The sequence below is a fragment of the Rhinopithecus bieti genome, unplaced genomic scaffold (genome assembly GCF_001698545.2).
Source record: "Rhinopithecus bieti isolate Rb0 unplaced genomic scaffold, ASM169854v2 scaffold_22165, whole genome shotgun sequence".
Lineage (NCBI taxonomy): Eukaryota > Metazoa > Chordata > Mammalia > Primates > Cercopithecidae > Rhinopithecus > Rhinopithecus bieti.
The window spans coordinates 2,014,088-2,078,837 of NW_016810977.1; the positions used below are offsets into that span (position 1 = coordinate 2,014,088).

General features: G+C 43.0%; 1 protein-coding gene across 5 annotated transcripts; it reads left to right on the forward strand.

The window, feature by feature from the left end:
- Positions 1 to 16,328: 16,328 nt before the first annotated feature.
- OTULINL (OTU deubiquitinase with linear linkage specificity like) lies at positions 16,329 to 55,711 on the forward strand. Of its 5 annotated transcripts, none has more exons than XR_001889419.1 (10): positions 16,329 to 16,504; positions 36,088 to 36,247; positions 36,335 to 36,366; positions 36,470 to 36,561; positions 37,304 to 37,453; positions 42,393 to 42,521; positions 43,824 to 44,093; positions 44,890 to 45,191; positions 49,239 to 50,130; positions 55,559 to 55,711. XR_001889419.1 is itself a non-coding variant. In XM_017893304.1 (8 exons), the coding sequence occupies exons 1-8, from the start codon at positions 16,441 to 16,443 to the stop codon at positions 45,061 to 45,063; spliced, it is 1,071 nt and encodes a 356-aa protein (XP_017748793.1). In that variant the 5' UTR covers positions 16,329 to 16,440; the 3' UTR covers positions 45,064 to 47,456. The 5 variants fall into 5 exon arrangements, 2 of the variants coding, with proteins under 2 accessions (XP_017748793.1, XP_017748794.1); XR_001889420.1 differs by having other exon boundaries at positions 49,239 to 50,056; positions 55,559 to 55,619; XR_001889418.1 differs by lacking the exon at positions 55,559 to 55,711 and having other exon boundaries at positions 49,239 to 50,678.
- The last annotated feature ends 9,039 nt before the right edge of the window (positions 55,712 to 64,750 follow it).

The following is a 64,750-nucleotide window of genomic DNA, read 5'->3' on the forward strand; positions in this document are numbered from 1 at the left end:
AGAATATATTTCCTCCTGTGCAAGTGAATGCTGTGAGTTTTGTCCTTGAACTTAGAGGGCTCCAACTGACTGGAGGAGGCGGCCATAGGAGGGACTCTGGGATTGTGCCCAGTTTGCCAAAACAAGCCTGAAATCCACCCCCAAAACAAAGTTGAACTTCTATGGTCACTGACAGTTGTCTTTTTTTTTTTTTTTTTAAGCAAAGAAAGAAAGAAAAAAGAACCTTCATGCATAACTAGGATATTCGGCAATAGGACATAGTAATACTTACTCCAAAACTTACACTGTTTTCTTCTCTTTTGTCATTGCTGAAATGTTTTATAAGACTTTGCTTCAGAGCAAACCAGTTAGAGCCAACCATGGCCAGTGTGGTAAATTCAGTTCCTCTCTGGTTTCCTGTAGGCCCTTCAGGGAGATCCCTGTCGCCTCCGCTCCCTCCCATCAGCAACACTCTTATCCTATTATAAACCCAGCCTGAAGTCCTTCATCTTTGCCCTGTGTTTTCTGGGGGCGGGGGGAGGGGGGGTAATTAGGACTCTTTCCTGCCCCACCTGCCATCTCTTTTGTTTGCCCAAGCTGTTCTCCTGGAAAACAGCAGATGGTCGGGGCAAGAACAATAGCTTCGTGCTGCAGAGGTGGCAATGAGGAGTGGAACGAACTGTAAAGTGGAATCCAGAATGGGCGTGGGAAGACTTACTTACCAGAAGGTAGAAGTTCACGCTGCCACCTTGGAGTAGAAACCACATGAAGCCTAGGTTCTACACCCTCCTCTTTCACAATCCGCTCAGGAGTGCCCATGTCGGGGGCAAGGTTGCTGTCACCCACTCTCAGTCTCCCCAGTAGCTGGGACTGACGTCTCTTGCATCCTAAAACTTCTGTGAAATGTGAGCTGGTGGGAAATACGTGGGTTAAGGAAGGAATGATCTAATTTACATGTAGGAAGGTTGAAAAGAAGCAGGGCGGCCGGGCCTGGTGGCTCACGCCTGTAATCCTAGAACTTTGGGAGGCCGAAGTGGGCAGCTCACCTGAGGTCGGGAGTTTGAGACCAGCCTGACCAACATGGAGAAACCCTGTCTCTATTAAAAATACAAAATTAGCCGGGTGTGGCGGTGTATACCTGTAATCCCAGCTACTCGGGAGGCTGAGGCAGGAGAATTTCTTGAACCCAGGCACCGGAGGTTGTGGTGAGCCGAGATTGCACCATTGCACTCCAGCCTGGGCAACAAGAGCAAAACTCCGTCTCAAAAAAGAAAAGAAGCAGAGCCAGGGTACTGATTTTGTGAGCTAAGAGAGGAGATGGGCACAGGGGTGTGGTCATGGGGAATGGGAGGGTGTTAATTGTGCAACCTCACCTCCCTAAAGGGTCAAGAGTCTGGACTTCTTTGAGCCTTGCTTTATGTTATGTGGCACCAATTTAAATATTGAGATTGTTTGTGTGTAACTGTTTTTTGAGATTATTGAATGGAAACGTGCGTGATTTGAGTCCATCCAATGCTGTAAAAGGATCCAGGCATTGATACTACAGACTGCAGACTTTAGTGGCAGCATCTGGGAGGAGATAAAGTATCCCCGAAGCCTCATGACCTCACACCTATAGGGTGGAAACCAGGGCCACACCCTCACTACTCTAACGTTTAGCCTTAACTTTAAACCAAGTCATTTAGATTTAGCAGCAATATCTGAGTTATCAAGAGTCAGGAAAGGCTTCAAAATGTAAAACATAGGATTTGTTTATAGTAAAAACAGCTAACAATTACACAGTTGAGTGACGACCATGTGCCAGTAAACAGCTAACAATTACACAGTTGAGTGACGACCATGTGCCAGTCATAAGTTTACATAAGTTAACTCCCAGCAACCCTATAAGTATGTACTGCTATTATCCCCATTTTGTGGAGTTAGAAACCAAGGCAATAAGAGGGTAGAAGGGGCCCCAGGCGCGGTGGCTCAAGCCTGTAATCCCAGCACTTTGGGAGGCCGAGGCGGGTGGATCACGAGGTCAGGAGACTGAGACCATCCTGGCTAACACGGTGAAACCCTGTCTCTACTAAAAATACAAAAAAAATTAGCTGGGCGTGGTGGCGGCCACCTGTAGTCCCAGCTACTTGGGAGGCTGAGGCAGGAGAATGGCGTGAACCTGGCAGGCGGAGCTTGCAGTGAGCTGAGATTGCCCCAGTGCACTCCAGCCTGGGCGACAGAGTGAGACTCCATCTCAAAAAAAAAAAAAGAAGGTAAAGGGGCAATGAAGCTCCCTCTGGCTTCCTTCATGAGGGCTCCCTGCTCCATGACCTAGTGACCTCCCAAAGGGCCAACTCCTTAAAACCATCACTTTGAGGGTTAGGTTTCAACATGGATTGGGGGCAGACACAAATATTCAGACTATAGCAAGGTGTCTGGCACATGGCATGCTGGGGGTGGCGGGGGCAGTTTCCAAAGATGAAGGCCTGCTGATTGGAGTGCCTACGTGAGCCTCTCCAAGTAACCCAGCCTACTCCCAGCATGCTCGCTGCAGGTTCGTCAGGCTTCTTACACTATGGCTCAGCAACCCAAGTGCCAGTATTCCAGAAAACAAGGTGAAACTGTATCACCTTTTATGACAGCCTCAGAAGTCACATGGTATCACTTCCTCAATACTGTGTGTATTGTCAACATAGTCACCAGCCCACCCAGATGGAAGAAGTGGGATTACACTACACTTCTTGATGAGGGGTGGAGGGGAGGTGACCAGGTGGCATTGTAGAATGGCATTGGGATGGGAGACAGTGTTGCACCATTGGAAATGTGCCATGGGTCCAAGAAAATAAATGGGAAACACAGGATCTACTTGCCTGCTAAGAAAACCAATGGCCTTAATACCAAAAACAAACAAAATCATTCATTAAAATATTTGGGAAAAAGGCCAACTTTCCTATATTCTGACCTCTGTAAGGTTTTTTGTGAAAGCTCATAGAATAGGTAGAACAAGAGTTACAGAAATACAGCTAATGAGGCCCTAAAATATGTACTTTAAGCAATTGCAGACAGAGAAACTGAGAAATCTCAGTCCACCGTATTGATAGGAGAGAGCTCTGAAGATGGCGTGGAACATGGTTGTGTGAGAATGAATAGGAAATCAGAAAATGCCACTGGGTCAGAATGACAAAAGATGACAGTCTGAACAGGCCCGGGATCGAGGTGTGTTCCTGGCCCTGGATTTCACTGATTCTCTGGTAAGGAGTAATTATTACTTAATACAAGAATAACACTATTAAATATGTAATTATGCTGACTTCATAGTATAATTAAGTTATATTTTTTAGGACTACATGGATTTCTGCAGTTTCTGCTTGCCCATGATACCTCCCTCTTTCTTCTAATAACAAACTGAGCTGTCCACTTGGGAATTGTTGATTGGTGAGCTGTCAAATGCAGGGCCCACCACTCTCCTCCTCTGGGTTCATGATCCAGGCTAGCTTCATACAATGGTATATGCAATAATTAGTTCAGAATTATGTGTGTGTGTGTGTGTGTGTGTGTGTGTGATGTTTAATGGGGGACCAGAATCCTTTCTTGGGGATTACCATGGTTGCTTGGAGAGAGAATCTTCTTTTTTTGAGAGTGTGTGTGCTAAGGGTCAGAGGAACCTGGATGTGTTGAGAGACAGAGACTGCAAGAGTAATGACATGACATTGTCTGAACTTTGGGAAACAATGATGTCTGGAGCCAGAGCTACCCCTTAGACTTTCCAGTTAATCGAATCAATGCATTGTCTTTTTGACCTAGGCTAGTTCTAACTGGGATTCTCTCACTAGTGTCCGTACGGTCCTAATTTCCACATGACTATATAAGCAACACTCCACAGTGTGAATTCTGCCATTCTCCATTCAAATCATTTGCCCTCATTGGTTTCTCCTCCTGGTGTAGTGAGACATGGTGCCCTAGACCAGTGAGTTCCTATGTCCTCATGCCCGCATGATTCTGGAGTTCAGCCTGAGTAGAAAGGCAAGTGGCAGTCCTCTCTGAGGGTTCGAGCAACTCGAGAATATGTTCTTGGCCTTCAGGGCTGAGCTGATAGTATTACAAACGTCCCTTGTATTACTAGCAGGACTCTAGAGGACTGGCATGATAAAGGGTTATGGGAAATGGTGGTAAGGAAAAAAGACTTGAGAATATCAATTTCCTTAAAAATGGAAACCGTTTTTCTCTGGTGTAGATTTATGCACTCACATTCATAGTCATTATTTTAAAGATGTTTAAATTTTTATGTAATGAGGTATCAGCCCTGCTCTGAACATGATGTACAAGGGTATGAGGCTGACACCTGCCTCGGCCGCCTCCCAGGCTGCCTCCCCATCAGCTGGCAGTTCCAGGGCCACCATCGCGATAAAGACCTCTCCTTGCATTTCTATGAAACTGCAAATAAGTGGCTTTTAATAAAAGCTCTTTATTTCTTGCCTTTTCTTTCCTCTGTATCATTAAGTTTCAATGTATGTGCAGAGCCTGGTGCTTGAGGGAGGCATATTTTGGTTCTTATGCTTATCTGCTGACACATTTTAATGGAGGAATAAGATAATTGATTTATTCTTAAGGTCATGGAGGCCACTCCTAATTATCTGTTATGTTTTTTTCAAAATGCATATTTTTTGAAATTTATATATATGTCGTGTATTTATATATACATAAATTTATACATGTAAAATAATAGTACACATGATTTTTTAAAACCACATCTTTTTTTTTTATTATACTTTAAGTTCTAGGGTACATGTGCACAACGTGCAGGTTTGTTACTTATGTATACATGTTTCATGTTGGTGTGCTGCACCCATCAACTTGTCAGCACCCATCAACTCATCATTTACATCAGGTATAACTCCCAATGCCATCCCTCCCCCCTCCACCCTCCCCACAATAGGCCCCGGTGTGTGATGTTCCCCTTCCCGTGTCCAAGTGATCTCATTGTTCAATTCCCATCTATAAGTGAGAACATGCGAAAACCACATCATTTTTTAAAAACTTATAACAAGAAAACCCCTGAGCTTCCTGCTCTAAAATTTCACCTGTTTTACCTAGCTCTTATGGTATTTCCTTTCATATTTCTACATAATATACCCTTTCTATTTCTTATCATCTAAAAATAATAATTTATTTATTTGTTTGTTTTGAGATGGTGTCTCGCTGTGTTGCCCAGGCTGGAGTGCAATGGCATGATCTCAGTTCACTGCAAAGTTTGCCTCCCAGATTCAAGCGATTCTCCTGCCTCAGGCTCCTGAGTAGCTGGAATTACAGGCATGCACCACCACACCAGCTATTTTTGGTATTTTTAGTAGAGATGGGGTTTCACTATGTTGGTCAGGCTGGTCTTGAACTCCTTACCTCAGTGATCGCCTGTCTTTGCCTCCGAAAGTGCTGGGATTACAGGCATAAGGCACCACGCCCAACCCTATTCTTTATCATTTTAAACAGTATCTTTTGACTTTCTGTTACAATAGATAAAAATTTGTCTCTGTTACTCTTCCCTTGTCACACGTTTGTCTCCTTTCATCTGACCAATGTAGTATGTCACAAGTTTTTTAACCTTATTATGACTAGTCGATATTGTCCATTGGTGAGCCAAGAAGCGTAATGTAATGTTTTACTTTTTGTACAACTGTTTGTTCTTCCTGAAGTTTATTGTCTCATTTTGTTCCCATGCTGGGTTTTCTATGTACCCTTATTTAATTTTTTTCCCAAGTGTGTCATCAGCTCTACCGGGTACCCAGGATATTATTTTCTAAATGCTCAAATGCATTAATAAATAATCAACTTCATTTTTCTCCCTGAAGCCCTCCCTTCTAGACCCTTCTGGTTTCCTGTACCAATTGTGCCACTGTCTTCTGCGCACTCCCCTTGTCCATCCTCTGTGCATTATCAAGGTTCTCTGTCTCTCGCTCTGCATTACCTGGGTCTGCGTGGTGTCACACTAAACACAATAGGATGGCTGTGACCATTTTGGCCAAACATTCTCCCTAACTAGCAACCCAGTGGAAAGTGACTTCTCTCTTCTTTTTTTTTTTTTTTTTTTTTAGACCGAGTCTTGCTCTGTCACCAAGGCTGGAGTGCAGTGTCACGATCTTGGCTCACTGCAACCTCTGCCTTCTGGATTCAACCATGTCCAACTATGTATTAGTCCATTTTCACACTGCTGATAAAGACATACCCAAGACTGGGAAGGAAAAAAGGTTTAATTGAACTTACAGTTCCACATGGCTGGGGAGGCCTCAGAATCATGGAGGGAGGTGAAAGTCACTTCTTACATGGTGGCGGCATGAGGAAAATGAGGAAGACGCAAAAGTGGAAACCCCCGATAAAACCACCTGATCTCATGAGACTTGTTCATTACTATGAGAACAGTAAGGGGGAAACTGCCCCCATGATTCAGTTATCTCCCACTGGGCCCCTCCCACAACACAAAGGAATTTAGGGAGTACAATTCAAGATGAGATTTGGGTGGGGTCACAGAGCCAAACCATATCATTTCCACCTTGGCCCCTTCAAATCTCATGTCCTCACATTTCAAAACCAATCATGTCTTCCCAGCAGTCCCCCAAAGTCTTATTTCAGCATTAACTCAAAAGTCTACAGTCCAAAGTCTCATCGGAGACAAGGCCAGTCCCTTTCACCTATGAGCCTGTAAAATCAGAAGCAAGTTAGTTACTTCCTAGATACAATGGGGGGTACAGGTATTGGGTAAATACAGCCATTCCAAATGGGAGAAATTGGCCAAAACAAAGAGATTACAGTGCCTACACAAGTCTGAAATCCAGCAGGGCTGGCAATTTTAAAGCTCCATCATGATCTCCTTTGACTCCATGTCTCACATCCAGGTCACGCTGATGCAAAAGATTGGTTCCCATAGTCTTGGGCAGCTCTGCCCCTGTGGCTTCCCAGGGTATAGCTCCCCTCCTGGCTATTTTCACCGGCTGGCATTGAATGTCTGTTGCATTTCCAGGTGCACTGTGCAAGGTGTTGGCGGATCTACCATTCTGGAGTCTGGAGGACGGTGGCCCTCTTCTCACATCTCCATTAGGTGGTGCCTCAGTAGGGACTCTGTGTGGGGGCTCTGACCCCACATTTCCCTTCCGCACTGCCCTAGCTGAGGTTCTCCATGAAGGCCCTGCCCCTGCAGCAAACTTTTGCCTGGGCATCCAGGCTTTTGCATACATCTTCTGAAATCAAGGTGGAGCTTTCCAAACCTCAATTCTCAACTTCTGTGCACCTGCAGGCTCAACACCACGTGTAGGCTGCCAAGGTTGGGGGCTCGCACCCTCTGGAAACATGGGCCGAGCCGTACCTTGGCCCCTTTTAACAACAGCTAGAGTGACTGGGACACAGGGCACCAAGTCTCTAGGCTGCACGTAGCATGGGGACCCTGGGCCCAGCCTACAAAACCATTTTTACCTCCTAGGCTTCTGGGTCTGTGATGGGAGGGGCTGCCATGAAGACCTGTGAGATGCCCTGGAGACATTTTCCCCATTGTCTTAGGGATTAACCTTCAGCTTCTTGTTACTTACGAAAATTCTGCAGCCAGCTTGAATTTCTCCTCAAAACTGAGTTTTCTTTTCTACTGCATCATCAGGCTGCAAATTTTCCGAACTTTTATGGTCTGTTTCCCTTTTAAAATGGAATGCTTTTAACAGCACCCAAGTCACCTCTTGAACGCTTTTCTGCTTAGAAACTTCTTCCTCCAGATACCCTAAATCATCTCTCTTAAGTTCAAAGTTCCACAAATCTCTAGGGCAGGGCAAAATACCACCAGACTCTTTGCTAAAACATAACAAGAGTCACCTTTGCTCCAGTTCCCAACAAGTTCCTCATCACCATCTGAGATCACCTCAGCCTTGACCTTATTGTTCGTATCACCGTCAGCATTTTTGTCAAAGCCATTCAACAAATCTCTAGGAGGTTCCAAACTTTTGCATATTTTCCTGCCTTCTGAGGCCTCCAAGCTATTCCAACCTCTGTCTGTTACCCTGTTCCAAAGTCACTTCCACATTTTCGGGTATCTTTTCAGCAACGCCCCACTCTACTGGTACCAATTTACTGTATTAGTCCATTTTCATGCTGCTGATGAAGACTTATCTGAGACTGGGAAGAAAAAGAGGTTCAATTGGACTTACAGTTCCACATGGCTGGGGAGGCCTCAGAATCATGGTGGGAGCTGACGGGCACTTCTTACATGGTGGTGGCAAGAGAAAAATCAGGAAGATGTAAAAGTGAAAACCCCCGATAAAACCATCAGATCTCGTGAGACTTATTCACTACCACAAGAACAATATGGGGGAAACTGTCCCCATGATTCAAATTATCTCCCACTGTTCCCTCCCACAACTTGTGGGAATTATGGGAGTACAATTCAAGATGAGATTTGGGTGGGGACACAGAGGTAAACCATATCACACTAATTTTTGTATTTTTAGTAGAGACAAGATTTCACCATGTTGGCCAGGCTGGTCTTGAACTCCTCACTTCAAGTGATCCACCCACCTTGGGCTCCCAAGGTGTTGGGATTATAAGCGTGAACCACCATGCCCGGCCGTAACTTCTGTCTTCTAACATCCATATTCCAACCCCAGGGAAGGATCCAGTTGGCTCTGTGTGGATCAGTGGTCCCTTCTTGAGCAGAAGAAATAGGGGTACTCTGGTGAACCCATGACTGGCATCCCCTGTAAGAAGACATGGAACTAGGGAGAGGTGGGCAGTCCCTGAAAGAAAGGGACAGAACTGACTCCCCTGGCATGGCCACTTCAGGGCTGGACCAAGACAAGACAGATAGATGGGCATTCTCTTGGGAACCAGAGGGCCAGGGTTCTACTCTTGGTTGCACCTACTGAGTCGTTGCACGACCTTAGGAAAATTAATCTACCTCTTTGCCTCAGCGTTAATTTCTTTCAAAGGAAGGATCTGTATACAAGTTTGTAATAGAATTGAAGATTCTAAGGTCCTATCCTCTGTCCAGTAAGAGACTATAATATGAAGGCTGCTCTGATTTAGACGTAGGCATAGGTCATGAGAAAATGATGGAAGTTGTTTTATTGGAAGCTTGTCCAACTCACACTAGGCATAGGTCACAAAACAGTGATGGAAAATAAAAGTGAAACCAGAAAGTAAATGGTCCAATACAATAGTTAATATTGATTAAATTTTTACTATGGATGGGCCAGGCATTGTTAAAGGCTTCACTTGAATTAACACATTTTTTTTGTTTTTTTTTTTCTTTTTTTTTTTTTTTTTTTGACGACGGAGTCTTGCTCTGTCGGGGCCCGGCTGGAGTGCAGTGGCCGGCATCTCAGGCTCACTGGGCACACTCCGCCTCCCGGGTTACGCCATTCTCCTGCCTCAGGCCTCCCGAGTAGCTGGGACAGCAGGCGGGGCCCGCCACCTTGCCCGGCTAGTTTTTTGTATTTTTTTAGTAGAGACGGGGTGCGAGCGCGAGTGCTTCAGCGCCAGGATGGCTCTCGATCTCCTGAGCCTCGTGATCCGCCGTCCGCCGGGCTCCCCAAAGTGCTGGGATTACGAGGCTTGAGCCACCGCGCCCGGCGAATTAACACATTTTTAATTTTCAAGAACTCATTCTTGTTTTCTTTTCCTTCTTTCTCTTTCTCTTTCTTTCTCTCTTTCTTTCTTTTTATTTTATTTTATTTTTTTGACAGAGTCTGGCTCTGTTGCCCAGGCTGGAATGCAGTGGTGACATCTTGGCTTACTGCAACCCCCACCTCCCAAGTTCAAGCCTCAGTCTTCCGAGTGGCTGGGACTATAGGCGCATGCCACCATGCCCTGGTAATTTTTGTATTTTTAGTGTCATCCCCTGGGATCCTCAAAAATAAATGAGCCTAACTGGTGCAGAGGGTCACATCTCTAATCTCAGTGACTCCGGAGGTTGAGGCAGGAGGATCTCTTGAGGCCGGAAGTTCAAGACCAGTCTGGGTAACACAGTGAGACTCGGTCACTACAAAAAATAAACAAGCAAATAGACAACTCAGAGAAAAAAACAGCAATCTGTTTTTCTTTCTTTCCCACTCTTGGCTTTATTTTTAAAAATGGGTGGCGTGGGAGTGGCTAAGCCAGAAAGACTGCTGCTTGTTCTGCTTTGACAAAAACATAAAAAATTTGTTTTGTTGATTAATTGGAGCTGCAAGCCCAGTAAAGTAACCAGAAAGTTTTAGAGATTGTACCTCTCCATGTATTTTTACTTAATTGTCAGATTATTTGGCAAAATTGTCTTTTCATTTGTACATTTCATTTGGCAAGGGTCCTGCTGTTCCTGAAATCTTACAAGCTTACCAAGCATGAAAGAGGAAGTGTCATCCTTCAGAAGGCGAATTTGTTGACAAGGATGTCTGTGTACCGAGTCCACTTGTAGAGGAAGCCAAGGAATGTATGTGTAGACTCAAGAGCATGGTGAGGAGGAGGAAAGTGGGCAGTGGGATCTTGAAGAGACCTCATTCCCATACTCAGCAAGCCCTCATTAAATGGCAACCAAGCATTGTGCAGGACACCCAGGGGAGGCTGGGATCTTTGTCCTTGCCCTCTAGGAGCTCACAGTCAAACATGGAGTATTTTTGTTTTAAATTTCATTTTAATTTTTTTTGAGATAGAGTCTTAGCCTGTCACCCAGGCTAGTGTGCAGTGGTACAATCTCGGCTCACTGCAACATCCACCTCCCAGGTTAAAGCGATTCTCCCACCTCAGCCTCCCAAGTAGCTGGATTACAGGCGCCTGCAACCACGCTCAGATAATTTTTGTGTTTTTAGTAGAGATGGGGTTTCACCATGTTGGCCAGGCTGGTCTGAAACTCCTGACCTCAAGTGATCGGCCCGCCTCGGCCTCCCAAAGTGCTGGGATTACGGGCATGAGCCACCGTGCCTGGCCAAGAATTTGAACAAGTTATGTCTCAGAGTACTAGGTGCAGGGTACTAGGTGCAGTGAGAAAGTGGGCAGAGCTGGGACAGTGGAGGAGCCATCTTGTGAACTCCAGCTTGTCTTGGGTGGTCCAGAATTGCCTCCCCAAGGAGAGCAGGTTGAGGAAGGACCAATGGGAGCCAGCCAGGCAAGGGGGGAGAAAAGCACAGCCCAGGCAATGCAAACATAAGGTCAAAGGACAGAAGTGGTGAGTGAGCACAGCTCTATGCAAACTGCAGGCAGGACAGGTGTCAAGAATGTGAGAAGGAGCAAAGCCATCTAATTTGCTAAAATTATTTTTGAAAAATTAAGGAAATGCTAAGTTCTGGTCTGGACCTACTCAAAATCATGAAGTTCTTTTCCACACACACCACCCCCACATCTTTCAGTTCCCTTTATGGCTCTAAGCTGACCTCCTCAATCCCTCTGGCAGCTCCTAAGCCCTCTTGGCACTCCTCCAGTCACCATCTGCTCTTAGAAAGTGCCAAGGTTGGGTGGCACTGAGGTATGAGTGACTCAGAGGATAGTGTTGTAATTTGGTTGACTGAGTATGGCACACATTCAAAACACGTTTTACAGTTATTTTATTATTAATAAAATTCAAAACACATTTTATTTATTATTTATTTATTTATTTGTTTGAGACAGAGTCTCCCTCTGTCGCCCAGGCTGGAGTACCAGATCATATGGTTATTCTACATGTAACTTTTCGAGGAGCCACTACACTGTTTTTCACAGTGGAAAACATTTTCAATGTATGAGTAAGGTTTCCAATTTGTCCACATCCTCTCTAACACTTGTCATTTTCTTTTCTATTGTTGTTTTTTGTTTTTATAATAGCCATTCTAATGGATGTGAAGTGGTATCTCATTGTGGTTTCAACTTGCATTTCTCTAATGATTAGAGGTGTGTTGAACATCTTTTTATGTGCTCATTATCCATTTACATAATTTCTTTAGAAAATGTCTATTAATTTTTTTAAATTTATTTTAGAGACAAGGTCTCACTCTATTGCCCAGACCAGAGTGCAGTGGCATGATCATAGCTCACTGCAGCCTCAAACACCTGGGCTCAAGTAATCCTCCTGCCTCAGCCTTCTGAGTAGCTAGTACTACAGGTGCCTGCCACCGTGCCCAGTTAAGGGTTTTCAGTTTCCACAGAGACAGGGTCTTGCTATGTTGACCAGGCTCCTGGCTAGTTTTAAAATTTTTGTTTAGGGATAGGGTCTGGCTATATTGCCCAAGCTGGTCTCAAACTCTTGGCTTCAAGTGATCCTCCTATCTGAGCTTTCCAAGTACCTAGGATTACAGATGCACGCCACCATGCCTGGCTAATTTTAATTTTTTTTTTTTTAGCGATAGGGTCTGACTGTATCACCCTAGCTGGCCTCAAACTCCTGGACTCAGGTGATCCTCCTGCGTCAGACTCCTGAGTAGCTGAGATTACAGGTTTGAGCCACCTTGCCCAGCCATGCAGGTTATTTGACCATCCATTGTCCTCAAAACATTATGCCATCATTGTTGATGTCCATACAAGTTAGAATTTGAGAAATCCTTATCTTTCCACTTCCTTCCTGCATTGTATCGTAGCATATGTTGCTTCTTATTCACACGAAGCCCCTGAATAACTACAAAAACTTTAATATCAAAATCAGTCAGTGTCAACTTTTCTAATAGAGGACAGTATGTAGAGGTCAATAGGTGCCAATGGCAGCACTTAACTGAGCACTTACAAAGGGCCAGCCTCTACATGCAGTCATTGAATCAACTCTACAAGCCCCATTTTAGGTAAGTACTATTATTATTCCCGATATATAAGTAAGGAAATGGGGCAAAAAGGGTTTAAAGTATCTTGCTCCAGGTCGTCCAGCTAATAAATGACATTCTAGGATTTGAACCCAGCTTTTGGGGCCATTTGGAAACCATCCCCTAAAAAAATCACCTCCCAGGAACTCAGTGATTTTTTTGTTTTTCTTTTTGTGAGACAGGGTCTCACTCTGTTGCCCAGGCTGGAGTGCACTGGCACAATCTTGGCTCATTGCAACCTCTGCCTCCCAGGTTCAAGCAGTTGTTGTGCTTCAGCCTCCAGAGTAGCTGGGATTCACCATGCTGGCCAGGCTGGTCTCAAACTCCTGACTTCAGGTGATTCGCCCACCTTGGTCTCCCAAAGTGCTGGGATTACAGGTGTGAGCCACCGTGCCCAGCTAGAACCCAGCGATTTTTGAAAGCCAACATATGATCTTTTTCTTGGATAAGCAGAGGCTAGAAGTGTGGGCCACCCTGCCACATGCCAGTCCAGGGCATGGGTGAGATGCCACACTTCCAGCATCCCAGTGTGAAGGTGAACAAATGCTGCAAGTGATGTGAGGCCAAGATCCAAGCTGACATTTCACAGGCAACGCTAAGAAACCAAGTGGGACAAGGCTGGAATGGTGAGGGGCAAGGTGTGAAGCCTAAACAGGGAGGAACAGGAGCACCCTCAAGAAGGGGCTGGCACAGCAGGCACACAAGTAGCACAAAGAGCCCTGAAGCTCCCGGCAGGGGATTCCGTCTATCCTCACACTGGGACCTTCAGGCTGCCACTAAACTGTACTTTAAAAAGTGGTTAAAATGGGCCGGGTGTGGTGGCACATGCCTGTAATCCCAGCACTTTGGGAGGCTGAGGTGGGCAGATCACTTGAGGTCAGGAGCTCGAGACCAGCCTGGCCAACATGGTGAAACTCTGCCTCTACTAAAAATACAAAAATTAGCCGGGCATGGTGGCGGACGCCTATAATCCCCGCTGCTCGGGAGGCTGAGACAGGAGAACCGCTTGAACCTGGGCGGAGATTGCAGTGAGCCGAGATAGCGCCACTGTACTCTAGCCTGGGTGACAGAGTCAGACTCTGTCTCAAAAAAAGAAAAAGAAAATACATTTTGCAACATGAACCTTGAAAGGCTCTGAATGTTCACATTCCATTTTCAGAGTTCAAATGGTCAAGAAAACCTCATAAAAACAAAAACAAAAAACTCCAATTAAATATTTGCTGGGAACTACTGGCTAGTTTTTCTTTCTTCTGATTTGAGTCATATCACAACCCTCATGCAACTAGCTGGAGTAACCACTGTCCCTGGCCTAACTCACTCTGAGCTTTCCAGAGTCATAATCAGGTGGCTTTTGGACACAACGCTAGGCACTGCCTGTTTTTGGTAGTTCTAAGGTGGATGTTTTGGCGAGCGTGATGATTTGCGTCCACATTTCAGCTGAGAACATTGCTGCAGAGGGCTTTGTTCAGCATGATTTCCAGCTGGCCTCACACCACACTCTCAATTTGCCCATTCATAAATATTTAAGCTCTGAGCCAGGTTCTAGGGATTCTAGATCAGAGTTCCTGCTCTCAAAGAGCTCATGATCTAGGTATTTTTAAAAAATCAATAACTTCATAATTGTGCAGACATGTAATAAATCACTCCTGGTTAGACCAGAAAGCCAATTAGACATCTCCATGTATATACATCTTTATATTTATGTGATGCTCATGTGCCAAGCATTATTGTGAGAGTTTTGCACATATTTAGTAATGTAACTCCCCATAAAAATTCCCACGGTTTGGGGGCCCATTTAACAAAAAAAAAAAAAAAAAAAAAAAAAAGAATCCCACGGGGTAGATACTCTTAGACGCTCCACTTTACAGATAAGGAAACAGGCACAAAAAGGTTAGCTAACTTATGTAAGACCATATGGCTTGTATGAAGGGGACACCAGGCAGTCTGGCTCCAAGGTTTGGTCATTAAGTACCACACTAAGAGGCCTCTCATTCAGCTTTTGGAGTAACAGCGAACATTACAGGCAACCAAAATCCTAAATGTGAATTAATTGACAGGATTTTAGGCCAAGTACAAATAGCTGTGTTCATAAATATTATCTTGTGGGAGGAGGGAGGGGAGCTGGCTCATTTGTTTTGTGGTTAAAGGACTAAGTAAATTTTGTTTTATTATACCACAAGAAATTAGCCCTGGTATTTTCAGTTTCTAGACTAGACAATTTGTACTTGTCACTGCTCATACGCTTGTTTAGGTTACTTAGGCGCAACAATTTTAAGTCATTTATTTTGTATGAGTAACGTGGCTCTATACACGCAATTGGTGGTTTATGGTTGTAGAAAACTACTCCTCAATGTTAAAAATCTGATTTGGATAAAAGGGATTATTTTGTAAACATGCAGCAGAGTTTGGGAACATTTTTATTATCTTCTGTGAATCATGCATTGGAGAATGGTTGGGCGGTTGAGGGTTCAGACTTAGGTTCAAACTATGCACTAGTACTTCCTGAACCTCAGTTTCCTGGTCTGTAAATTGGAGATAATAACAGTGCCTACCTCATGGGCAAGTGAGGATTAAATGAAGCAATGCATGTAAAAGCCATGTATTAAAGCATGTGGCCGGATGCCAGCTGTCAGTAAATGCTTGGCATTAAGTTAACTGTTGTTGCTGGGATAAAGAACCTCACTGGAGTGGCCAAAGACCTGTGTTCTGAGACTAGGGAAAGGGAGGAAAGCGATCCAATTACTTGTCGACATTGCCCTCAGGCTACTGAAGCCACACAAAATTCCAGGCTGTTTCTCACATCTTTCTTTAGTTACGGAACTTCTTTCAAAAGATGGCAAAACATTTCCCATGCAGTCGGTTGTCTCTGGAACTGCGTATCTTGGAGAAAGAGGAAGTGTTCACCAGGATTTTCATTTTCTTCCTTTTTCTTCCGGAAAAAAAAAGGGGCCATCTCACCGGGGAGTCGGGGAGAACCTTGTTGTGAGCGCCTTTTCACTGTTGGGCTGTTTATTCTACTGTTAACTACTCCCATATTTTTTCCTTTGGATAAATCATTCTATAAGAGGACAGTTTTGTCAATAATGCACATATTCGCGATCCCAAAGTAAACTGTGAGTTCTAAGTAAGCGTAACCCTGTTCTGCTGACCCAGGGAAAAGAAAGATTAGAAAATCTCCCCAGTTCGGTGAACAGGCCCTAGGCCGACAGCTGCCTCTGGACTCCAGGCTCGCCCACCCCGGCCGTGACTGAGCAGGATCGCGCAGCAATCTTCTCGCGGGGGAAACCGCACCGACTCCTCGCCCTCATCAGCCGGCCCTCCGGGATTGTGCTTCCCACTCAACAGGCCTTCGCTGTAAAGTCCCGTGGAGGCCGCCGGAACCGCCCAAGTGGAATTCCCAGCCTCGGGAACGTGCATGGACCCCAGGAGTAGCTTCCCACCCCACTGCCTAGCCCCAGACGCCTCCGCACATCTCTGGCCAGCTACCCCGACGGCGTGCGGAGGACCCGCCCCTCTAGGCTCAGCGCCTCCCCTCCCCGGACTCTGATTGGCTGTTTGACACGTCAGTCGGTGCCAATCCCCGCCCTGCGACTCCACCGCCTTCCCCAGCCCGCCGCAGGGAAGCGAGCCTGGGCGCCGGCGGGCGGCCGTCGCGTCTGACAGACCACTGCAGACCTCGGGCAGAGGCCCAACGCCTGTCCGCAGCGCGGCCGGCATGGCGGCGCCAAGGAGTCCCACGCGGTCAAGGGAGCGGGAGCGGTCTCACGCCCCCGCCGCAGGTGAGCCTGGGGCCGGGCTGGGCGGGGGGCGCGGGCAGGGACCGTCAGGGCGGGCGGGGTTGCGGGCAGCCTGGGACGCGCCCTCCTCTGTGGCCGCGGGTGCCGCTCGGCGGGGGCTGGGAGTCCTGGAGCCGGAGCGCGCCCCTGAGCGGGGCGGGAGTGGGGCGGGGCTGCACCACCATTCGGGGGTCGAGCTGGTGTCCGGGACGGGGTTGTATTTGTATAAGGGAGGCCAAGCAGCTTAGGTCGCTTGTCCGGGCGGGAAACGCAGGTTCCTGGAGGAAAGCCGGTCTTTGGGGTCGGGGTCCCCTCAGAGCCGCGAGGGAAGCCTACGCAGCGGCGGAGGTCGCGCCCTGCGCCTGGGAGCGGTCCCGGGGTGCGTGGACCAGCGGGGCCCAGTATCCTCTCGGGGAGCTCAACTCGCTGACAGAGGGAGTTACGTTTCGCGCCCTGCTGGCAGAGGATGTGGCGCACACCTTCGCGGCACTCGAGACTTGCTAACAACACAGAATACTCTGGCTGAAAAAAAATTCACCCAGACGGGACCGGGCGCAGTGGCACACGCCTGTAATCCCAGCACTTTGGGAGGCCGAGGCGGGCGGATCACGAGGTCAGGAGTTCGAGACCAGCCTGGCCAATATAGTGAAACCCTGCCTCTACTAAAAATACAAAAAATTAGCCGGGCGTGGTGGCGGGCGCCTGTAGTCCCAGCTACTCGGGAGGCTGGGGAGGCTGAGGCCGGAGAATTGCTTGAACCCGGCGAGCGGAGGTTGCAGTGAGCCGATATTGCACCACTGCACTCCCAGCCTGGGCGACAGAGTGAGACTCCGTCTAAAAAAAAAAACAAAACAAAAAAAACCAAATCACCCAACAAGGGCAGCAGCATAGCCTGGGAGTTCAGGCACTGGGTCTTGAAGTCTCCTCCCGCTGGCTCGGTAGCAGGGTCCTCTCCGCCTCTGAAGTCCACATAGGATGTCTTCCTAACCAGCCCCGAGAAAGAAGCATAGCTGCTTCTTGGTTTTGAAGGAACACATGCCCATGTCTATATTTGTCTGGAGCCCACTAGTGAATTTTGGGAGGATGCCGGTTCCCAAACACAGAGTTTGGGCTGCAGGAACTGCAGTGATTATGGCAAATTGGCAGTTGCGGGGATTGCTTATGAATTGCTGTTCTTGGTCCCAGCATGAGCTTTTAATTCACACAGCAAACTGTTGGGTGCAGGGGAAACAGCACCTTTCTGGGAGTTAGAGGACATCATTCTGATGTGTCCTCATCCATAGAATGAAGGCCTCCGGTTAGCTGATCCAGGCAGCCTTTCCCAGTGGAGAACTCTGTCCTACCTCCCACTCTCAAAAGTTTGGAGAATGAACTCATTTTTAAAAACCTTTCTGCACCTTGGGTTATTATAAAATTAGCCACATATTTCCTATGGGTGTATTCGTTTGAACTTTTTATTATGTTATTTTCTTTTCTCCTCCCTGCCTTAGTTTGGCAGAGAAACAAAAATTGGAAATGGAGGCAGGAACACAGCTGGAAAGGCTGGTTTGGGAGGCAGAAAGGTGCCTACTCTAGGCTTAACATCATCACCCGGAATTTTTCCTTTCTCTGCACCAAGCTCAATGCATGCCAGCGCTGCCAGCCCGGGTAGAGATTCTTTCCTCTGCTCCAATTGTGGGATCTGCAGTTGGTGTGCAGCAGAGGAAGAATGTGATTCAAGGATCAGATTATGGAAAACTTTTTTCTCCAAAACATAACTTCTGACGACTTACAAGCATAGTTTCCCTTCTTTGCCAGTGGTATTTGGCAAAACAAAAATAAAACCAGTTTTAAAATCAGTTGTCAAAGCTAGTATAGGGACAACTTTTTTGGCTTTCGAACAGCAGGTAACACTTGACAATAAAACCAGACAACAGAAGAAAACCCACAGAAGAGGTTTTTTTGTTTGTTTGATTTTTACTATTTCTTCTTTAAAGTGTTAAGGTATGTTAGGATATTGAGAATCGTGGACTAAGCATCTCTGCATAATATCATCCGAAAGACTGTCTGAATCAGAATGTTAGATGCATGGAAGAAGCATTGGAAGTTCACTTAGTGCAGTGCCCGGAGAAGATGCTGTCATCTATTAGGAAGGCAGGGAGAGATGGTCATAGAGTGGAATAAGCTCACAGTCGCCAGCACACCTTAGGCAGACCACTGTGTTTGCAGGGAGAATGTGTGCACCCCACACTCTTCCTTGCTCTTCTGACATGTGGCCAGACTCGGACCATTAACTGCCTTGATTGGCTCAGCTCTGCTGTGGTTCTCTCCACCACTGTCCATCTGTTCAATGGTAACATTCACATTTCAGCCATGATTTCAGGAACCACAGTACTCAGTGGAGGTTCTTAGGGGCAGGTGTTGGGGGAATAGGAATGCCCGGTGTGGAACAGCGGACCCACTCCAGCTATTCTTGGAGTTGCTCTGCTTTTTTATTTCTGTATACTTTTATGTTTGTTTTGTTGTTTTTTGCTGTTCTAGGTAAGGTTTTGTTTGGAGGAAAGAGTTTAATGCTAAATCAAACATTTAAAAATAATGGTAATGGCTGATTTTTTTGGTGCTTCTTGTGTCTTAGTTCATTTATTACATGGAAAATGCTTAGAACTGGTTGGTTGTAGTTCCGAGTAAGCACTCAAATGTTAGCTGCTTCTCCTGTTATTAATATTACCTTCTACTATGAAGTAGCTGTTATTTTTTAACCTTATTTTAAGAAACCAAGTCACACACAAACTTGTACAAGGTTACTCACCTCCCACGTACATGTGTCTGCTAAATGAAAGGTGTATTCCTCGATATCCTGGATTTTGTTAATCCAAAGCCATTCAAGTAGGCGCAACTGTATGTATGATGCAGATGTTTTTGAGCCACCATAAGCAGCCTTTGGCCTGTTCCCATGGGCAGTGGCAGATAATCACTAGGCAGGCAGGTGAATTTACCTGGTGGAACTTCTGTGTTCAAAAGGAGAGTAGGCAGATGGACCTGTTAATGACCCAGTGATTGGTCAGGTGGCAAGAGGAGCAATGAGAAGTGTGGGCGCAAGCATTCCCTCCACGTGGATTTCCGAAAGTGTGCTGAGAATTGTGACCTTATTCTAGAACAAGTGCCTTCAAGGTCTTTACTCTCGAGGAGGAGAAGAAGGAGTAGAGGGGGCGCTGGTGGTAGACAGTATGTGCCAAGGAAAAGAGGCTTGAGAGCTGCTGGTTACGACTAGCAGCTGCTAGTTGTAACTGTCAAGAGAAATATTTCCCTTCTCTAAAAAATAGTTTGAGGGCTGTGGGGGGAAAAAAAACTGCAGTTAAAGGCACCCACAACAGAATGCTTAAAACCAAATGATCCATAGTTGATTTTGTTGTTGTTGTTTTGCCACCCATTTGTCCTATTATACTTCTACTCTTACATTTCTATGAGATGAATAAATATCAAATAGAATGTAACTTTTTTGGTACCAAGTATTTTATCTCAGTAGAAAGTCTTGATTGGGTATTATTAACTTGAAAATGACCTTTTCTCTGGCTCAGGTCTCAAGGTAGCTTCATCTGGGAGGCCTTGGCTGGCTCTCTGGCCTGGAGTGGGTGCTCTCCTATGTGCCTGTAGCACTCAGTGCTTGTCCCCATCACAAAAATAGTTGGCATTTGAATTTTCTTTAGGGTGCTAGATGTGGAGACACTGACCACAGATAGTGTTATATAATCTTTACATTCACGACTCTGTGACACTCACAATGGCTACAGAATTTGCTCAAGGCTTCTGCTAGTAAGTGGTGGCCAGGGTAAGCCCTGGCATGGGACTCCACTCATAACAGATTCTTAACAATCTGTCTGCTTCTGTCACCTGAAACAGAGTTCTGGCTTCTACCTGAGAGCTCTCCATAGTTTCCAAGGTTACCTTACCACATTTAAGCTGTTCTGAATTAAGGTTGGGTTAACATTTGCATACTGTTTTTATTGTTTGAGACAACTCTTGCAGGTCTGGGTACAGGAGAAGAGAGATTATGAAAAAGTTTTTATTACTGGGCTAAAACTTCCTAGTTTAGTGGTTCTCCATACGTGGCTGTTAAAGTCTCTACTTAATTTGTGGAGGAATTATTGGATTAGTATATTTGGTTAGTAAATCCTTTCGTTCTCTTCTGTCCATATGAGTCCTCTGGTACACGTTCAGCTACTTGGTAACACGATCTGTTTTCAAAATGAGGTTGCGTACACATTTATCTGATTTGTAATTAATTTAATGGAAGAACATTTACATGGTACTTCTAAATAAATCAACAGAAAGTTTTTGTATATGTTCTCATTTTTCCAATAACCTTTTATGCTAGTAATAGTCCATTTTTCTACTTTCCCATTTAATTGGAGCCAGAATAGACAGGTGACATCATGTTTAAGAGGATGTTAAAATGTTTATGTTCCTTTCTAGGAGACAAAAGCCTATTGCCTGTTAGTACTGTTGCTGGGATTCCTAGATAATAAACAAAAATCCCAGAAACTGTAGCACATAAAATGCTATGCTTGATGAATCTCTAAATTAAGAATTTAACAGTAAATCTTTTGTTGTTGATTTAACCATGTTACTATGACATCGAGTCTGTGGAATTATTGGATAAATAGACACAAAGTGTTACCTAAATACTCAGGTCTTTTCTTTTCCCTCTTGGCCCAATTAGTGGTATCATTAATGAATATTTTGAAGTTGGCTCTTCTTAGCAAGAAGGGAAGCTGATAAATATCCTCAGCTCTTTCTCCTCTTGCCATATTATTGGTTATTAATGAACATTAGGATTAGTCTTCTAGGAGAGGGAGTAATAATGTAGTTGGAAGTCATTCTCAAGAGAGTCTTCCCTCAAATCAGAAGTGAAAATATCATTAAACATCAAGTGTTTACTGTTTCAAAAAAAAAAAAAGAATCATACCTCCCTCTCCTGTACCCACCACGGTGGAGATGAGCTCTCATCTCTTCCTAGGCTTGGGACAGCCTCGGTGGGTACAAACCAGTTCCCAAATGGCTCAGGAATGGAGGTGGGCAGTGGAGCTGATGATGATGGAAGCTCATCAGAGCGTGTACTTTGAACAATCTGTGTCTGTCCTCTAAGCCAGGGCATAGACCTCTGTAGCATTTAGTCTCCAAGTTTAAGAGAAGTGAACTAAATTCCTTCTTGCCTGGTAATGCATCTGTCCCTAGGTCTTAGAATAACACCTGATACTTTGGGGCTGTATTTTTTGACCTGTGATGAGAAGGCCTCAACTTGCTTGTGAACTCTCTAGAGTTAAAGAAAGACTGGGTGCTCTGTGTCTTCCGAATCCACCACTTGGACAGGCTGAAATGCTGCGGAGCAAGCAGAATGGCTGATAGGAAGGGGAAGTGGAAGAGATGGCAAGCCAGTGCCAGCATGGGCTGAATGTAACCAGTCACTGTCTAGATAGGAAGGGCTGGTGGCACTCATGTCAGTGGATGAGATCAGCAATTTGTCATTTTACTTGGCATTTATAAAATGAACTTGGAGTTTGGCTTGTAGCTAAGGTTAGGTTGGCTGTTCAGCTTGAAGTGGAAACGTAGCCAATGAAAGTATTAACATACATGTTGGGTCCCACAGTTTTGTGCCTGAAGCAGTGCAAGTCTTGGGCATGTCGATTCCTAGGAGATCTAAACAAAAATCCCTTGAACCAAGAGAGAGCTTATTAGATCAGTTTTATCCATGGTATATCCCTCTATTTTTGTTTTTTAAGTATTAAATATTTGTTAGACTCAATTTTGGTTAGTTAGCTGACTGTCATGATAGAGCACTTGTAGAGTCTATGCTTGGTGATCTGCCTTGTACTGTCTTGTCCTTCACACTTTGCTGCGTCTTCTCCCATATGTAATTGATTAATTTGTTTGAATTTTGGAGCCTATTACATCTCCCTTTCCCTCCCGTCTCCTTGATGTTCCTTTTGCCTCCCCTTCTAGCAGTCTTTTTGAAGCTGATTACTACCATAGAGACCCTTGTGGAAAAGGCTGTTTATTAGAACTAACCTTGGGTCGACTGGTTTAATAGATCTGTAGAACTCAGCATGAACTTCTAAGGGTTGGGGTATTTGCTGGCATTTGTCAAGATCTTACGTATCTTCCATATACACTTAGGGCATCTTTTCTGTGGTGCAAGCTTTGAGTAATGTTTTGAGTTTAGTTGAATGTCAGTTATTTCACAACTATTTCTACTCCTGTGCCTTGTGCCCCAACGTGGCTAGTCCTCTAACATAACTCTGAAACATATTAAAATAAGGAGACCTTTGGAGAATGAAGGGAAATGGCAGTTAATGGCCTGGCTTCCTTATGTTTGCTCACAGGGGAGGAAGCTGAGGTCCAGATGGCTCAGCTGTCTAGGACCAGACCCTGAGTTCCTGACTCCTTCAGTTCCCTCCTCATTTCACTACCTTGAAACCATCCTACTAGATGACCACTTCACATTCTCACTTCCTGCTTTATATTTATGTGGTGTAATTAAGGGAAGAGAAAACACACTGGTGGTTCATTATTTCTGACATACATATTAAAAGTCAGAAGGGACCACCAGGATAGAGGCTCTTAGTTAGCATAAATGTGGTAGGGTAACACAACAGCCCCAAGTAGGTGAATACATTTATTTCTCTCACGTCAAAGAGAGGTAGCTCCCCAGGGCTGGGATGATTTCCATGGTGTCAGGGCCCCAGGTTCTTTCCACTTTGTTTCTCCACTATGTCTGGCTTCAATGCCCACTGCCACTTTTGGGTACAAGATGGCTGCTGGAGCATCAGCCATCACATTTACATTCCAGCTAATAGGGAGGAAAAAAGGCAAGGAACACACCCCTCTTAACAAGCCCTTTTGAAAGTTGCACCTTCCACTTCTCTTTGGCCAGAAGTCACTCACACAGCTGTACCCAGCACCCAGGGATGATGGAATGAGCCTTTATCTGAGTAGCCATGTGCCCAGCCCAAAGTCAGGGCTTGATCTTGATGGGAGGAGGAGAGAACAGACCCTGGGAGAAGCTGGCTGTCTCTCTCGTAGAGACACATGGACGGGATCCTGATTACATGGATTCATTTCATTCATTCAACAAATATCTATTAACTATCTACTGTGTACTTAGGCACTCAGAAAGCGGAGTGAAAACAGATTCAGTCCCAGTCCTTAAGACATTTACTGTCTACACAGGGAGACAGACACTAATCAAACACAAACACAATTGTGTAAACTGTGGCAAGTGCTGTGAAAAGGACACTGTGCTGTGAGAGAGGAAAACAGGGATTTGCTCAAGGCTGGGGGCTGGAAACAGAGAAGTGATGTTTGAGCTGAGAGCTGGAGGATGAGTGGAATGAACTAGGACATGGTTAGAAGGAAGAATGTTTCAGACAGAGGGAAGAGTACAGGCAAAGCAAGGCAGGGAGGCAGGTGCGAGCTCTAGGAGGAAGTGAAGGCACTCCTTATATTGGAGCAAGAGGAAGAGGTGAGAGAAGAGGGAGGGGTCAGAGTCAGACCATGACGGGGACTGGGTGTGGGTGACCAACCGTCCCAGCTTGCCTGGACTGAGAGATGTGCCAGTATGTGGAGCTTTCAGTGCTAAAACTGGGAGAGTCCCAGGCAAACCAGGAGGAGTTGGCCACCTTCCCTGGAGGCCAGGGCAACGGTCAGGTTCCTTTCTTCATTATTTTCAGAGAAGTTGGCCGAGCACGGTGGCTCATGCCTGCAATCCCAGCACTTTGGGAGGCCGAGGTAGGTGGATCACTTGAAGTCAGGAGTTCGAGACCAGCCCGGCCAACGTGGTGAAACCCCCATTTCTACTGAAAATACAAAAATTAGCCAGGTGTGGTGGCAGGTGCCTGTAATCTCAACTATTGGGAGGCTGAGGCAGGAGAATCGCTTGAACCTTGGAGGCAGAGGTTGCGGATCATGCCACTGTACTCCAGCCTGGGCGACAGAGTGAGACTCCATCTGAAAAAAAAATTTTTTTTCAGAAAAGTTCCTTTTAGATAGACATAGCTTCCAGCCGTAGAAGAACAACAACTGTAACTAGTAAAAGTAACCGCTTACTTTGGCCAAAGGGAAAGGGGCACAAAACAGACGCAACACTTATTTTTAGTTGAATTACTTGACCAGTAGGATTTTTCTTAATCTGGCCTGATTTCTCCTAAGGGTAACTTTGGAAATTAATTGGCATCTGATGATGTATTTGAGATAGCAGAAGCAGCTAAGGGTAGGGGGTGCCCTTACTCCATAGCAGGATTTCTCAACACTGGCAACGTTGAAATTACTGGGAAGCTTAAAAAAGATACCTGGCCCTCAGCCTAATAAATCTGAAAATCCACAGGAGCCAGGGCCAGGGTCCTGGGGGTCTTGATGGAATGCAGATTCTGCTTCCATGGGGTTTGAGAATCTGTAGTTCTAAGAAGTCCCCAGTGGTATTGATGTTGGTGTCCTGTGGACTTTGAGTAGCAATGTTCTATAAAGTTTGATGAGATTGTTTTTGAAGCCACTGGTCTCCCTTTAGGAGAGCAGATCTACAGGCCCAATAAACGTGTATGAGTCCATGATAGGAGCAAGGGTAAAAGACTTAGGGCGGGGAGGTGGCTAAGGAGGCTTCGGCCGTGTGGTACCATCAGCAAGATCACACTGAACCCAGGGGAGCAAATCTTGACTTCTCAGTTGGTCCCAGGGGATGGGTGAGAGGTAATGGGGTGAGTTGTGGCTTTGTAAGCCACTGACTGTCACAAGTATCCTCCTGAGGTCTCTGGCTAGGATACTACCATAGGTACTGACCATTTTTTTACCTTTCTGACAATTGGCTAGGGCCCTTTCCAACTGATATCAGTGGCTAGCAGGATGTAGGTCTTTCCTACAAATGAGAGAAGCCATGGAAAGAGTTTTACATCATAAACAGTTTTGCATTGTAAAGAGTTTTGCATAGGAGATGATACATCCATCGAATGTTTAAAAAAACAAACCCACACTGGCTCTGGAGTAGAAAACAGAACTGGGGAAGGGAGACCAATCGGAAGGATTAGTAACTATTAGTGACGGTGCCCAAATGATTCTGAGTAATGGAAGAGTCACCACCAGGGCAAAAGTGAAGAATGACTTACCTCAAAGTGTATCTTTAGTCAGCGTGTTCATAAATGATTTATATTAGGATGTGGAAGTCTGATATTAAAGGCCTGAAAGTTGAACCAGACCACGTGCCACTGAAGCCCTGGCAGGTCAAAGCAGTGAGCCAAATCAGTAAATGAAATCTGGCAGATATAAATGTCAGGTCCTGCCTGGGTCTAAAGATCCTAGAACTGGCCCACATGATCTGGATAACCCTTTGTTTCCATTCCCATGTTCTGAACTGACAGGTAGATACAGATGTCAGAGATTAAGAATATATTTTTCTAAGTCAGCTCAGTGACATAAAATCCACATGTCCTAGTTGTGTGGCCACTTGGGCTTGCTAGCAGTGCCCAAGCGGAACTCCCTCCTAAAGTTCTAGGCCTCCCTCCCAAGGAGAGTGCAGGCCCAAGGATTCCTTCTGCGCGGGCAGGTCTGTGGGCGCGAAAGGGGCTGAGCTGAGCATGCCATTTTAAAACAAATCTGCCACTCAGATCAATCTCCTACCTTCAGGAAGGAGTAAGGGCGGTAGGAGGGAGCCAGAACCCCACCTCCAGGACGGCCTCTCCACCGGGAGACTTGAGGAGAGTGAGTGAAACCCCTGGTCCCTCTCTTTCCTTCAAAGATGGGGAGACACACCCCAGCACAGGTCCAAAGGGCTTTAAGCTGACAGCAGGTCGAATGTGAGTCAGTGGCTTTTGGGTTGTTTGTAGCTGTGCAGTACGATCATGGGCTGCATTACTGTGAATGTATCATCTAAAACAGGGTTCAGCAAGCCACAGCCCATGAGTCATATCTGGCCTGCTGTTTATTTTTACATGGCCTATGACCTCAGAGTGGTTTTCACATTTTTAAATGGTAAAAATGAAAATAATACTACTTCCTGACATGTGAAAATTAGATGGAATACAAATTTCAATGTCCATATATAAAGTTTTATTGGATCGGAGCCCTGTGTGTATTGTCTGTGGCTGCTTTCCCTGTGTAAGGGCAGAGCTGAGTAGTTGAGACAGATCAACTCGTTATGGCTGATGAGACCTAAAATACGTACTCTCTGACCCTTTTCAGAAGACTTAGCCTTGATGTAGAATGAAGAAGGTGGTCACCTTGTTGAATTCTGTCCTGGGGATCACACCCAGGACATTGTGATTGACGGGGGTCTCACATTAAGTGTGGAATGAGTTTAGAGGAGACTGACCAGGACATCGAAGAGACTCCCCAAAGATATCATGTAGGGATTGGTTGAGAAAACAGGAGCTGTCTAAACTAGAAGAGAGAAAGATGCAGAGTAGAAATGATGGAAATGATAGAACTTCGAAGAGAATTACTCAGGGGAAGGCAGTAATGTACAGTGGTTAGTTCAGAGGGCACAGCTCTACATCAGAACGTGGGGGTTCAAGTTCAGACTTCTACTTGTTTTCTCTGGGCTTCAGTTTCTTCACCTCAAAAAATGAAGCATTCCTGTGACAGCTCATCAGATTACCAGATCCACAGTGAATTAAGATTCAGCATTTGCCTTAGAGGTGTTTGCAGGCTAGTGGGAAATAGTCGTGAATACACTAAGCTAGCCTGCAGTGTAGACATATTGCTGAGGGAGCACCCTGGGAAGCCTAAAAGAACAAGTACAATTCTGCGTTTAGCCCAAAGCATTCTGCAGTCCCATGAAAGATGTAAAAGGTCGTCATATGCAAGAGGAATCAGACTTGTTCTTCATAACCCCAAGCGATAGATCCAGGGTGGTTACAGATCTGAACACCTCAGTCTCTTGCTTAAAACTCTCACGGCCTTCCCTTGCTCTTCAGTTAAACATCAGCCTCTTGAACGAGACCTTCAGGCTTCTCCAGCATCCCCTCACTTTCCTTGCCTTGCAAGCTCCTGTCCAGCCTTGGATCTCAGCTCAGCCTCGTGTCCTAGGGAAGCATTCTCCAACCTGGTTTAGGTCAGATTCCCTTGTTACAGTGCTTGTGGAGCTGCGTTCCTTTCCTCTGGAGCATCGCCTCAGTGGTGCTCTGTTCCCACTAGGAGTCCGTCTGTCAGTCCCTGCCAGGGGGATCCAGTCTGTTGCATTTATAATTGTAGCATCAGCTCTTGGCACTGTGCCTGGCCTGTGGGAGGAGCTTAATCTATGTTCATAGAATAATGATCACAGTTGATCAATAAAGAGAGAAGCATTCCAAAAAAGGAAAAAAGGAAATGGACCCCACAGGGTGGAGCGAGTTCCCAGCTGAGAGGTATGTAAGCAGAGGATGACAGATGGTGGGAGATGGTAGCCAAATGGTTTATATTCAGATAGTGCTTTTTTGTTTAATTTTGTTCCAACCCTGTGCTATCACTTTTCAGCCACTGGGGTACCTTCTTGGGGTCATCAAGGCTAAGTGATTAGTCCTGTAGCTAGAAAATGACAGAATGAAGACAAGAGTCCTTTGCTCATTTTTGCCAAATGAGTTGTCTCTCCCAGGCTGGGGAGGCCTGTGTGGCTGGAGAAAGCAGTGGCAGTGCTGGAGTTCTGTGACTCCACGGGGAAGGAATTACAACTTCCTCTTCAGTAGTAGCCTATCCCATCTATAGCTTTCGTGGTTTTATAGTTGGATGGATTTTTAAAATGCGACGATTAGAAAATGAAACTTACCTGTAAAATGATGGGTTGCATTCAACACCTCTAGAAGATGTGCGCAGTCAAAAAGAAAAGCGACTCTGAGCTGTGATGTTATTAAAAAAAACACACACACGATCCTCTCAGTGTTTGGCCAGGAGCAGCTTCCTGTCGTATTTCTTGATACTTTCAGTTTAGGGGGAGCCTTGGGGGCAGTGTGCCCCATCCTGGGGGGATGGTGCTGACAGCATAAGTGGGTTGCATGACAGCCTACAGTTGAATGTCTTAGTGGTCATGACTTTCAAGATAAAATCCTCCCACTTGGTGCTTCTCTTTCTAAGTGATAGTGATCTTGTAGTTGTTGGTTATTGTATTCAACTAAGTGGAAGACTGTCATTTCTTATTGAGCAGAATTAATGCCTGAAATACAAAAGTTCAGAAGGTCCTTTGAGTTTACTATTTCAAGAATTTATTAAGAGGGTTTTTTTTTCTTAATATTTCCCCCATAACTGGTATAAGAACAACCAACTAATCTATGATTTTGCAAGAACCAAGACAGTTTAAACTCACTCTTTCACACTGCTATGCTAACTTCTAGAAATCTCTTGAATCTCCATGTGCTCCAAATTATTTAGAAAGCTCGATGCCCTAACAGGATTTGTTCTGTGTGTTTTTCCTTCTGTTTGTGTAATGCTTAATTTATTTGTTTAGACTAATGTACAATATTTTGCTTTATTCTTAAACTGAGTTTCTCAGAATTAGACAATCAGTTCCCACACTGAAGGCTCCCAGCCTTTCCCTGCAGTCACATTGAGGCCTAACGATAAACTAAAAGCCTCTGAGAGAAGTGACCTCCTGGGGAATGGAGGTGCTCACCTGACCAGCTGACAGGAGGACACTGTGTCCCCAGGCCAGGGACTCCCTGTGGGCAGGGAGTGTGTGTTGCCTTTCACTGCCTCCCTGCCTGGCATCCAGCCCAGGGGGTAACAAGTGTGAGGAATTGGTGAGGGGTCTGGGGAAGGGAGGGGGCAGGCCTTCCCGGCCCATCCCTGTCTGCCTGTTCCATTGGCTTTAGTTTATTCCTCTGTGCAGCACTTCCTGCCCTTGATTACAAATGACCCAAAAGCCATACTCACCTTTTCAAAGGGAGCAGGGTTCCATGGCACAGCTCAGAAAAGTGTGAAGTTTTCCCGGCACCTCAGAAGTGTCTGTGTCCTCTGCTTGCTTACCCACCCCCATCTTCCTACCTCTCTTGCCACAGAGAGTGTCCTTTCTCACCCCTCCCTTGAGTTCCTTCCTATTCCATCAGCCTCTCTTTACCACTCTCTCTTCCATCGTCTGCTAACTAACCATAATAGGACATTGAAGCAGATGGAAATACCTGTTGTGTTTATTAAATGTAGTACTTCTACCTTAAGTTATTTTAGCCAGGTGATTTCACTGTGTGTATATTTCTTCACTTCCTCTGCTACCTCAGACATCTAAATTCAATTGCCTTTATGTCCTCCTAGCTCAGAGTTGATGTCCCTGCTCCCTGGCCTGCTCAGTAGCCCTTGAAAGACCACCTCTGCTTCAGGAGAGAGTCAGTGGGCTAGATGCCGGTGACAGAGTCTGTGTAGAGAAAAAGCGTGGAGGTACTGATATTGTATATACCATGAATAAGATCAGGAGAGGAAGTAGACGAGGTTGAGGACTATGCAGCTGGCCCATGAGGAAGTAGAGATAGTACAGATTCTGGAAGTTTGAAGCAAACCAGACGCTGCTGAGTTTCCATGAGATAGAGAGACTGTGATGTCCAGGACAGTAGGAGCCTCAGGCTCCTGGGGTAGAACTGCTGTTTGCACGATCACTCGGTTTCCGGCTTTTCAGTGTCTTTTAGTTTTGTTTTCAGGGTTTTGGGGTATGTGTGTGTGTATTTGGTTTCCTGTTTTAATGTTTGAATTACTTCAGCTTTGGTATATTGTAGAGAATGGAAAAAAAAAAACAAACCTAAATAGAATTTTACCACCAAAAACGGTGTTTTTTTTTTTTTTTTTTTTTTTTTTTTTTTGGTGGTTCTGACCAACAGTCTCATCTGCCACATATAGTCTGAGTAATTACAGATCAGATTTTAGTTTCTGATGTTCGCGTTGTTGATTTCAGGAGGTCCTGAGGTAATTCCTCTAGGACATGTTCACTGCTGAAGCATTACTTCTGCTTGTGTGGGTCGGGGTCCCAGCATGCATTAATGCTAATGACTAGGGAGATGTATGAGACATTAATGCTGATGGCTAGGGAGATGTAATACACTTTGCAATGTAACAGATGTGCATTGTGCTGTATATATGGTCTCATTTCAGCCACCACCCAAGTGGTTCAGTTCAAAAACATTGAAAAGAAATTTCATGTTTTTGTATCTCTTCACAGGCATTAAAGAGGATCAAATCCATAATTTCTGGCAACACTGTCCTTTTCCACTTTCCCTTGCAACTTCCTTGTGGACTTGTGACACTTCACTGTGGACCTGAGGCTCCTACTGTCCTAGAAGTCCCCTTGTGGACTTTCTGGAGATTCTTCTTGCCAAAACTTGCTCCTCTCCCAACACACTCCTTTTTGTTCTCTTTTTTAAATGTAGAATGACTGAATTTGTGGAGGTGAAACCTTTTCTCCCTTCCTGTTTCTCTGAGTCCCAATCACCAAACCTTCTACAGGCATCCCTCTCCGGGGAAGAGGCGAGAAAGCTGGGCCAGGGACTGCAGAATTCTCCTTGGCAGGGTGGTGGAATGGGGACCCCTGTGAACCTTCTCATGTCCACAATTTTATCTCAGTTGTATTTGAGGAAATGAGATTTGATGCTGGAGGTCATCAGAACTGTCATTATGACACTATTTTGCAAGATGTCTCATTACGGTGTTTTCCTCTGTATCATTTTTTAGTTGTAATTCAGTTATTAGCCCAGGAAGGAGAAATTTTTTTAAATTTTCATTTTAAAGAGTCTTAATTTACTTGCTATAGCAATATTAATTTGAAGATTTCCTCGGATCCCTAATTCAGAGGCAGGACAGCCAAGTGGTAAAGGAGGCAACTTCTGGCATCATGTCTTTGTTCGTTTTCTGTTGTTATAACAGAATACCACAGACTGGGTGATTTATAAGGAAAATAAGTTTATTTCCTGCAGTTCTGTAGACTGGGGAGTCCAAGAGCTTGGCAGGCACCAGATCTGGTGAGGGCCTTCTTGCTGCATTGTAATACGGTGGAGGGCTGCATTGTAATATGATGAGAAGGTATTAGCACGCAGGTCAGCCACCAGTTCTGTCATGGGGGCCCCATGCTGATGGCCTTATCTAATCCTAATTACTTCCCAAAGGCCCCACCTCCAATCATCATATGAATTTTGTGATGAAGTTTCCAACACATAAAACCAACATGTGGGACTCATTGAAGACACATTCATACCGTAGCATATCACATTGCTCCTGTTTTTGAATTCTGGCTCTTCTACTTACTGGCTGAGTCCCATTGGGCAATTATTTAATCTTTTCCCCCTCAAAGTTTTCTCTGCAAAATAAGGGTTACTAGAGTAATAACAATAAAAACAAGGATTCGTGTTTATTGGGTACTTATGATGTGTGTCAGGTGTTGTGCAAAGTGCTTTCCCAACATTTCCTTTCAGTCTCACAGCAGCCCTGGGAGGTGGATCCTGCTGTGCCTCCTGTGTTGTGATGTGGTGATGATAGTAAGAGTGACTATGCACTGAGCACTCACTGTGCACCAGGCTCTGCTATGTGCTGTCTTCATTCGTAGATTCAGAAACTGAGGCTTAGGGAGGGGAAGTCACTTGCCCTGTGCAGGGCCAGCATGGGGACCATGTTGTTAGACTCTAGAGCCTTCTTACTGCCTGCTCCATGGCATGGTCACAGGAGTAAATGAATTAATTCCTGTAAAACACTTAACATAGGGGCTGGCACATAATAAAAGCTTAAATTGTAGCAATTGTAGCTGTTGGTGAAGTCATACTCTTTCCTACTAAAACACTGTATTTCTTATCCTTTGATGCAGAAGCCCCATTTCTAATGTTATCAGTGAACAGCTCGTATGGATCCTATACATGGCTGTATGGCCATGGCCTGCTTCCATGTGACTTACAAGTCTTGCAGAGTACCCTCCCATCCACCTCCAGATGGTTCTCTGGTACCCACACCAGCCCCTCCATGAATAGGCTCCGTGGCCCTTCTTGGCTGGAGTTACTTGACAAAACAATGTGGACACATTGGGTAGAGGGAGACCAGGAGTGCAGGTGTGTGTTCTAGGTTTTTTTTTCCTGACAGGTTGATCATATCACAATCTCTTGGATTGTAGGTGGGGTTGAGATTTGAGGATAAGGGCATGTGCTAGGAAGAGTGTGTGTGAGTGGGGAGAGCCTCTCGGTCTGTAGCGGGTCCCCATGGAGGGCTGGGAGCTGCAGGAGAGGCCCTGTGCTCAGGAGAGATGGCCCAGCTTCAGGGTCTCACCTCAAATTCCACAGGGGTTGGTTGGTAACTGCCAAGTAGTAGGTTCCTGGGTTGTAACTGCAGCAGGTTAGATGGAGGCTGCGACAGATGAGAGCGTGTGTCCCTGGAGTGGGCAGCAGCCATCCCCACTTCAGTGACTGCAAGCCCTTCACGTCCACCCACAAGTGAGCACCGCCCTGTAGGAAATAGGCAGATGCTTTCAGAAGGCCTTCAGAGAAGAAGAGATGTGAACAGCCATTACGTTCAGGAGAACTTTCCTCATAAATGGAGCCTAAAGTGAGAAATCACACCAGTACTGGGGTTTAGGGAAATAGGTGCTCTCATATATGTGATGAGAGTCTGTGGCAGTGTCTATCAAAATTGAAAATGTGCACACCCTGTGACCTAGAATTTTATTTTCTTGAAATTATCCTTTTAAAAAAGCTACCACAAGGACTGTTAGAAAAGCATATTTGCCGCAGCATTGCTTGTAAAAGTGAGAAATGGGGAATGATCCAGGTGTTTATCAACAAGGCAGTGTTAGGCTGAGGCAGAAGGATGGCTTGAATCTAAGAGTTTGAGGTTGCAGTGAGCTGTGATCATGCCACTGTGCTCCATGCTCCATCCTGGGCAACAGCACAAGACCTTGTCTCAAAAAAAAGCAATGCTTACATGTAGGACAGTTTATAGTGAAATATTATTCATCATTTTTTTTTTATTATTGTACTTTAAGTTCTAGGGTACATGTGCATAATGTGCAGGTTTGTTACCTATGTATACTTATGCCATGTTGGTGTGCTGCACACATCAACTCGTCAGCACCCATCAATTCATCATTTATATCATGTATAACTCCCCAATGCTTATTCATCATTAAAAAGAATAATGTGGATTTATGTGTACTGATATGAAAAGATGTCCACCTTTTATAATGAGAAAAAAACTAAAATCACGTTATAGTCCATTTTTCCAAAAAATGTTTGTACCTACAATAAAAGAAAGTATGTATCACGTGGGTAAAATTCTAGTTCTTCCATGAATTTAAAGCGTCACTAAAATATTTGCATGTGTCAGAATTTTAAAGTTGAAAATCAAGCTAAATTAATAGAAATCTAAATTATAGATGTAAAGGCAATACAGCATTACATTTTTAAGCTTTCATAAAACATTTTACTAAATGTCTAGGTGGGAATAAATATATAATGATTTGAATAGCTAATTAACTGTTCTGAAAAGATAAGCACTTGCTTTTGAAAATATCCTTTTAAGTAATTGTAAATATGTCTTTAAAATTTGCTAGTGTTGGCCGGGTGTGGTGGCTCACGCCTGTAATTCCAGTACTTTGGAAGGCTGAGGCGGGTGGATCACGAGGTCAGGAAATTGAGACCATCCTGGCTAACAGTGAAACCCTGTCTCTACTGAAAATACAAAAAAAATTAGCCGGGCGTGGTGGCAGATGCCTGTAGTCCCAGCTACTCAGGAGGCTGAGGCAGGAGAATGGCGTGAACCCGGGAGGCGGAGCTTGCAGTGAGCTGAGCTGAGATCACGCCACTGCACTCCAGCCTGGGCAACAGAACAAGACTCCGTCTCAAAAAAAAAAAAAAATTTGCTAGTGTTGGCCGGGCGCGGTGGCTCACGCCTATAATCCCAACACTTTGGGAGGCTGAGGTGGGCGGATCGCCTGCAGTCAGGAGCTGGAGACCAGCCTGACCAACATGGAGAAACTCTGTCTCTACTAAAAATACAAAATTAGCTGGGCATGGTGGCGCATGCCTGTAATCCTAGCTACCCGGAGGCTGATAGGAGAATCACTTGAACCCGGGAGGCGGAGGTTGTGGTGAGCCGAGATCACATCACTGCACTCCAGCCTGGGCAAGAAGAGTGCAACTACATTTCAAAAAAAAAAAAAAAAAATTTGCTATGCTAGTGTTTTTTTTCTTTATTTGCTGGCAAATTATTTCTTTATAAGTGTAAATATCACATCAAATATACAGATGATAAAATATGCCAAAATTTTAGATTCTACATTGATGAGTCTTTTACTATAGTTAAGCACTGGAATTTTACTAAATTATGTACTGTGGAGGAAATTATTTTGCAGTGAACCCCAGAGGTTTGGTCGTTATTCAAAGTCCTCTTTCTCATTTGTACTTCAGCATTTTATGTGCTCAAACATAGTATAATTAGGAATCTACTGAACGTAGCAAAATATCACAAGTGCACTGTTTCAGCTCTCTAGGCCTGTTTTTTCTCTTGTCAAATCGGGAATGACGGTGTGTATCTTATGCAGCATCACTAAATAGATCTCATGACTCCTTTTAAGTGGTCTGCTTTCTGGAAATGATACCTATGTGCCTGCTGTCTGAGTTACTTGCTCTGTGCTGCTTAAGTAATGCCATATGTTATGGCCTGTAATGGTTCAAACATATAAACGGGCAGAAGTGGATATTGGAGGCTGATATGGTTTGGCTCTGTTTCTCCCCAAATCTCATCTTGAATTATAGTTCCTGTAATCCCCAAGTGTCATGGGAGGGACCCAGTGGGAGGTAATTGAATCATGGGAGTGGTTACCCTCATGCTGTTCTCATGATAGTGAGTTCTCACGAGATCTGATGGGTTTTATAAGGGGCTTTCCCCCCTTTTTGCTTGGCACTTCTCCTTCCTGCTGCCATGTGAAGAAGGAGGTGTTTGCTTCCCCTTCCACCATGTTTGTAAGTTTCCTGAGACCTCCTCAGCCATGCTAAACTGTGAGTCAATTAAACTTCTTTCCTTTATAAATTACCCAGTCTCGGGTACATCTTTATTAGCAGCATGAGAATGGACTAATACAGAGGCGACTCTGGAGGCATCTCTAGACGTCACCTGGTTTGACTGCCTGCAGTGTACTTGGGTCCGAATTGAATCCCTGTAATTGTGCATGGGATTCAGTTCAGACATTCAGCAAGAACCAAGTGTGTGGCAGCCATTGTGCTAGTGCTTAAAAATTTTGTTTCACCTTTCCCTAGCAGAGTCAGTGTTTTCACACTCATTGTACAGCCAAGAAAATTCAAAAGAGGAGTTATGTTGCCATAGTCACACATCTAAATAAAGTAGTAGAGGCAGGTTTTGAGTTCAAGTCTGAGAGATTCTGAAGCCCATCATACTCTTTATGTTTATTCTTCTTAATTTTGTGGAACAAAGATGTTTTTATATATGATGCTGATTGTGGGAGAATCAGGCATTTCTTTAATTTTGGATTCAATTTTAAATACTTTAAAAAATATTTACGTAAATCAGTGATAGATACTTTGCGGGTAAAATTATGCAATCTCTGCATTTTTTTTTCTCTTAAAGCAAACTTGTGTAATTGTGATGTGCCCTTTTTTTTTTTTTTTTTGTAATTTTCATAGGAAGTGACCAAGTTCACTCCTGGACGCTAGCTACAAGCCAAGCCTTAGACACTGTCTGGAGAATGGCAAAAGGCTTTGTGATGTTGGCAGTTTCATTTCTGGTGGCTGCCGTCTGCTACTTCAGGAGGCTACATTTATATTCAGGGCACAAGCTGAAATGGTAGGTCACTGTATCATCCTTAAATTTCAAATATATCCTTACTATTCAAAGCAGAATTCTGATATTATTGTTCTCTTTATCTTTCAGGTGGATTGGATATCTGCAGAGAAAATTCAAAAGTAATTTTCATTCATATATTTCTTTATTTTTAAGGTGCAGAGAGGGTTCAAGAAGGGAGAAGAAAGGGAAAATTAACAGCTTTTTATTTTTTATTTGGTCCAGGGAACCTCAGTGTGGAGGCAGAGGTTGATTTACTCAGTTATTGTGCAAGAGAATGGAAAGGAGAGACACCCCGTACCAAACTGATGAGGAAGGTGTGTCTGTTTTTAGAGGGTATGGGAGAAATAGAATTTGTCTGTCAAAATCAGGAAACAAACATTCCCTTCTGCTTTACTAAATCCAGAGATCCATCAGTACCAAAATGTGAATCAAGTAACAACTGTGGCTCTAACTCAAAAGCCAAATGGCTGCTAGACCTTGGCTTTGGGCTTTTCCTGGAGCTCGTGCCCTCAAAGACTCAGGTTGATGAGATCTGTAATTCCAGGAAACTCAGGCCTTGTGTCATTTCAGCACCCTCCTGGCCAGGCCTATTAAACATCCGCATGTGCAGTGGGGACTGTCTTTGAAAAGATCAGGCACCCTGATGTAAAATATTTTGAGGATTTTTAGAATTTTCATTGGACCAGTCTTCATAAATATCCCCAGCAGTGCTGCCCAATCTTGCCACTAGCAAAAGCAAAAAAGGGTGGAGGGAGTACATAGAAATATTTAGCGTGGTCCTAAAAGTATACAGAATTTTTCACTGTGCTTAGGTCGCATCCATTATCTGCCCAAGGTGACCTTCCCCAGCTCTGCATCCAGGATTTATCATCTAAAATACACCTGTACAAATGAGAGTCACTTTAAAAGTACATGCGGTCATATTCATAATTTATCGTTGTTTCTGTTGTCCGCTTTAGTTGGGAGGAACACCTCACTGATAATGCAGTGAATTCACTTTCTTTATTTTCTTGTCCAATGGAATTAATAAACAACTTTCTCTTTTTATGCTATTAGGCTTATGAGGAGCTATTTTGGCGGCATCATATTAAATGTGTTCGACAAGTAAAGAGAGATAACTATGATGCTCTCAGATCAGTGTTATTTCAGATATTCAGCCAGGGCATCTCTTTTCCATCATGGATGAAAGAAAAGGACATTGTTAAGGTATGTCTTCCTGCTGGAAATGTGGGAAATGTCATATTGATAATAACTGCAACTCAGGGGTTCCTAGTCTTTGGGGACTTTGTACTCAGACGACCATGAGATTGAAAGGATTTTTTTTTTTTTTTTTGAGACAAGGTCTCACTGTCACCCAGGCTTGAGTGCAGTGGGGTGATCATGGCTCAGTGCAGCCTTGACCTCCTGGGCTCAAGTGATTCCTCCATCTCAGCCTCCTAAGTAGCTGGGACCCCAGGTGCATGCCACCATGCCTTTCTAATTTTTGTATTTTTTTGTAGAGACAAGGTTTTGTCATGTTGCCCAGGTTGGTCTTGAACTTCTGGGCTCAAGCCATCTGCCCACTTCCGCCTCCCAGAGTGCTTGGGATTATAGGTGTGAGCCATCGTGTCTGGCCAGAGGAATTTTAAGAGGCCATTTAATCCAGTCCTCTGTCTCTCATGTCAGTTGCAAATAAACCATCTCAGAAGATAGTCATTCTCTGTGTTTGTTTTTAATGCCACCATCTTTTCTTAAGGGGCATCTTCTTTTATAAGTAAGGTGATCAAGCAAAATTCACTTTTTTACTCAACAGTTAATGTGAGTTTTAATAAATGCATAGTTTGTGACCACCCCAAAGATTCTCTTGTATACTTTGGTAGTCCATCCTCCTCCTACCCGAGCCCCTGGAAACCACTGATCTATTTTCTGTCCCTATAGTTTTGCCTTTTCCAGAATGTCATATAAATGGAATCATTCAGTATGTAGCTTTTTGAATCTGGATTCTTTCACTTAGCATAATGCATTTCCAATTCATCCATGAATGTGTCCATGAATTTGTAGTTCATCCTTTTTTATTGTTGAGTGGTATTCCTTTACATGAATGTACTACAGTTTATCCATTCACCAGTTGAAGGACATCTGGATTGTTTTCAGTTGGGAGCAACTATAAATAAAGCAGTTATAAATAGTCTCATACAGGATTTTGTATGAAAAATAGGTTTCATATTGAGGGAGTAAATACCTAGGAGTGAGACCGCCTGCTTGTATGCGGGATGCATGTTTAACTTCATAAAAAACTGCTAAGCTGCTTTCCAAAGTGGCCCACCCATTTTGCATTCCCACCAACAATGTATAAGCAGTGTTTCAGTTGTTCCACATTCTCACCAGCACTTGATGTCAGGTTTTTGTTTTTTAGCCATTCTAATAGGTGTAAATTGCTATCATTGTGCTTTTGGTGTGTCTTCCCCAATGACTAATGATGTTGAGCATTTTTCATGTGGTTATTTGTCATCCTTATTATCTTCTTGGAGAAATGTCTATTCAAATCTTTTGCCCATTTTTAATTTTTTTTTATTACTGAGTTTTGAGAGTTCTTTATATATTCTGAATACAGTGCTTTATTGGATATATGATTTATAGATATTTTCTCCAGTCTGTGGCTTATTTTCTGATTTTCTTAACAATGTAAAGCAGTACATTCTTGATAAGTAACCTGAGTTTTTATTTTAAATGCAGTATGTCTAATATAGGAACTACATTTAAGGATAGAGGAGCAAAGAAATATAAAGTGTGTGTGTGTGTGTGTGTTCAGTTTTCTTAATATCTTTTATTTAAACTTGTTTCTGTTAGTTCCATTTCATCTAGCAAATGCTTGTCAAATATATGCAATGTGCTAGCCCGATTGCTAATTGCTGAGGATAAAAATATAAAAATATAATAGACGCCAGGTGCTGTGACTTATGCCTGTAATCCCAGCACTTTGGGAGGCCAAGTTGGGAGTATCTCTGGAGCCCAGTAGTTTAAGACCAGCGTGGACAACAGAGCGAGACTCCATATGGTCAAAAAATTAAAAAGTCTAGCATGACATGGTGGTACATCCCTATGGTCATATTACTTGGGAGACTATGATGGGAGAATTGCTTGACTTTAGGAGTTTGAGGTTATACTGAGCTATGATTGCACCACTGTACTCCAGCCTGGGTGATAGAGTGTGTATTAGTCTGTTTTCATGCTGCTGATAAAGACAATCAAGATGAAATTTGGGTGGGGACACAGCCAAACCATATTATTCCACCTCTGGCCCCTCCCAAATCTCACGTCTTCACGTTTCAAAACCAATCATGCCTTCCCAGCAGTCCCCAAAGTCTTAACTCATTTCAGCGTTAACTCAAAATTTCACAGTCCAAAGTCTCATCCAAAACAAGGCAAGTCCCCTCCACCTATGAGCCTGTAATCAAAAGCAGTTTAGTTACTTTCTAGATACAGTGGGAATACTAGGTAAATACAGCCATTCCAAATGGGAGAAATTGGCCAAAACAAAGGGACTACAGGCCATGCAAGTCCAAAATCCAGCGGGGCAGTCAAATTTTAAAGCTCCAAAATGATCTCCTTTGATTCCATGTCTCATATCCAGGTCACACCAATGCAAGAGGTGGGTTCCCATGGTCTTGGGCAGCTCCACCTCTGTGGCTTTGCAGGGTACATCCTCCCTCCTGGCTGCTTTCACGGGCTGGTGTCAAGTGCCTGTGGCTTTTCCAGGTGCACGCTGCAAGGTTTTGGTGGATCTATCATTCCGGGGTCTGGGGGACGGTGGTCCTCTTCTCACAGTTCTACTAGGCAGCACCCCAGTGGGGACTCTGTGTGGGGGCTCCCACCCCACATTTCCCTTTCACACTGCCCTAGCGGAGGTTCTCTGTGAGTGCCCTGCCCCTGCAGCAAACTTCTGCCTGGACATCAAGGCATTTCTATACATCCTCTGAAACCTGGATGGAGGTTCCCAACCCTCAATTCTTGACTTCTGTGTACCCACAGACCCAACACCACGTGGAAGTTGCCAAGGCTTGGTGCTTGCACCCTCTGAAGGCATGGCCCTAGCTATACCTTACTTGGCCCCTTTTAGTCATGGCTGGAGTGGCTGGGATGCAGGGCACCAAGTCCCCAGACTGTACACGGCAGAGGGACCCTGGGCCTGGCCCATGGAACTGTTTTTCCCTCCTAGGTCTCTGGGCCTGTAATGGTAGCGGGGCGGTGGTTGCCGTAAAGGTTTCTGACATGTTCTGGAGACATTTTACTCATTTTCTTGGTGATTAACATTTGGCTCCTCATTACTTATGCAGATATCTGCAGACAGCTTGAATATCTCCTCAGAAAATGAGATTTTCTTTCCTATCGCATTGTCAGGCTGCAAATTTTCCGAAATTTTATGCTCTGTTTCTCTTTCAAAACTGAATGCCTTTAACAGCATCCAAGTCACTCCTGAATGCTTTGCTGCTTAGAAATTTCTTCCACCAGATACTCTAAATCATCTCTCTCAAGTTCAGAGTTCCATAAATCTCTAGGGCAGGGGCAAAATGCCACCAGTCCCTTCACTAAAACAGAACAAGAGGCATCTTTCCTCCAGTTTCCAAGTTCCTCTTCTCCACCTGAGATTACCTCAGTCTGGATTTCATTATCCATATTATTATCTGACCAAAATGGCATTTTGGTCAAAGCCATTCAACAAGTCTCTGGGGAGTTCCAGACTTTTCTACATTTTCCTGTCCTCTTCTGAGCACTCCAAGTTGTTCCAACCTCTGCTTATTATCCAATTCCAAAGTTACTTTCACATTTTCGGGTATCTTTTCGGCAGCACCCCAGTCCTGGTACCAGTTTACTGTATTAGTCTGTTTTCACGCAGCTGATAAAGACATACCTGAGACTGAACAATTTATAAAAGAAAGAGGTTTAATTGGACTTAGGGACAGTTCCACGTGTCTGGGGAAGCCTCACAATCATGGCAGAAGTCAAAGGGGCAAGTCACATTTTATGTGGATGGTGGCAGGCAAAAAGAGAGAGCTTGTGCATGGGAACTCCTCTTTTTAAAACCGTGAGATCTTGTGAGACTTACTATCATGAGACCAGCACAGGAGAAAGACTTGCCCCCATGATTCAATTACCTCCCGCCAGGTCCCTCCCATAACACATGGGAATTCAAGATGAGATTTGGGTGGGGACACAGTCAAACCATATTAAGTGAGACCTTGTCTTTAAAAAAGAAAACAAAACAAACCAACAACAGCAGAGATTCCCAGGCTCAACAAACTGAGTAGGGTGGGAAAATGTATTGGATACTTATGATGGATTAGATTCTTACATTCACCATAATCTTATTTAATCCTAACAAGAGTCCTATAAAATGCACAGTATTATTGGTATGTTGCAATGGAGGATGAGGCTAAAAAGTTAAATAATGCATGCTGGTTAAGTAATCTCTCAGCTGGTGAGTGACAGCCAGGTTTGAACCATAGAGTGCATCATTCTAAAATCCACCTGTTCCCTGATGTAATATACTGCCCTAACATCATTTGGTTAAAAATAATTTCTAAAGGGCTACATATAGTAAGTTTGGTAAATATTTCATCAAAAAAGATTGTTTCTATGAACACAATTCTATGTTTTCATCCCTTGTGAAATTGTAAGAATATGATGTAAAAATAACCTAAGGCACAAATCTAAAAGAAGGCAATATACTTACCATTGCTGTAGTCTTTTAAAATAAAGATTGCTAAATGAGAGAAGATTAGGCCAGGTGCTATGGCTCACACCTGTAATCCCAGCACTTTGGGAGGCCAAAGCGGGCAGATAGCTTGAGGTCAGGAGTTCGAGACCAGCCTGATCAACATGGTGCAACCCCGTCTCTACTAAAAATGCAAAAAATTAGCTGGGTATGGTGGCTCATGCCTATAGTCCTAGCTACTCAGGAGGCTGAGGCAGGAGAATTGCTTGAACCTGGGAGGTGGAGGTTGCAGTGAGCCAAGATCACGCCACTGCACTTCAACCTGGGCAACAGAGTGAGATTCCATCTCAAAAAAAAAAAAAGATAAGGTTGTGTGCTGTGTTATACACCAAACTGTGTGTAATAAATGTTCATATGCTAATCATAGTTGGCATCTACTTCCTTTTCAAGCTTCCTGAAAAACTGCTGTTTTCACAAGGTTGTAATTGGATTCAGCAATACAGTTTTGGTCCTGAGAAGTATACAGGTTCGAATGTGTTTGGAAAATTACGGAAATGTGTGGAATTACTGAAAACACAGGTGAGTGTTTGCGGGGGGAATAAACAAAAAGACTAGGAATAAAAGCACATATCCTAGGTAGAGCCAGTTTTTTCTGATGTCAGGGACGTTGTTTTATGTTAGGAAAGTAAGAAGTGCAAGCAGAAATGCTTCTAGTAACTGATGATTTCCCTCCTTATTCTTCCTTCTCTTTCAAGAAGTGAACGAGAACAACACTGTTCTACATGATAATTAGGCCCTAGAGGGTCGGGGGCTTCTGTGGGCTGGCCTGCAAACCTTACCAGTCATGTACCCTTGTTTCCCTAGAAAAATGTGGTATAAGTTCCAGGCAAGGTGCTCAGAAATGCTCTTCTGGAATGCACCCCATTCATAACGTGGTAATGGCACAGATGTAATAATTTGACTAAGACTTCTTCCTGTCTTTCAATAATGACACAGATTTTGAATGATCGAAATGAATCCTGAGCCTACCACTAGCTGGGTTACCTTGGGAAATAACCTTTCTGGTCCATAGTTTTCTTATGTATTAAAGAGAAACATCAATAGTGTGTATCCTGTACCATTATTGTGAGGATTCAATGACTTAATACACAGAGTGTTTTAAACTGCACAGAATACACAGTGAATGTTAAAGCATGCTAGCACTATTCGCTGGAATATCCTTTGTATAACCCATCCATCCTAGGTAGGCAGTTTTGGAAAACTAACTTGCTTTGTATTTTTACCTAGTAGGTGATACTTTTTGAAAAAAATATTTTATCTGAACTAATTTCTTATTGTAAACGTTTTATGGTCAGCTTAGGCTTCTATAACAAAATATCACAAATTGGGTGGCTTAAACCATAAACATTGATTTTTCACAGTTCTGGAGATTGGAAGTCAGAGATCAGGGTGGCAGCACGGTGGGGTTTTTGGTGAGAGCCCTCTTCCTGTTTTATAGACAGCTGTCTTCTTGGTGTGTCTTCACATAGTGGAAGGAGAAATAACTAGCTCTCTGGCCTCTTCTTATAAGAATACCAAGTCCATTCATGAGGGCTCCACCGTCGGGACCTAATCACCTCCCAAAGGACACACCCTCTAATACCATCACCTTGGGATTAGGGTTTCAACATAGGAAGTTGGGGGAGACATGTTCAGTCTATTGCAGTATACTTTTATGGTTAAAAAAGATCAAACAGTGCCAAAAGATACAAAGTGAAGAGTTAAAGTTCCACTTTTTTCGGTTAATCTTTGGTTTATTTTATAAATACGTTAAAAGTTTTGGAATGGTGTATGTCTTCACGTTTATCCTTCTGAATTTCACTTTTACATCTATGTTTTTAGTGGACTGAATTTAATGGAATTAGAGATTATCACAAAAGAGGAAGTATGTGCAACACCCTTTTTTCGGATGCCATTCTGGAATATAAACTTTATGAAGCTTTAAAGTTCATCATGTTGTATCAAGTCACTGAAGTTTATGAACAAATGAAGACTAAAAAGGTCATTCCCAGTCTTTTTAGACTCCTGTTTTCCAGGGAGACATCCTCTGATCCTTTGAGCTTCATGATGAATCACCTGAATTCTGTAGGTGACACGTGTGGACTAGAGCAGGTAACCGGGGAGGAAGAACTGCTGGTATTTGATTAAGGATGCTGTGGCACTATTTGAACACAGCGGTGTCTGGGGTTGACTTTTCAGTGGTGATATAAGCAACTGCAGAGAGGTGGTTGATTGATATTATCACCCCTCATATGAGGAAAAGAAGACTAATACATTCATTTCTCTCTGCTGGCTGCTTTGTGTCTCCTCAGACCTATGGCCAGAGAGCACCAATTCTGGGGGCCTTTCTGACCGCTCACACTGCTTCCCAGATGCTAACAGGTTCTCACATAGACATTCACCAGGAAAAAGTCCAGTTGGAAAATGAGATCGTTTTGGGAAAGCATTTGGTTACCTATTGCAGATAAATAGAAATTAATTGAAACTTTCTAAAGCCAGAAAATGCTTTTATCCCTCTAGAAAAGAGTTTCTTTTTTGTTTTCCTTTCCTAGAGGTGAACAAAATTATCTGACATTTTTAAACAATGGATATAAAATGATATATAACTGATTGGAAAATAATGTAGTTTTATCGTGAGTGTTCTTTTATTTTTTCACTAATTTTTTTTCAAGTAACTTTTTCCTGTGATTTTTACATGCTAGTCTACAGAGTTGTTCCTATGCTCATTCCCCTTCCTTCCACACAATGAGCGTTTGTTCTGAACTCTGTGCCCACTCAGTGGTGTATGGGCAGGTCTGTCAACAAGCAGATGATTTCATAAACTGCAGAGGAACACTTCCCCCCACCGTGTTGGGAGGCAGGAATTTGCAAGTGTGTATCTGTGACCTGTCTTTCATCTCATCCACAGATTGATATGTTTATACTTGGATACTCCCTTGAAGTAAAGATAAAAGTGTTCAGACTGTTCAAGTTTAACTCCAGAGACTTTGAAGTCTGCTACCCAGAGGAGCCTCTCAGGGACTGGCCGGAGATCTCCCTGCTGACTGAGAACGACCGTCACTACCACATTCCAGTCTTTTAAGTCCGCTGGGGGCCGAACAGCAGTGCTCACCAGTGACAGTGGTCACAGTTGCAAGTAAAGTATCTCTCTGAAACCAAAGCTAGCATTTCAGCATGGAAGGAATTAGGACCTTTTCTCCAGGATTACAGGTACACTGGATACAGCCATGCATGGATGGTTTTCCTTTATTTTTCAGTGATTTCCTCTGAAGCAGCTGCACTGATATATTTGGGTGTTGGTGGCTTGACTTTGTCCATAAGGGGCGTGGCCACTTCACATGATGGCAAGCCTTTAAGAGCACAAAGAAGTTTAATATGGACAACAGCAGCAAAAAGCAAGAAGAAAACAAGTAGGGAAAAACAGCTAACCTGGAGAGAAAGAATTTCTTTAACCTTTATGTTCTTCATTAAAATCTTATCTTGGACTGATTTGGGGATTTTAGAAACATGGCCTTATTTTATAAGCATGAATGTCCCAGGAATCTTTGTTACATTTTAATTTTTGATAACCATTTGATTAAGTGTATGTGTGTATATATACATATGTATGTTTATATACATACATGTATCTATGTATAGTTTTGTATATACATATATACACATAGACATACAGAGAAATAACCACTACTTTGTCATGCTGTACAGTTTGTTTTATATTTCTTTACATTTTTTTGTTACTATTTTATCTGGCGAGCTTAATAGTTTCATTTAGATTTTAAAAATTCTGTAGATTAAAGCAAATGACAGTTACTGAACTATCACAAAAATATTAAACTGTGGTACATTTAATGTGTATTTAATGTGTGGAATCTCATTATGGTAGGCAGAATAATGCCCCACGCTCCCCAAAGATGTCTGTGTCTGAGTCCTCAGAGCCTGTGAAGGGCTAAATGGGTTCAATGGGAAAGGAGAATTAAGGTTGCAGGTGTAACTGAGATGCTAATCCACTGATGCATTTTGAAATGGGGAGATTTTTCTGGGTTCTCCAGGTGGGCCCAGTGTAATCAGAATGGTCCTTAAAAGTGAAAGAGGGAACTGGAAGAGTGTCAGAGTCAGAAATGTGAAATATGGAAGAACAGTTAGAGAAAGATGTACCATTGCTGGCTTCGAAGATGGAGGAAGGGTCCATAAGCCAGGGAGTGCAGGCAGCCTGTAGAATTGAGACTGGAAAGGAAACAGAAACTTCCCCATAGCCTCCAGAAGGAACACAGCCCTGCCAACACCTTGATTTTAGCCCAGTGAAACCTGTGTTGGACCTCTAATCTGCAGAACTATAAGATAATAGATTTGTGTTTAAGCCACTAAGTTTGTAACATGTTATAGCAACAGAAAACTAGTGTTCTCAGGCTAGTTTTTGGTCATCTTTGTTTTGGAAATACTTTTCTAGTTTAATTTGGTAATTTTTATCTTGGAGGTACTTTGCTAGTCTGTTTTGAGTTTCAGTACATAAGAATAATTTTTAAAATCTTGCTAATTACATTTTACTTCAAAGTCACAAATCCCTTTCTAAGAATGACTTACTTCACGAGATATTTAGCACTAACATTTTCCCAGATGTTCATATTATTTGTGCCATAAATTAAAAGGGAGTGTGTTAAATGCTGTCATGTCTGAAGTTAGCATTCATATTCTTTTGCAATGGGGATGATCCGTTGTGTGTACTACATGAATCATGTCTGATGGTAGCTTGTTCCCACTGTCACTTTGTTTTCTGGTTGAAGATTAATGTGCTCAACCACACAAACAAGAGTTCTTCATTGACCTCTACAGTCACTGCCTGTTTGGAAACATCTATGGTTTTGCATAACCCCTGTCATTTAACTGACAGTGTTAGAAGATTTCCCCCTGATGTGTTACTGTAACCAAGAAAGCATGAACGCTACCCTTTCTGGTGACAGCCTGTCATGGGCTACTGTGGCTGATACTTATAGAATTGTTGCTCCGAAGTTTTGGCTCCACTTGAGCTGTCCAGGAGCCTACCTGGCATTTGTGTATTACCACTCACATTGGATCTCCTTACCAATGTAATTATTTCCACATCAATCCAGGACTGAAAGGAAAAATTTTTTCACCAGGATTGGCAGCCTGTAGCTCTGTGACCTCAGTCAGCCCATCATGTTGTGCTGTGGTGCAGGGAGCAAGAATTCTTTAGAGAACCAAGTTGTGAAAAAGATTTCAATCCAGTGAAAGTAAAAAGTCAGAGGACATTTGATAGTTGCTGTATTTTGGGAAGATATCAAAACAGGTTCTTAGGGAGGAGATATGAGGTGTTGTTTTGTTTTGTTTGTTTTTATTCAATTGTATAATGAATATAACAAATTAAGTAGCCAGAAGGAGCTACATATAAATTAGCACCACTTTTAAATGTCAACAATAAATTTGAGGTGAGCTTCCTGTGTGATGCCAACATTTAAATGTCTTTCTAACCTTATATGTTTCAAATGGTGAGAGAACTGTAGCAAAAACGCAAACATAATGCCCTTGTCGTTTTTTGATTTTAGGATACGTTTCTGTCTTAAATTTTGGCCTTACGTGTCCATACTGAGGGGCTGTATGAATATTAGTACAAGGATGACTTTTACTGTGGTAAAATATGCATAACATATAATTTATATTTTAACAATTTTTATTTTTTTGAGATGGAGTTTTGCTCTTTTTGCCCAGGCTGGAGTGCAATGGGACAATCTCGGCTCACTGCAGCCTCCACCTCCTAGGTTCAAGCGATTCTCCTGCCTCAGCCTCCCAAGTAGCTGGGATTACAGGTGCCCACCACTACGCTTGACTAATTTTTTGTATTTTTAGTAGAAACGGGGTTTCACCATATTAGCCAGGCTGGTCTCGAGCTCCTGTTGGGCGATCCGCCCACCTCAGCGTCCCAAAGTGCTGGGATTATAGGCATGAGCCACTGCGCCTGGCCTTAACAATTTTTAAGTAACAGTGACATTAAGCATATACACATTATTGTGCAACCCTCACCACCATCCACTCTCAGAACTTTTTTAAATCTCCAAGGCTGACATCTTTTCAAAGCAGGCAACTTTAATTCCCTATCTGGTACCTGGATTCCTTTTCCTTTTCATGCTGTCTTTTCATCATACCCTTCTAATCTGAGTATTTCCTCTGGGCTTAAAAGATCCTCAATGGAGAAGTACAACCTAAGAAGGAGTTAGGTGACCAAATGGATCAGGAAAATCGTGTTTTATCTCCCAAGTAAAACTATAACTGTGGGTGGCTTCTGGACGCAACTTAGAATATTATCATTGAAAAGTCCCCAAGAAACTATTAATTCAGAACCACCCTGGTGACTTGAATTTCTTGAGTGTCTTCATGGTCTTGAACCAAAGTCATTTCCACCCAAGGGAGAGTCAGGTGAAAGTCCCCAGGGAACTTAGTCTAGGGGACAGGAGACCTCCAGACTAAGCTGGTGGAGGATGGGCTTAACTTCCAAGAGAGAAGAGCAGCCGGGATCAGGGGGCATTAACATGACTTTTCCCAGGACTTTTCTGCAAGTGGGTATTGGATGGAAATATTTGTTGTTCTCAATCAGATGAGTTTCTCCTATTTTAGTGAGACCAAAGAAAGACAATTTTAATTCTGTCCAAGCTGGTCTTGAGGATGGGAAAAAAATATCTAACTTTTCTGAATGCTCTGGAAATGTTGGAATTCTATATCAAAGTATGTAACTGTTTTAAACTGATGACTAACCCAATATGTGAAAATATATACAAGCATGAATAAAGGGATGACTAATTCCAGAATTAGCAATAATTTTCTCTTAAATAGCAAATTCCTAAAGCTGTATGATTCTGTTTGCAAGACTGTTTTTCACACTGCTTAATAAGACCAGTTACTGTGTAAAACAAAGAAAAAAAATATATATATATATATGTATTTTCATGGATCTGAAACTTTAACTGTCTATAGGGTGGCTTGTCATAGTTGAACATTATTTAATTAAGTTATTGACTATATGTAGGTATACTTTTGCCTATAGCCATGCACTTTTTAAAAGTTTTAATTATTTGACAAATTAGCTATTCATTTTCCTTCAAATCCTATTTTTATCACAATGTCCATTTTATAGCTAGACACAAAATTTAGTGGGTCCAAATTGTTCAATCACTTCTGTGCTATTTGTTCAGAACAGTGGATCTTTGCTTAATTCATTTTTGTTTTAATCCCATCATATTCCTTTAGGCCAAGAAAATGAAAGCTTATTCGGATTATATTTATGCTTAATATCAACATGGTTTAAAAGTGGACAGAAAAACACTCACGTATTCAGCCACCCATGGACTGGAGTGCTCTGTAGAACAGCCTGAAGTGTACATCATGTCTCTGCACTTGAAGCTCATGGAATGTGTTGGAGGAGACTCGAGCTCCATGTGGGAACAGTGTGACCCAAGAGCCAGCATGGAGGAGGGCTGTGTGAGCAGACTGCTGTAGAATGCTAAAGTTACCGTCCTAGCTGGTGTCTTGTTCTGTTTAAAAAAATCCAATTTCTGTATTTAATTGACGTATTGGTCCTTATAGTCAGTACCATCAGGTCTTAGATTGTTAAGCATTTTGCTGCCACCAGACCAGTGAGGGTCACTCACTTATTTGTAATGATTCTTGGGAAGTTTAGTCAAGAGAATATCCTTGAATAAAGAAGTACATGTTTTAAGTATTTTCATCATAGTCTAGGTGGGTTGTAAAACCCATTTCCACACGAGTATAAATTTAAAACAGAAACATGAAGGTGTCAGCAATCATGATTTTGTTTTGCTTGTTCACAAGTTTGAAAAGATGCATGAGGCACCAATCATTGACACTGGAATGCTTTAAGGATGGTTTGTGACTTTACCCCATTGTGCCTTGTCATTTGTCAACAAACTTACTGGGCCAAACACAAATGGCTGAGACACTCCTGGCCCCATTTCTTATCATCGCTGCCATCTCCAAAGACAGACTCTGGGAAACAACCTGGGAACTGCTTCAAGTCCATGTCAGGTCATGGCTTCGTTCACTGCCCGGTATGTATCCGGACTTCCTTTGGGTGCCGGCTTTTCTGCTGGACCAAGAGATTCATGGAAAACCCCAGGGCAAGGTGAGGAGAAGCAGCTGGTACAGACTGACGACGAAGGAGAGGACCAGAAAAGCTGCTTGGGTGTGGTGGAGAGGGGACCAGAAAAGCTGCTTGGGTGTGGTGGAAGTTTCAGTGTAATGTGATTCCTAGTAGGCACATCTGTGACTCCCTTAAATGAAAAGGGGCAGAGATGGGACGCCTGGTAAAAACGGTGTTTGTTGTAACATTTTAGTATCTTTGTGGGTAGGTAGGACAGACAAATGTTTACATCTCTTATGAAAAGCTACCTTTAGCCATAAACATTAAAAGGAAAACTCAGCATTTAAAAGAAAAACTCGGTATTAAAAGGAAAACCCAGAGTGTTTTTGATCTGTGGTTAACTCATCTATCAGCAAATGGTTAAGTAAGTAAAATTAATTTTTTCATTTGGCGTGTATTTCACAGGGTAAGAATGAAGTGCTCCAATCTGCTTGCGTTAGATTAGTAGTTGCATTTGGGACCGTTCCTCCTGTATGTCTTTATAAGCAAATTGAAACAATGTGTTCTTTGTACTATACCGAAGGACACACCACAGATCCTCTTTTTTTTTTTTTTTTTTTGAGACGGAGTCTTGCTCTGTCGCCCAGGCTGGAGTGCAGTGGCCAGATCTCAGCTCACTGCAAGCTCCGCCTCCCGGGTTCACGCCATTCTCCTGCCTCAGCCTCCCGAGTAGCTGGGACTACAGGCGCCCGCCAGGTCGCCCGGCTAGTTTTTTGTATTTTTAGTAGAGCAGGCAATAAAATAGCTTTTTCCTTTTGAAACATCATTGTAAAACAGTGCTTTTAAACTATCCATGGTAAAGGTAAAGGCGAGTTTTAAAATTCTAATCCTTTGCAGATTGGTACTTTCATAAATACAATAAAAATATGATACCAAGATCAGATTGTTACAGAAGTTTCTAAACACTTTCAGTTTCTGTACTTAATCTTGCAGTGTGGTAATAAAGACTTCCACACTTTAGTAGCACTAAAATATGAGTTTCAGGCAAGATTCAACAGATTCTGTTATTTGGTGGCTGAGATTTTGCCCAGAGTAGGAGGGCAGTGCTTTGGGGTTTTTGCTGTTACTGTTCCAGCTAGGGCCACCATATGGGCTTGTGCATACGCATCTTGCATAGTGGTCCTTGACTGAGGAGGTGACTGAAGCTGAGATCTTCTCTCCAAGCCATGGAGGGCTTGAGGTATCAACTGCCCCAAAGGAAGGATTGTCTTTTTCTACCAATAAGGCTCAGTCTACTGGCCAAGCCCTGCGCCAGTGGGGATGCCTTTTCCTGATTTGCATAAAGGGCTATATTGACAGGAGGTCCCTGGATCAGCCAGATAGTTCCACTACAGAGATGCACATTGCAGGAAGAAGATACTGTCTTGAGAAGACATTCATGGGTTTCTCCAGTCCCTCAGAAAAAATCGGCAAGAACCTGCTTCAGTTCACAGTTCTTTGTGCTTAAGAAAAAGCATCACATTTTATTTCTGTACTGGATTTCAAGTTCCTTATGGGAACGGATGTGGGTCTCATGTCGTTATGACTAGAACAGTGCTCATATAAATGTCAGAGGAATTCCAAATTGCAAGTTGATAATGAGAGCCAAGCTCAGCTGTTATTTCTCAAAGAGGCAAAGAATCTAACTGTGATTATGATCTCCGGAAATTTCTTTTTATTGATCCAGGACTTGAAGAGAGCAAGTTTTTAGATGTAGTCAGAGGACAGAAGCATATGCTGACATATCATCAAGTCAGGGTGGCCTGTAGAATGGACAGAAGTCAAACCAAGTTTTGCTAACAGTGTATCCCTAGTGAGGTTAAAATTAACCAGGGCCATCAAGTTCACCTAGAAACAGGTTGCTGAACTGATATGCCTGTGAAAGAATGTTATTTAGTGGGATCACAGATCTTAAGAATGGAGAACCTTGAGATGTCCTGGGGCCTGGGCATAGTGGCTCACACTTGTAATCCCAGCACTTTGGGAGGCCGAGGCGGGCAGATCACTTGAGGTGAGGCGTTCGAAACCAGCCTGGCCAACGTGGTGAAACCTCATCTCTACTAAAAATACAAAAAATTAGCCGAGCATGGTTGCAGGTGCCTGTAATCCCAGCTACTCGGGAGGCTGAGGCAGGAGAATTGCTTGACCCTGGAGGCAGAGGTTGCAGTGAGCTGAGATTGTGCCACTGCACTCCAGCCTGCCAACAGAGTAAGACTCCGTCTCAATTGAAAAAAAAAAAAAAATGTCCTGGGAATGCACACACTGTGTTCCACTGCCTATGGAAGATGCCTCACCCTCACCCTCACCTGCCCACCTTCCTGGGCTCAGTGGAGCCTCCATGCAGGTTCCGGGTTGGAGATGCAATGTACAGTTGAGCTGGTGTGGCAAATAGGAATCAAGAGCAGAGGCATGGGTGGCCTGGATCAGCAGAGCCATGGCAGGAACACTCAAGTCCATTCAAATAAGTATCAAATTGGAAACACGGGGACGCAGGCAACATGCACAACTGAAATCAGAAAAAAATGACCCTAGAGGCTTACAGAGGAAAGTCCCTTTTGATGCCAAGTGGGATTGGAGGGAGTTCTTAAACAGCAGGTGGCATTGGATGGTCTCTTTTCCACCAAACTGTGTATTAACCTGGACACATCCATCATCTCTAAAAGACAAACTACTTGCTTGGCATTTGCAGGCCTCAAGCATGGTGTGGCTGAAGAGGAGGCCCAGGTTAAATGTTTGCACTAAGAAGAGCTTTGAGCAAATTCATGAATCCCAATTCTGTGTGTATTTTTATCGTGCATGACAAATGTTTATGAGCTTAAGTTTGTTTTATTAATATAATTAGGCTGGACATGGTGGCTCACGCCTGTAATCCCACCACTTTGGGAGGCCGAGGTGGCTGGATCACCTGAGGTCAGGAGATTGAGACAAGCCTGGCTAACATGGTGAAACTATGTCTCTACTAAAAATACAAAAATTAACCAGGCGTGGTGGGTGGCGAGTGCCTCTAATCCCAGTTACTTGGAAGGCTGGGGCAGGAGAATCACTTGAACCTGGGAGGTGGAGGTTGCGGTGAACCAAGATCACGCCACTGCACTCCAGCCTGGCGCACACACACATATAATTAGTAGGAAATATTGCCATCCTAAGTTTATCTTGTTAGAAATGCAAGAAATTTATCTGGTGCATGCCTGTAGTCCCAGCTACTCGGGAGGCTGAGGTAAGAGAATTTCATGAACCCAGGATGCTGAGGTTGCACCACTGCACTCCAGCCTGGGCAACAGAGTGAGACTCCATCTCAAAAAAAAAAGGGGGGGGCAAGAAATAACTTCTAATATTCTTTGGGTTCTGTTCAAGCACTTCAGGTTGTGAGGGTAGAAAACCTCTTAAGTGAGTTGGATAGGGAGAATCCCCCACAGCCAGGGCAGGAAGTACAGCCAGTCCTCACTGGAAGTTGCCCGAAACCTGTAAAGTCAAGAATTAAGGTTACCGGCTGCATTTCTGCGGGTCCACGAGGTCTCACATCTCAAGATTGCTATGCCTTATGCTGTACGTTTCTCTCTCCTTCCTCCTCACTTTGTCTCTGTCTTTCTGTACCTCTGTCCCCACTCCTCATCCCTGGAATGTGAAGTTGCTCCTACTACTGAACAGAACTGCATCTTAGTTCACTAGTTCAGATTCCTGAGAAGCAAAATTTGATTGGCTGAGATTCTATGGCACTATGGCCCTTGAACTACCTGCCCATCTCTAGACAATCATCTGCAGCCACAGTGTGGGGAAAGGGAGCCCTTAGAGCAGAACCACATCTGAAACTATATCTAATACATGTTAGGCTTCCCGCCTTTCCCCTTTCATGATGGCAGATGAAGCCTGTTCAGATCAGTGCATAACTGAAAGTGGCAGTTATCCAACTAGAATCCTCACTCATAAAAATGTTAGTTCATTTGAGAGGAACAAAGACAACTGCTTGGTGACACAAATCTTAGGGTAGCATTCATGCCAGATTGCTTCTATGAGGTAGTAGAACATAGAAAAAAAAAACTACAGATGCCCGGAACAATTCCCTTCATGGGCAGGTTTGTTGTTTTTGGTTTGTTTAAATAGCTGAAAACATATGTGCTGTTTTTAAAATTCAGAAAAAAGCTCTGTGAGTGTTACTCCAGTATTTTGATGGAAATGGATTACATTTCCTTTTTTCCTCTAAACCTGAAACTAGGTACGTTTTCAGCCCCACTTTTGGCGGCAGCTGGTTAGCTCTGTTTACAAAGCATTCTGGCTTCAGTACCTGAACTTAATGGTGCAGACACTGGATCTGTCATTGTTGGCTTCCTTTTGAGTTCCATGACAACTTCCTTAACTTGTCGTTCTCTTTGTGCCATGAGTAGTAAATTCTTACCGGCAGTGAGAAATTAGTTCCTCCACTCTTAAGCATGAACACAAAGGTCAGATCTGATGTCTGAAGCTACATGCACAGAATTCCCAGCAGCTCTTTCATGGCTAGTTTTATGTTTACTGTAATGAGATATTTTCCCCCCATGCCTATTATGACTTCTACAGGATATTGTATTTGTTAAGGTACATCCTGGGTCCAGGGAACAGGACAGAGTGCCCAGACCCTTAAAAAGGTAAACCTGGTGGCTGTTCTTATTAGTCAGAGTTGCATTTGTGGTTTTCTAGACTTTGAAGTAAATAAAAACAAGAAATCTTTGGAGGCTTCATAGTGAATATCAGAAAAGATAGTTTGGTATTGTAAATGGATAATGCCACTAAATGTATTTCTGGTTCAATGTGTGTTGGAGACATTAAATTTATCTACATTCCAAAGGTTAACAATGGAACTAAACCAAGCCAAGGGGAGAGTTCTAGTTTTTTTTGTTTTGCTTTGTTTTAAAAATAAATACAGAAAAGAGAAAATATTTCTTACAAGCTAATGATCAACACCTAGTGGAACGAGTAATCATGTTGAACAATGCTATAGAAAGACAGTATCAAAAGCAGACGGACTTGCAGTTTCATTCGAATAGCCTCAGTCTCCACATTCAATAACTGTGGGAAGGAGCAGGTACCTTACAGGACAGATACTGTTGGTGTTGTACCCATAGTTACTCCAGCGCAGGAAAAAGGAAGTAAATAAATATGGTGAAGTGATTTCAAATGGTTCCAAAGCCATTTCCTTACCTTACTCCTAAACTATCTGTAGATAATGGAACTTTCAAAGTCAGTTATTGTGTTAAACATGGGACAGTGATGAAAAATTGTAACCAGACATTTTCAGATGGATGAAACAAGTAGGCATTTTCAAATATGAACTGGAAAGGGATCTCTCCACACAATGCACTTAAAGAGGTTTATAAAGTCCCAGAATGTAAGCAAAGGCACATGATGAGGGACAACCTCTTAAACATTCTAACAAAGTGTTCATTGTTTCCCACAGTTCCTCTGTGTCGGCTGATGGTCCTACGGCTGATGGTCCTACGGCTGATGGTCCTACGGAGGTACATGGTTACAGTAATCTGATCTTTGGTATCATTGTATCCCAACAGGGACCAGGAAGATCATCGTCATCTATGTGGCAGACTAAAAGGCTGTTAAATATTTGTATATAGAGAGAATTAAGTATCATACTAAATTACAAACTTTGTGATTAATGATTGACCCTCTGATAGCTACTTTACAGGAGCATCCTAAACATTTCTCAGCATTCATCTTGTCACACTTTTGGTCATTCTATGTAACTGCAGCCAATCTCATATTCCACAGTCCTTTACAACAACTCTTTGGTTTTGAACTTTATCATAGTGGAGATAGAATGTTATGAGTATATTGTTAAGATCGAGCCAGGGAACTTCCGTATTATCCTTTCAAGAGAATCGGCTTCCAAAGCGACTTTTCAAGAGACCCAGAAGGGTCATGCCTTAGTAGTAGAGCTAAACTATCCCAGAATAGAGGCTACTTCAAACCTACCCTCAAAACGTTTAAAAAGAAGCCATGAAAGAATAAAACAAATCTGATTTTCCAGTAACTTGTCTTCTAACAAAGCCATTCTTTAAGGGAACATGGCAAAGTTCGGATGCTTAACTCAATGTTCAGCAGCCAATAAAAAATTACTGGACATGCCAAGAAGCAGGAAAATGTGACCCATAACCAAGAGTTAAAAAAAAAAGCAGTCAATAGAAAAAGACCCAACAATGGCAGACAATGGAATTAGTAGGCAAGGACTTTGAAATGGCTATTATATATATGCTCAATGTGTTTAGATATCTTTATAATCAGGAGAGATAGTGAAGATGTTTAAAAACCAAATGGAAATTCTAGAGGTGAAAAATACAATATCTGAAATGAGAAATACATTGGATGGGATTAACTGCATCTTCTATATGGAAAAAGAAAAGATCAATGAACTTGAAGTTGTAGCAATAGAAATTATTCAAGCTGAAACAGAAAAGTAATGGAAAAAAATGGGGCCTCAGTAACTTGGGGGTAATTATTCCTGTAATTGCAGTCCCAGTAAAGTGTTTGTTTGGCAGGGGCGTCAGGGGCAGGAAGGAGGCCGGGTGCCATGGCTCATGCCTGTAATCCCAACACTTTGGGAGGCTGAGGTGGGAGTATACCTTGAGCTCAGGAGTTTGAGACTAGCCTGGGTAACATACCGAGACCTCATCTCTACTGAAAAAAAAAAAAAAAAAATTAGCTGGGCGTGATGGCACATGCCTATAAGTCCCAGCAACTCGGGAGGTTGAGGCAGGAGAAATACTTGAACCCTGGAGTTCGAGACTGCAGTGAGCTGTGATTGCATCACTGCACTCCAGTCTACATGACAGGGTGAGACCCTGTCTCAAAAACAAAACAAAACACAAAAACATTGAAGAAATAATAGCTGAAAAAAATTCAAATTTGATAAAAACTATGATGAACCCACAGATCCAAGAACCTTCACAAAACCCAAGTAGGATAAACACACAAAAAGATCACACTGAACCACATCATACCCAAATCGCTGAGAAACAGTGATAAAATCTTAAAATCAGCCAGAGAAAAAAATGCATATGAGATACAGAAGAACAAAGATAAGAATGAGACAGATTTCTTTTTAGAAATGATGCAGGCCGGGCACGGTGGCTCAAGCCTGTAATCCCAGCACTTTGGGAGGCTGAGGCGGGCGGATCACGAGGTCAGGAGATCGAGACCATCCTGGCTAACACGGTGAAACCCCGTCTCTACTAAAAATACAAAAAAAAAAAAAAACCTAGCCGGGCGAGGTGGCGGGGCCTATAGTCCCAGCTACTCGGGAGGCTGAGGCAGGAGAATGGCGTAAACCCAGGAGGCGGAGCTTGCAGTGAGCTGAGATCCGGCCAGGGCACTCCAGCCCGGGCCACAGAGCGAGCCTCTGTCTCAAAAAAAAAAAAAAATGATGCAAATCAGAAGATAATGGTATGACACCTTTACTGAATAAAACATTTTTGGGGGTCAGCGTAGAATTCCACATCTAGCAAAACACCTTTAAAATTTTTACCCTAGGCTGGGCATGGTGGTGGCTGAGTTAGGAGGATCACTTAAGCCTAGAAGTTCAAGGTTATAGTGTGCTATGACTGTGCCTGTGAATAGCCATTGCATTTCAGGCTGGGCAACATAGTGAGACCCCATCTATTAAAATGAAATTTCACCTTAAAATAAAGACTATTAGGCTGGGCATGGTGGCTCACGCTTGTAATCCTAGCACTTTGGGAGTCCGAGGCGGGCGGATCACCTGAGGTCATGAGGTCGAGACCAACCTGGCCAACATGGCCAAACCCCGTCTCTACTAAAAATACAAAGATTAGCCAGGCATGGTGGTGCATGGCTGTACTCCCAACTACTCAGGAGGCTGAGGCAGGAGAATTGCTTGAACCCAGGAGGTGGAGGTTGCAGTGAGCCAAGATCACACCACTGCACTCCAGTTTGGGCCATGGAGTAGAACTCCATCTCAAAATAATAATTAATAAAAATAAAAAATAAAGACTTTTAAAGACAAAAGCTGAGAGACTTTGTTACCACGAGATCTGCACTATATGTAATATTAAGGAAAGTTCTTCAGGCAGAAGAAAGATAAAACCAGATGGAAACTTAGATCTATGCAAAGGGATGAAGAGCATAAGGAATGCCAAGTATAAATGTATTTCATTCTTATTTAAAAATTTATTTTAAAAGTAATTGACTGGCTGGGTGTGGTGGCTCACACCTGTAATCCCAGCACTTTGGAAGGCCGAGGTGGGCAAGAGTTCAAGACCAGCCTGGCCAACATGGTGAAACCCTGTCTCTACCAAAAATACAAAAATTAGCCGGGTGTGGTGGCACATGCCTGTAATCCCAACTGCTCGGGAGGCTGAGGCAGGAGAATGGCTTGAACCCGGGAGGTGGAGGTTGAAGTGAGCCGAGATCATGCCATTACACTCCAGCCTGGGCAACAGAGCGAGAAAAAAAGTAATTGGCTATGTAAAGCAAACTTAACAAATGCATAGTGGGGTTCATTACTTATGCTGAAATAAAATGTGTGATAACAATAGCACAAAAGATGAGGCCGAGTGTGGTGGTTCACGCCTGTAATCCCAGCACTTTGGGAGGCCAAGGTGGGTGGATCACGAGGTCAAGAGATCAAGACCATCCTGGCCAACATGGTGAAACCCCATCTGTACTAAAAATACAAAAATTAGCTGGGCATGGTGGTATGTGGCTGAAATCCCAGCTACTTGGGAGGCTGAAGCAGGAGAATCGCTTGAACTTGGAAGGTGGAGGTTGCAGTGAGCTGAGGTCATGCCTCTGTACTCCAGCCTGGCAACGGAGTGAGACTCCGTCTCAAAAAAAAAAAAAAAAAAAAAAAAAAAAAGGGAAAATGGAAGTAGACTATTATAAAGTTATAACATTCAAATATTATTATTTAAAGTAGGCTTGGTAAGTTAGGGATATGTACTATAAACATTGGCACTATCACTGAAAACTAAAATGTAGACGTGTAGTTAACCAATAGCAGGAAATAAGGGAAAAAATGAACAAAGAACAGATGAGGTGAATAGAGAACAAATAGCAAGATGGTAGATCTAATCTCAGCCATGTCATTAGTGTAAATTGTATAAATCCTCCAATTAAAATGAATGAATTTGATCCATCTGACCAGAGAGAATTTTATAATGTATTGTGAAGTGAAGAAAGCAACATGCAGAGTTATATATAGAGTATGGTTCCATTTTGATTCAATGTTTAGAAAGCAACAACTAAAACTTCACCATACCTATATATCTCTGTATATATGTATGTGTGTACATATATATACACATACGTACATATCTGCATACACAATAGCTTGAGAATGGAGAAGGTGTAGAAGGAGAAACATCAGACTGCTAGCATTATCTATGGGTGGTAGGACAGGGAGGGGAAGGAAAAAATAAAGGAGACTGGCAAAATGGAAACATGCATGACAAAATGTTACCCAAAAGTGTTAACTATAATATCTCTGTGACAATATGGTTCATACTAAAAATGAGTTCAGAACATAGAGCAGCAGTAGAACTTGACATGAACATGTGAAAACATTGAATTGACTTAGGATGGGGTCTTAGATTCTAGAACTTCAATATAGTTTCAATAACATTATATTATTAAAATTAAAACTAAAAATATAAGGTTTGAAGGTACAGAAAATTATGACCCAAATTCTTTTATGTATTTTATAGTGTTCTTTGAATCTCTAGTTTTCTGGAGAGAAGGCAGAGACTCTTTGTGTAATAATTCTCCTAAGACAATGTTTCTGGCCTGTTAAAAATTCTTTAGCATTTTAGCTGGTATTGGCACACAACACTGGCTCCTATAAGTGGTCATTAAACATGGCAAGATACTCCAGTGGAAGTGAGAAATGAATGGGTCAGAGCTCTTTGGTTGCAAGCAGCAGGAACTGACTTTGACTGACTGAAAAAAAAAAAAAGAAAAAGAAAAAGGAAATTATTGGAAAGACCAGACTTTGAATTCAGACAACTCCAGCAGGGAAGCAGCAACTCCAGGAATGGCCTCTATTGCTGGAGAATTCTGGGCAGGTTGCTGCCACTGGCATGAATGAATTGCAGTCTTCCAAATTTACACTGGCACAGATGGCAAAGCTCTGGAAGACAGCACTGGACTCATCACATGCTCGTTCTGTAGATAGACCAGGACCTACCAGGAGGTGCTCAGGACCCCTTAGGGTTTCAGTAGCAGGAGGGCTGCTACCTGTAAGTACAGTCCCACCAAGATTGCAGAGGGGGAAAGTTGTTTCCCGAAAAGAAAAATCTGAGCGTGCCCAAGATACACCTTTCTTAGTACTGGAAAGCAGAAGAGGAACCACAGAGAAAAATGTGCACAGAGATGAGTGTCTACCTGCAGTACATGCATGATCCAATTGCATTCCTGAGTCTGGAGCCCAAACTGAAGAAGGCATTACTTGCAAATGCTTTCATGCTATGAATCTGTGGGAATTGAATTTATGGTCCTAAGTTCAATGTAATAGACGTATTATGGTTTGCCATTATCTTGAAGGAAGTTGATGTAGTAATTTGTGTTGATGGCTTATATGCAGGTAGTTTTAGGTACTAGGTACATTTTTAAATAAATTCAAATTTCATTTTCCATCTCTCATTTCAAGTGTTACTATAGTATAAAATAATTTTTTTCTGATGTGGGCCTAAAACTAACCAGAAAAAATATATTAATATATTAGTAAAACTAGGAAATGTTACTAACATATAATAAATGTTGCTGAGTGATGTGAGATAAAATGGCATGTCTGAGCCTCAGAGGAGGATATAGCAAATAGGCAAGTTGGGGGAAATCATTAAAGGAAAGATGTGCAGAGTGTTGAGATTCTGTGCACTGCAAAAGGAGAATAGTGATCTTTCAGGTAGGCTTAGAGTTTAAGAAAATAATAAATTCATCACTGAAATAAAAGGTAAGGATTAAAAATTAGTATGGAGTGGAAATGGGAAGCCTTTGCTTTTTGAAACGTCTGGACTCAAGATCCATCTTCCAGACTTTCAAAATGTTAAGGGCTCCTGTTTGCGCCTTCTCAGAATGATGTGCTTTCTTTCTTCAGGAAGACAAGTGTTATTTACTACTGTTTACAGCTTTTGTAATACTGAACCCCAGGACTCCCACGGAAGTGTGCTCTGACCTCTTACATAGAGTTCTTTCTTAAGCCACAGCAAAGGAAATAATGGACATTGAGAGGTCAAGTGTGTGCATGTGCCTTCCACCCTGTGCCCTTTAAATATCAGTAATTATTGTTTTTCTTCCTCAAGAAGCAGCATCTGGTTGTATGGAATTTGGCAGAAGTAGGCATCCTGTGCTAGTTCTTTTGATATTTAAATGTGAGCAAGATAGCTAAATGGCAACTAAATCTGAGCCATTTGAGGAGGAATGAGAGTAATAAAAACAATGAAACTGAACCACACACATTGAGTTAGATCTTTGTAGATTGTCTTGTCGACCTGCCTACCCCAGTCATACGGAAAAGAATGTGAGGATCAAAGAGATTACATGATTTGACACAATTTCACTGTTCGAGCACTTCTGGGACTTTTCTATACAATTTCTTGTTTTGAAGAAATACAGAATTATTTTACAACAGTGTTATGTGGGGTTAGGATTAACATCCTCCTTACAGACAAATCCTTTTATGACAAGACTGATCATATAGAAATATATGTAGGAACATATATCTGTGTTGAGCTTCAGCATTGGACTGCATTTAGGAAGGTGATGGATTAGATACATAGCTTGCAATTCTTTCATCATCCTTAAAAATGGGCCCATTTCCAGGCCAGATCCACAGCTATGTCTTGGGAATTTGCACCCATCTGAAGCATGCTCAAGAAGGGCGGGTATATGAAAAGATGCTCAGCGTCGCTACTCATCAGGGAAATGCAAATCAAATCACTATGAAATATCACCTCATACTTGTTAGAATGGCTATTATCAAAAAGGCAAGAGATAAATGTTGGAGAAAATGCAGGGAGAAGGGAACCCTGGTACAATGGTGATGGGAATATAGATTGATGAAACCACTGTGGAAAAGAGCATGGAGGTTCCTAAATCAAAAACAGAACTATCATATAATCCAACAATTTCTCTTCTGGATATATACCCAAAGGAGTTGAAATCACCACCTCATAAATATATCTGCACTGTTTTGTTCATTGCAGGATTGTTAAATTTTCATGGTAAGAATGGTCTTTAAAAAATAAATTTTATTGCATATATTTAAGGTGTACAACATGTTCTGAGATAAATATAGTAAAACAGTTACTACAGTCAAGCAAATTAACATGAATCATCTCATATAGTTACCCCAACCCCATCCCCCATTTTTTCTGGCAAGAGTTCAGTTAAGTTTATATATCTGCACTGTTGTGTTCATTGCGGCATTAGTCACAATAGCCAAGATCTGGAAACAACCAAGGTATTCATTGGTAGGTGAGCAAATAAATGACACACACACACACACACACACACACACACACAGAGATTATTCACCCTTAAAAAGGAAATCCTGGCATTTGCCACAAGACGGATGAATCTGAAGGACATTTTGCTAAGTGAAATAAGCCAGACACACAAAAATACTGCATGATCTCATACGTGAAATCTAAAAAAAAAAAAAGTCAAATACACAGTAAGTAAAATGGCAGCTATCAGGGGTGTGGTGGAGTACAAATGGGGAGATGTAGATCACAGGCTAAAAAGTAGCAGATATGTAGGATGTAAAACAGGACTGTAGTTAATAATACTGTAATTAGGATTTTTACTTAAAGAGTAGATTTCAGGAACTCTTGCCAGAAAAAAATGGGGGTGGGGTGGGGTGAGGAACTATATGAGATGATTCATATGTTAATTTTGCTTTACTATAGTAACTATTTTAGTATATGTATCCCAGAACATGTTATACACCTTAAATATATGCAATAAAATTTATTTTTAAAAGGCCATTCTTACCATGAAAACTTAACTGAATGGATCCTAAACCTGAGTATATCCAGGACACTCATCTGGGCTTCTAATGTAACAAGATATTCTGTGCTCCCAGAATAAAATAAATTTCATAATAATGCAATGGGATAACATGTTCAAATGAATACAAGCAATAGGGATTATTTCACAAATACTGTCCTAGTTTATCAAACATGTATAATTATCCACGAGTTTTGGATAAGGAAAAGAAGCTAATAGGGTAAGTGACTTGTCTAAGAGAATCTGGCATATAACAACGTATTTTGTTAAATGAATGGATTAATGGAGTAGTGTAGCAGATTGATGCTATATCACAGAATGTACACATGAAAGCAATAATGGATGCCATTACGTATGGCAGTGCTGAAAAGAAGAAATGTGTCATAGAAATGTCACTTTTAGAAAACCCTGCAGAGTCTCAGTAGCTGCCTTTTGTATGCTACCTTTTGAAAGAACGGCATTTGCGAGGGAGCTGTCTGTGGTGCTGAACAGGATGCAACTACTAGGTCCCATGATGGCCTTCACCAATTTTTTTTTTTTTTTGAGACGGAGTCTCGCTCTGTCGCCCGGGCTGGAGTGCAGTGGCCAGATCTCAGCTCACTGCAAGCTCCGCCTCCCGGGTTTACACCATTCTCCTGCCTCAGCCTCCCGAGTAGCTGGGACTACAGGCGCCTGCCACCTCGCCCGGCTAGTTTTTTTTTTTTTTTGTATTTTTTAGTAGAGACGGGGTTTCACAGTGTTAGCCAGGATGGTCTCGATCTCCTGACCTCGTGGTCCGCCCGTCTCGGCCTCCCAAAGTGCTGGGATTACAGGCTTGAGCCACCGCGCCCGGCCTTCACCAATTTTTGTTCATGTTTTCTCCTCGGCTTCTGTTACCAATGAAAACAATATTAATAAAAATTAAAGTAATGTTATCAATTTTTTCCTTTTTAAGCTTTGGAAGAGAGATTTTAAAAATAGCTTTATTGAGTTATTTACATATCATTGAATTCACATTTTAAAACGTATAATTCAGTGGATTGTAATAAATTCACAAAGTTGTGGAACCTTCACCACGATCTAAATTTGGAACATTTTTATAACATCAAATAAAGCTCTGTATCCACTAGCAGTCACTCCCCATTCCCCAACCTGTCAGCCTCCAGCAACCACAAATTTACTTTGTCTTTATAGATTTGCCTATTCTGAACATTTCATATAGATGGGAATCATACACTATAGGGTCCTTCGTGACTGGCTTCTTTCAGGTAGCATAATGTTTGCATAAAATATGCATCACTACTTCATTTCTTTTTACTGACAAATAATAGTCCATTGTTTGAACTTTTTTTGTTTGTTTTGAGACAGGGTCTCACTCCACCACCCAGGCTGGAGTACAGTGGTGCAGTCATGGCTCACTCCAGCCTCAACCTTCAGGGCTCAAACGATCCTCTCACCTCAGCCTCCCAGGTAGCTGGGACTACAGGCATGCACCACAACACCCAGCTAATTTTTTTGTAGCAACGAGGTTTTGCCATGTGGGTCAGTCTGTAATTGAACTCCTGGGCTCAAGAGATCCACCTGCCTAAGCCTCCCAAAGTGATGAGATTATAGGCATGAGCCACCATGCCCAACC

Bases quoted from the DNA above. Each gene is read 5' to 3' on its own strand.
- OTULINL (XM_017893304.1), top strand. From the start codon at position 16,441: ATGGCGGCGCCAAGGAGTCCCACGCGGTCAAGGGAGCGGGAGCGGTCT. The intron at 36,248-36,334 runs GTAGGTCACTGT...TTTATCTTTCAG, and splicing joins TCAGGGCACAAGCTGAAATG to GTGGATTGGATATCTGCAGA. The intron at 44,094-44,889 runs GTAACCGGGGAG...TCTCATCCACAG, and splicing joins ACACGTGTGGACTAGAGCAG to ATTGATATGTTTATACTTGG.